The sequence below is a fragment of the Aythya ferina genome (assembly GCF_964211825.1).
Source record: "Aythya ferina genome assembly, chromosome: 3".
NCBI classification, from domain to species: Eukaryota; Metazoa; Chordata; class Aves; order Anseriformes; family Anatidae; genus Aythya; species Aythya ferina.
In genome coordinates this window covers 21,255,780-21,327,868 of record NC_140298.1, presented here as the reverse complement: position 1 = coordinate 21,327,868, position 72,089 = coordinate 21,255,780, and the positions used below count along the sequence as shown (strand labels likewise).

At 37.8% G+C, this 72,089-nt stretch overlaps 1 protein-coding gene across 5 annotated transcripts; it reads right to left on the bottom strand.

The window, feature by feature from the left end:
* Positions 1 to 11,765: 11,765 nt before the first annotated feature.
* LYPLAL1 (lysophospholipase like 1) lies at positions 11,766 to 37,682 on the bottom strand. Of its 5 annotated transcripts, none has more exons than XM_084512524.1 (6): positions 36,900 to 37,010; positions 35,250 to 35,291; positions 33,652 to 33,751; positions 24,199 to 24,368; positions 12,896 to 13,011; positions 11,884 to 12,274 (listed from the first exon to the last, which is right to left on the bottom strand). In XM_084512524.1, exons 3-6 carry the CDS (start codon positions 33,696 to 33,698, stop codon positions 12,035 to 12,037), a joined length of 573 nt encoding a protein of 190 aa, XP_084368650.1. In that variant the 5' UTR covers positions 33,699 to 33,751; positions 35,250 to 35,291; positions 36,900 to 37,010; the 3' UTR covers positions 11,884 to 12,034. The 5 variants fall into 5 exon arrangements, with proteins under 5 accessions (XP_084368649.1, XP_084368650.1, XP_084368652.1 ...); XM_084512526.1 differs by having other exon boundaries at positions 35,250 to 35,548; positions 36,900 to 37,009; XM_084512523.1 differs by lacking the exon at positions 35,250 to 35,291 and having other exon boundaries at positions 11,766 to 12,274; positions 36,900 to 37,014.
* Positions 37,683 to 72,089: the final 34,407 nt, after the last annotated feature.

The window sequence follows — 72,089 nt, the reverse complement described above, 5'->3', positions numbered from 1 at the left end:
GATCACATGCTTTCCAGGTTCATTTCATATAAAGTAATAAAAATGTAAGTTTATCTGCAAGAAGGAAGTTTTAAGTTACGTCTGTATTTTTTTTCTCTCTCTCTCTTTTTTTTTTTTTTTTTTTCTAAATACATGGTAGTGAAGTCATACAGTGGAATCAGCCTCATCTTGACTTGGTCATATTACTTAGCAAATACTTCTCTTGAGGCTGGATAATCATTTTGAAGCTGGTGGTGAAACATAGCACTCAAATATAGTTCACTCAAATATAGGCTCCTAAATTGTAAGACCAGCTTAAATATATATCATTCGGTATTTTTTCCCCTTTCCTTTGCATTTCTAGAGTTTTGAGAGAACATGCTCAAAGTTTCCCTACAACTGTAAGGACTAAAAACTGGACATACTAATAAGCAATATTCTTGCATAATCACAACTTTATCGGAGTTATAACTTTATGAAATCATAAAACCATAAAACTTGAAAAACAAACAAACAAGCAAGAGTTTCTAGCTCTGCATGTATCCCATTATACAGTTGTTTTAACAATTTATTTAGTACAGAGAAGCTAGACAGAGCAGTTTTTCTCTCTCTTTTTTTTTTTTTTTTTTTGAACTTGACTTTTATTTCACTCTGTTATGTTAAATTAATATAATTTCAAAGATCTTTCAGCTAGTAATCTTCCAATCTTGACATAAAGAATTATTTGCTATATAACCAAAACTACAGACTCCTTCCAGAGTAATCTACACTGGTTTGAACATAATTTGGGAAACGTTTTTCCAGTCTTTTGGTAGAGAATTAGGAGTTTATTCTCAGATTATTAATAAGAAATATTTGCTGGCTTCTAGTCCTTTCTGTGGTAGCTTATCACAAAGTCTGTGTAGTTAATGGCAATCTCAATGCCGTGTAAACACTTTGATTTACAATTTAAAAGATTATGAAGCTTTGAAAAGCTTCTGAATAGGTTTTATATTTGGCAGAAGGATCAGCTGACAAAGCATTTTATCTTATGCACATCACATAAATTTTAAATATTGCTGATTCTTTCCTAAGCAGAAGCTTATCTCCAACTGGTGGTTGGGGAACATATAACCTTTTGCCCTTTGCAAAGGCTTGTGACGTCGTCTAATCCCCCTTTGGCCCTTGTAAGTATTACGTCTTCTCTTAACTGAGGTTACGGGCCCCAGGGTCTTTCCTCCGCAGGTTATTCACAGTCTTTTCTGTCCTCCCTCACCCTCTCCAACCATGTCTTATTGAAGTGAATCATACACGTACCTCTGATACTTGCTCACCAAATATTGACTGTCAAAACTGAACACTATCCTGGCTCAAAACATACAGATTGCTTTTGATCTAAAACAAAACAAAACAAGCAAACAAACAAAAAATATAAATCCCTGTATTTTCATTAATGATGAAAAAAGAAGGATATTGTCATTTTTTTCCCTTCCCATGCATGTTGCTATGACAGCAACTCACTCAGTACACCTCTGTTTGCAACATGGGATCTAAACATCCTCAAGACTGTGATGTTTTGTCTCTCCATCTAGCTTTTGTCTCTCTAGGCACAAGCCATGATTTCCTTGTGGAATCGAAGACCCAAGTATAAGATTGCAGACAGACTTGGCAAACTCATCTGGCAAAAACATGCCTTAAATTTCTGTGTCACCAAACATGTGAGGATGGAATTTGGATTTACAAAGAACCACAAAGATACGTACTACTGCTATGACCTGTTGGTTCTTGTGGGTCAGAAGTAACACCTTTCACCACTGTGAGGAGCAGGCAACCTCCAAGGTAGCCCTGAACCCCTTCACAACAGGGCCTTTTGCCAACACACGTGTCACCTCTCACCCTTGTGCTGGCTTCCTGGAGGAGAAATGCCCTGCTCTTGGTACTGCGTGGTAGAAATACAGCACACAAGACTCAGTCTCCAGACTGCTTTACCTCCTCACAAAGATTTTAGCAAAACACCTAATTCCTTTAGCTGTACAGAACTCTTAATTTTTTGGCACTTGAGGTTCCGTAGACCACATCTCACCTTCAGCTAAGAGATTTTCAGTCCAGATAAGCAGTCCTTGGGTGGGTTACAAATCAAGCTGCTGATGGCTAAGTAAGTTTAATCACCTACAGAATGCAGTAACCTCCCTGAAATAGCCCCAAATGTTATGAAATGGAATTTGTACACAGAAAGCAAGGAAAACAGACCTTTTAATTTACAGGACTTACAGCTACGGTTACGACAATAATGGTTGGTCAGAATGTTCCCGTTACATCAGTGTCTCTATAATTAGCCCCTAGTTTTTGTTTTTGAGAGAACAAGATCATCTCCCAGCTTGCCACTGGCTGCTACATTAATTACAACACAAGTGCCCCTCTCTGTCTGCCAGCATCGTGCTACCATTTCACCTACAATTTCTCAGGACTTAGAAATCACCCCACTGAATTGCCTCTTCGACATTCTCTTCTATGTGCTGTACAATGCAGGAGAGCTGGCTCCTCAGCAAGCTCGGTGTTAAGACCCCAGCAGCTCCGCTAATGCCAGCTCCTTGGCTGATGCACATTTGCACAGTTCAGCTGATCCCAAAGGAGCTACACCAGTTTACAGAAGGAACTGGCATAGATAATGCTGCTCTACTCCGTATAGCATTAACAGGTCCTCTAATTATTTATTGAAAGAACATTTTATTTTCCTGCTGTGCTCTAAAGCCAAGTCCTTCCCAGGTGGTCTCGGTCCAGAGCCTGGAGCTGGATGCTGAGCTATTTTTGAATGCTTGTAAGTCCTGTGTGCCACAGTCAGGTAGTGTTACCAGGTTTGGCTAGCCAGCCAGAAGTTAAAACACGTTCAAAGTTTTGAATGTGATGCTGGGCACAAATACGGGAACACGACTTGCACCATTTATCGGTCTCAGTAAACCAAAACACAATTTCGGCTACACAAGACATCAGCGTACGCAGATGTTATACATGTAAAGCATTATTCCATACTCACTTGTGGTTATAGCACAGGAGGGAGTTGACGTAGTAAAATGAGGCCCATCACTCTTAGCACCACTTCAACATTTAAGTACAAAGGGAAGGTTTTAAAGAAATTGCAGTGAGGTAAGTTATAGTTAAGTAACTAAAGTTAATTACAGTACAGTGATTTCTAAAGCCCACCTTAAAGCACTGACTGCTATGGAGGAACAATATGCAAAACTCTGACGTGTATCTGTATCATTACAAGAAGGGAACAACACCAATTTCAAATATTGCTACACAAGTAGTATGTGTATGTATGCAAAGAAGTGTCTGGTAGGAAAGGATCTATGCTATTACTTCGTCTGTATGTGTAATGTAATCTACTGTGTTATTCCATTAAAATTCTGTGGTTGAAAAGGTGATAGCTGAAACAATGTGATTGGGAAGCAAAATTTTCTCAATATTGCTTCCTTTCAAAGAACACAGATTGTCATAATTAAAAACAAACAAACAAACAAACAAACAGCATTTTCTGAAAAAAAAGTATTTAAAGTATTTTTTTCAGAAATATTAATTCCTACAGTAATAATTTAAACATTGGGAAAAAAAAATCCTTGCCTTTTCTTCAGTTTTTCTCCCTCCTTTTCAATCAGTTTCCACTGGTAAAAAGGAAAGAAGTAGAAGGGAAACGGAGACAAAATCCTCAAAGGAATGAAAAAAAATTCATGGATTTTGAAGATAAAGCAGAACTCTTTTCCAGATGGAAAGTGCAGAGAAATGGGAGAATAAAAGCTTTAGTTGAGTAAAATTTTTATAAAAAAATAATTAAGAAAAACAAAAGTTGCACTGAAAAAAACACTTTTTTTTTTTTTCTTTTTCTCTTTTTTTTTTTTCTTTTTTTTCCTATTTTTTCCATCGATACTATTTGTAGCATTTCAAAACCTCATACAATAAGGGCAGCCAGCCTGCGAGTCTGGAAGGGAATTCAGCACATTATTGGTGGATGATTTCAACATAGCCACAAGGGGAATGCATTTAAAGATCCATATGTTTGGTTGGCACCAAATCAAGTTCCATTAAATAACACTGTATTCAGCTACACAACAAATTTACTTACCATACATTTCACATGAGAACTAATTTGTTTGATAGGAATATTGCTGATGTTTATATTGGTTTACTGTAATGAAAACAGTATTTTCCAAACTATGAACAAATGCATACCAGTAGTTTTACAGTGGCTTAACCAAAGTACTGGTAGTGCTTCAAGAAGGGAATTTATACAATATGTATGTTTCTCAGTGCTGCTCACGCCAAATGTAGTATGGGGTTCTGTTATGAAGAGGGAACCTTTTAATACCAGCGGAGTAGACGTGATTTGCACGCTGATGATGGGGATAGCTGCTAACGCCAAATTCAAGAGCTTGCCGTAACAACATACAGAAATACCAAACAGGTATGTCTAATCCTGGTATTGGAAGCACAATACAATCCTCTCCTTCCTCATGAGGCTCTACAGAAATTATGAAGGCACTATTTTAGCTGATCATCAACATCCTAAATTTTAGATGTGAAACAAAGGCCTTTACATGAAAACACAGAATTCACATACTGTTTCCTATCTGGTCAACAAAGCTGCCAAATATTTTCACATACAGAAAAACACTGGCGATGGAGTTGTGCTATAAAAACAACAGAACATCTTGAGGATTTCACTTAATAATTCCATGCAGTCTGGCATTAATCAATTGGACATCTTCAGAAAAAAATATATTTCCTTAGTGGGAAAAAAACAGTTCTTCCAAGAAAGTCACCTTCAGTGTTTCACATGTTTATATTTTTGCTTAGAGAAGCATCATTTAAAGAAAACAATTGAGAAGGAGCCAAGGATGATTTAATGATGCACTTACTGAAACCCCTGCAAATTGTCTTTTTTGTCAGCTTTCGATATACAAAATCTGCCTTGGCACTTGTAATCTTAATATCACATCCTTTTCTCTTCACCAGGACAGTTCTGGCTTCTGGTTATGAGTCATGCTAAATTATAAATACAAACAGAAGCATGGACCACATTGTTTCCAAATAATATGTCAACATATTATTAAAAATACAGGCAGCACCATCCTTCATTTGTGATCTGGTTCATTACTGAAAAAAATATTTAAAATTAGTACATGGCATTCCACATCATCTTATGTGCTGCAAGTGACGTCTCAGTATAAAAACCTTTCCCTGTAAAGAAAAATTTGCATGATTTTCTAAATGTGAATCTGATGTACTGTGTCATGGGACCATGTATTCCTCCACAGGCTGACTGGTCAACAGGACAGGGAATGTACTTCTAAACAAGCTTTGTCTTCCTTCCCAAACCAATGGGGAAGGAAAGACGACAGTCTGATGGGTGCTTGTAAAACCTAACTAAAAAAATACTCTGATGCATAACAAGACAGGATACCCCCCATTTCCAAACCCTGAGCCATTTGGGTGTTTATTTAGACTGTAAACTTTTCAATACTAGAAACCATTCATTTCTCTCAAAGGTGCGGGACCAAGGCTTAAGTCAAGGTAGGTCTATGGATAAAACCTGATTTAATTTCTGCATATTTGGAAAAAAAAATATTGATGGCAATGCAGTTGTTCTCACCCAGAAGGTCATCAGTCAGCCATTACTATTTCTGCACTGTAAACATAAGGAAGGGAAGCTAATTTTAAGTATAAATTAAGTTTGCTGCCAGAATGATGCATTACATTAACCTTCAAATTGGTCTACCTTAATCTTCAGGAAAAAGTAAACCTAAAGGAGAGACCTTTCTCAGATATGGGCTTACCTTAACTGGGCTGAAGATTAGCAATTAAAATCAAAGCCATGAAAGGGATGGATGGTCGAACATTCAACTATTCTTACTACTCTGGAAGTATTAAATCACTGCCTTTGCATTTTTGGCATAATACCGTGACCAAGATTCATAATTATTTTGGCTGCCCCCCACAAGACCTTGGCTACATTAAGAACTTCACCCTAAACCTTCCAAGCTAAAACAAAACAAGCTCCATCTTTGAAGTCAGACTTGCTACTTAGATCCATCAGTGGGAATCACAGGCTCTAAGGAAGCAGAGGTTGTTCATATGCTAGAATACTAGTATTTGGCTGAAACACGCTACAGAGAGGATTTTTTAATTTAAGATCAACTATGACAGCAGGTAAGCCTTGCAGTCTGATTTATTTCTGCATAGTTTAAAGGTCATGAACCAACGGAAGTTGTATTTTATAAATTCTTTACTGTATACATGACAGTAGCATCTCACAGAATCATAGAATATGCCGAGTTGGAAGGGACCCATAAGGATCATCAAGTCCAACTCCTGGATGGACTTGATAGCCTATTTAATTCAAACTACAATACGATGCTTGATGTCTATCGTATATGTTCTGACAAACACCTTCAACTACATCAAGAGAGCACAAGCAATCTATTAATAAATCTTCTGCAGTTTTCTACTGAGTAGCAGTATCAGAGTGTTAGATTATTACTCCTTCGTGTTGCGTTTAATTTAAAACAATAAGCACTTTGCAGAAGCCTGTGCAACACATCCTCCAACCACAAAATACCGGCCCCATGAAGTAGTGGAAAAGTTGTAAGTGCACTCTGGCCTATTTTGACTGTCTTCACTATGTTTTAAGGCCTAGGTTACAAAGTCTCATTGGCTTTGTTCTCAGGCATCTAACTTCCTCTTGCTAGCAATTCACGATCCAACAATAATGTGTAACACTCAATAGACAACTTTTTTTGAGAACCTAAGTTAATAAGGAACAAGCAACTTTTGCTTACATTTTCAAAGGAACCTATGGATTTACAGAAAGAAGCCACCAAAAAAAAAAAAATAAAATAAAATCAGGTGCTGCCACACCAAGGCAGCATCTACAGCCCTCACATACATAACAGAAGAGTGTAATTTCTGTAGTTTAAATCAAACTCTCAAAAGCCATCTTAATCACCCTTAGGTAAGCTAAGGTAGTCAGTCAGCTATGCCATGGGGAGTAAGGGGCCTTACTAGATCCAAACCACAGGCACTGCTAACATTTATTTATTTATTTATTAAATCCAGAGACATGATTTTTTTTTTTTTAAATCTGCCTGAGAGGGTGCAACTCAGTATCTCACACGCACAGGAGTTTATTCAAACCAGTTATCTGATGCGGGAAACTGTCTCTTCTACTTCAACTGCAACAGTTAACTACTCTCTTAAAAGAGAGATGAAGAATAAGCATAACTCATTCCCAGCTACTTACCTAAGCAAATAAAATCTGTGATACCTTCTCTCTTCCAGTGAATACAAGCAATACTAAACAGATGTTTGACAAACTGACTATATAGGTAACATTTTAAGGCCTGGCACACAGGTGAACATGTACAGATTGGCATGGGAATTAAATCCAGGCATATCACATCTCTAGTTAAAACTAGCCATAGTAATACAGAATGGGGGTGGGGACCCACTGACTTCTCCTTCTGGCTCTCATTTGTAAAGACAAATATTCTCACTCACAGCTCTGTACAGGAAAAACACTTGTCTCCCACATTCTGGGTGAGTGCTACTGATCAGCCGGTAACTAAGACATGAACAGGATGCAGTGAAGTCCCATGGCAGAGCACAGAGACACATTTGAGCATGCAATCTGATACTGAAAATAGAACTGCCAGCTGTTTCTTCTACGTAGTGATATCATATTCCCCCAATGGAAAGGGGTAAAAAAAATATTAAGAAAGTAGGAAACGGAATGAATTGGTAATAGCGTTACTTCCTTTCTCTGGAGTACCTTTAACTATCTGCATCACAAATAAAGATTGACTCAAGTCAGGAAAGTAACGGAATAGGTTTGTCTTCTAAGTTCTCTCAAATAACCTTCTTAGCTGTTCTAGTATGTGTGCTAACTGGAAAGTAAACTCCCAGTGCTTTCCTCCATCTATGTCTTAACAAATTTTATTCTGTCATAGCCCACTAGGTTCCCATTTCCATGTTTTGCCATCTGGATCTCATCTTTATAAATACAAGTTACATTCACCCACTTGGCTCGCTTCATCTGTAGAAACTTGTTAAATAGCTTTAAAGATGATTTACTAAAAAAACTAGAGCTAAAGATTTAACAGGAGAAGAGATTAAGTAGAGAACTTCTTACTTTAACGTCAAAGTTACGTTACCAATGACTTTTGGCTTCCCGCATCGATCAGCTGATTACTGCCCTCCTTTACATTTGTTCTCTGGCTTGGTATGCTTGTTCTAGCACATTAATTACTCAAAAGGTACTCACAATGAAGACACAGATTTCAAACATCTGAAATACAACTGTGTGGTATCAGAAAATTAAGAGTCCAAATACCGGGACTTTGTTTCTGAAGCAGTACAGAACACCCTCACCGAGCCCAAGAGAGTTAAATTTTCATTTAAACTAGTTCTCTTTAGCTCACTAAATTACTTTTCAACAAAACAGTATCAAGATCCAACAAGATAATATCAATCTGAATAGTTTTACTCAGTCAGTTATTTCAGTTATATTTTTAAATTAAGTGTTCATGCAAAAATGCCAAATTCTATTCTAAGTTTTTTAAAAAATGGCCTTGGAAGAGTTCCCCTATGGCCATGAACAGCATGCCAACTAATTGCTCCTGCCTTCTCCAGATCAGCACAGAGCCATCTTCTTCCTAGTTAATGTTTTTGTATCTCTAGTAGTTCAAGTGATATAGATCCATGCTTGGCACAGAAATTTTCCATTTATTCCTCAAAATAATGTACAGGACCATACAGTAAAAATGTTTCTTCTCCTTCAGTCTGAAAGAAAGAAATGGGAGAAGGGACAAGGACTTGGGGGTGTTCAAGAATGATAAACTGAACATGAGCTGTGCTTGCAGCCCACAAAGCCAGTTGTATCATGGCCTGCCTCAAAAGTATGGCCAGCAGGTCAAGGGAAGCGATTCTCCCGCTCTGCTTCACTTGTAAGACCTGGCCTGGTGCACTGCAGTCAGCCCTGGAACCCCCAGTACAAGAAAGATGTGGACCTGTTGGAGTGGGTGCAGAAGAGGGTAACAAATACGATCAAGGGGCTGGAGCTGCCTGTGAAGAGAGGCTGAGAGAGTTGGGGTTGTTCAGCCAAGAGAAGGTTCCAGGGAGACCTTGTAGCAGCCTTCCAGTACTTAAAGAGGGCCTACAAGAAAGATGGGGAGACTTCGTCATGAAGTATAGCAATAGGGCAAGGTATAATTGTTTTAAACTAAAGTGAGGTAGATTTAGATTAGATAATAAGGAAAAAAACCTTTACTCAGCGTGGTAAGACTCTGGAATAAGTTGTCCAGAGAGGCTGTGGATGCCCCATCCCTGGAAGTGTTTAAGACCAGGTTGGATGGGGCTTTGAGCAACCTGATCTAGTGGGTGGAAACCCTGCCTAACATACAACCAGGTCCAGTTAGTCAAAAGGGAACACTTTCCAATCTCTAAGCATTCTACCAAGTATCTCAAAGTCCGCCCAGCAATCAACAGGTACACCCCACAGCTGTGGTGCCATAAGCTTTGTTGAGGTGCCCATTTGGGTAATGAACCACTGCCTTGTGCTCCAGTATCAATCTGAAAATGAAATTTTAAAACTGTAGTAAAAATGGGCCAGGCCAAAAAGGAATGCCCGGACAGTAAAAAAACTATCCGGATTACTTCTGTAACGTTCTGTCAAGCAGCTGGGCTAACATTGGCTAATAAATTGACTAGTAAAGTTTTCATTTGACTAGAGATTTAACAGCAGGCCCACTGTCTTCAAGGACTAATATTGCCTCTGGCTGGTTCTCAATACCAACTGACAGTCCAACTTCTTCTGGGCTAAATTTTAATGTTTGTCCGATCTTAGCAAGGCACCATCTGGGACACAGAACCACACCATCCTCAGCAAATGGGCTAGACAAATTGCACTGTCCTCACTCTAGCTGTCTGCACACTGAAGGAAAACATTATTATTCTCTACCTTCCAAAAATGTTGAACCCAGACTCTGAGATTTGGGATCCCCTTATAGCGTAGGCCTAACAAATCTCGAGTCTTGTGTCATGATGCATCTCCTGCGTTGCTGGAGTTTCACTCACAGACCAAGGAAGATGGAAGAAAGCGGACATGAAATAGGAACCTCACTGTTTTCTAAGAATGTCATGAATGTACATAGGCCTTTGTAATTGCTCTCAGACTACAGCAAGAGAACAAAACCAAACTCTGTATCCACTGTATTTGCAATTATTGAGAATGAAAACAAACAAACAAACAAAAACCACAAAAACAAAACAAAACAAAACAAAAAAACTGCCAAAAGAACAGGGCTTGACTTGGTAATAATCTCTCAACTGTTTTGTGTTATTCTCCGACCTTGTTAAAAGCCACCTTGCCAGGAGCCTGCCACTTTACCATCCAGCTGCACTTGCCACCAAAATGAATTACTACCTTGCACTAGTGGTTCAAATGGCCTCCTGATAGGAACTGCAGGAAGAGCAGAAAATAGTGCAAAACTCAAAATGATGTATTATCACTCAAATGTTAAAACTCTACTTGTCAAAGACTGTAATTAGAGCTGGACCAAAGCAATGTTAGCTCAGCTGCCTCTGAACACACCTGTTTCAATTTAATTTGTAATAATTAGGATGCCTAGGGAACCAGGAAAAAATGCTTTTCAGTTACTGTTTCAAATAGCAGAGTTTTCATGTGCCATTTAAAGTCCTGTTTTTCAGAACAGACTGCTGACTTGCTAATGCTAGCAAAATGAAATAAAGCAAAATATTTTTAGCAGCAGGAAGTTGTTACTTGCTACTGCCAATTACATGCCTTGTACTTGAACAGTGACATTTTTTCCCCTTTGCTTATTCTTCAAGATAGGTAAGAGCTGGCTTAGGTCTCCCTGCATGAGAATTTGAACAAAACTCAGTCCCCTGGAGCTGGCCGACACTTCTGGAGTCATAGCCAATACTGGCAACAATCTGCTGTGACAGAGCAAACAACAGTGTCCTAGATCCACTCTTCAGAAAAGGGGGAAGGAGAAGATTAAGCAAGAGACTTGGATCTGTGGACTTTGGCAAAAGGCTGGATACCTTGTCATGCTAATAAAATTACTGAATTTGGGGAGGAGAAAATTGGGCAGAGGACGGGGAAATAAAAGCAAAGCATAAAAATTACAGAAAAATAGATATTTATACTCTAAGTTAATTTATCAAACTGACAAGAGATGAATCATCCATGATTAAAATGGATACAAGATTTCTTTATATCACAATCATTACTTACAACTCTTTTAAATGTTCATGGAGGAGTCAAGTATCCTCATCTTTTAATTTAAAATGTGATCTTGAAAGCCAAAGTAAGACTATTGGCAAAAATAAGTTTCTACAGGAACAGTGCCCAAACAATGATTTCTTCAAAAACAGAGTATCTTAACCATCATCATGGCTTTTTATGGCTTTTTTTTTTTTTTTTTTTTAACCTATACGGTAAACCATACAGACCTCAAGCAGCTCACATAAAACTTGATCTCTAAATAACACCACGATGATAGCAGGTAATACCTAGAGTCAGTGGTATAGCTTCACACTTCTACTTGTGACTTTTAAAAATACAACACAAGCACATACCATTCTAAGTTAACTAATGCAAATTGTATTTTGACAGGTAAAGGTCAATTATTTTAATGACTGCCCTTTGGTCTGCTGCCAGTGGAGACAACCATACTACTACACATTTTTCCATTTCAGAACACACAAAAAAAGACCTGCAGAAATGCAGAGAGTTATCTACTGAATATCGTTTTATTATTTAAGAATGTTTTTAATATTATCAGTCATTATGTTTCACGGACTGGCATGGACACATCTTCAAAAACTAGGCAAAACACAAAAAGAAACCCATATGATAAAGTGAGTTTTAATAGTCAACACCATCATGTCAGTACTTAAGTGAAGTGTATGGAACATAAGTGTTTACCCGAAGGTGTGCTTATACAGTGTATATATGATCTTAAACCCAGAAACATCAGAAAGTATATGAAAGCTGCATCTTTTATTCATTTGTCTCTGCTGCTTCAATGGGCAATTTCTTTAGAATCCAAGTTTTTAGTTTTTCTATTTCAGTTCTGTTTAACTCATGATTAAGGTTTGGAAAAGTATGAAGGGATGTTGACACTCCCAGTGACTTTAACATCATGTTGGTTTCTTCACCCCAAGAGTAGAGAACTAATTCATCTGCAGTTCCATGACACTGAAATAATTCTGGAAGGATGCTTTTGTTTTTTTTCAAAGTCTAGATGGAGAAGAAACACTGTTAGACACATCACTACAATTTTTCAAAGAGTAATTACAATTACATGGTGACAATTTACATAGCATTTCATTTACTTATCTGCCTTTTAGTGTGCATATCATAGTGTCTCTACAAAAGCACAGAAGGAAATATAATTGAAAAAAACTGTACTTCAAATTCCCATGTGCTACCTCTTGACAAATTATAAGGTTTATATTTAGGGCTACGTCCCTCTCCAAATAAGTGAAACAGAAGAAATTCAAGACAGCAGGTGGAGCCCATGAGTGTTATAATTCACTACAAATTTTCAAAGTATATTTACATCTACAGGGACTCGAATACCTAATGGCAACTTGCAAAGCATTTCATTTGTTAATCTGTCTTCTACACTGACTTACTCTGAACACGGTAGTTGTTCTGTCTGTACAAAAAGCAACATAACATCAAGGATAATTTTAATGCCTTGTCTCCCTAATACACTTCTTATCTATTTCCAGGAAATGTTTTAAGTTTAGAATATTAATCTATTGCCTCAGATGAAGAAACACTATATTTGATTTTAATTATCATGCTTTTCTTTTAACTAAGCAATATTTCTGTAAAAGCTTTTCACATACTCACCTGGTAAACAGCAGAGTCTTTATTGAGAAAACTAGACAGCGCAAAGACTCCTGCCAGATCTTGATGAAACCTATATGCTAAATGCATTGCCATTCCACCTCCCATTGAAAAGCCTCCTACAATGCAACAAAAGAAACAAAGATTAGATTTTACTATGTATTTATAACCCAGTGTCCAGTTTGATTATTTTTATCTTCAGACTTTTATCTTTTATACACAATGCAACTGAGAACCACTTTGAATAACAGGAAGATTATTATAATCTTAAATCAAAACGATTCAATTAAGAATTGAGTGGGCAGCTAAAGAACTGCTAAGAAGTCATTGCTGGGAAAGAAAAAAATCAGCCAAAACACTATTTTAGAAGCTGTTTTGTGTATAGTCCCCCCCAGGTACTTGAATGCCGTGGCTACATATTCTGTGTTGTTAACAAAGCAAAAGCTTTAAACAGAGAATTCTCCCTATTTTTGTAATGCGACTTATTTTCCCCTTAGGCTAATATCATTAATGCATGAAAGATCTGTTTTACTATTGTGTGTAACTGATAAACATTTGCATCATTAGACTACCACACAGAGTTTGAAGTATTTTTTTTTATTGTTACTCCTTCGGATAGATAATAGGGAAGACCAGCAACATACCCCACCCGAGTTCTAACAAGATCTCTGAATTAATGGCCTTCTCTGTTCCCTAGGTCTCTTAAACAGCACCAATTCCTCATGCAAGAATTTCTCAGGGATGTTTTTAACATGACAAACGTTTACTCGTTATGAAAGAAATCCAGACCAGTGCATTACTTCACAAGGACACAGTATGTAGGATATTATATTGACTATATCCACATAATTACTACCAGGAAGAATGACTGGCTTGCTAAAACATCCTCAGAATAGAGATGACAATTGGCAGGAAGGCTGTGACTGCAATTCTACTCAGAGCAGCTTTAACATACAAGTACTGGTGATATAATTGGTTTGTGGCAGGCTGTTAACTGGTGTTAATTAGCTGCAAAATTCTGCACACAGACCTTTTCACACAAAAGACATGAAATTAGAGATTGAAAGAGAAATACAAAAGTAGCAGACAAAATATCCAACCATTTTGGCTTGTTACGCTTTTGGAGTGATCAAAAGGAGACTCCAAAATCTCCAAACAGCTCATTTGCAAGGACAGTGCAAACTCCTATGGGTTGACTTAGTGCTGTCCTATGCAGAAGTTTCACACAGTTGCAAGACAAAAGCCCAGTCAGAAGCAGCAGTGCCTATGCAGCACTGAAATTGAGCCCAATGAAACCGAGCAGTTTGGACACTTCACTAGATCCTGGGATTACACGGGAAGTCCCTGGTGCACACAAATTCAGAGACAAACAGCTGCATTCTACAATTACTAGTTTGGTCAAGGCAAGACAGTCCCTAATGGGTAATTTTCCAGCATGTTTAAGTGCAGGTCCCACCAGGTCTGAGACCCTTCAAGCCCACAGTCCATCCTGCACCATGACCAGAAGATTTACATAAGAATTTTTCCTGCAAACATTAGACTAATCCAGACAAAGTGTTTTCTTTCTCTCACACAACATTTTTTTTTTTTTGATTTCTGATCATTTTGTTATCAGAATTTCTATTGAATTTTTGTTTCTACTTACTGTCACCTTGTAATCTTCAAAATGAGTATTGCCACAACTGTAACTGAATTTTCATGACTTACAGAACCTGAATCTTAGGGAGAGAGTACACAGCTGGGAAAACTGGAGTTTGGACTTCCTTTGTAAACAGTCCTCAAATTGATTCAGAGAGTTGTATCATCAAACCAGGTGATATACCTTTAGCTATGCACTGGAGAGCTAGTAACACCCTGATATTTATGTTTGGTAAATAAAGACAGGACCTGATATTTATTCTTTGAATCAACCTTTAGTTTAAAGTTAAAAGAAATATGCCAAAGTGCCCAACGGCAGTACAGAAACATGCATAGTTACGGAAAAGAAGGAACAAGTGTGAGTAAACAAATTCAAAGCACACTTAAACCTCACACAGCCCTCACCTGAAATTTTTGAGAAAACCGTCTTCACAAAAATTTCAAATATACCACTGCAAAGGCTTTCACCTGGATGATCATTTCCTACCAGATATGTTCTTTGTCACATGTATGAGAATTTGACAGTGAAAAAAACAACTGCACAAGACTCTCAGAGTAACCTCAAAAATTACAACGCTATTGACTCTGTTCAAAGAGAAAATCACAGCTTTCTGAGAAAGTATATAAAAACAAAGCAAGTTACACATTTATTACAGAAATAACCTGTCTCGAGCTGAATTTTTCTTTATTCTCTGCTGTGGAATCCAGTCTTTTACTTTGTTCATTTCCTTTTGATCATTCTGAATAATGCTGTTCCCTTCCAACCAGCCACTTACACTGTAAGAGATCCTTCTGCATTTGTTTACAAATATTGCCCATACATAAATAAAACCTATTTTAAGTGTTTCAGAATATAATAAAGAAAAAGTTTGTATTGAAAACTCATTACTAGTTTGTAAATGATTTAATCTAAAATTTTGTACCCAGTTAGTCACAATCTGGCAACTCTATGTGCAATTACTCACCAGCAGTCTTTGACAATGCAGTCACCTGCTGTTTAGAAGAATATTAGGTAATGGTGCTTTCATGTGGCTCATACTACTATGAGAAAATGTAATACATAGGACTAGTTCTTTGAATTTGGTTTTCCAGGGGAAAAACCTGAATTTTATCACTTGACACCACAATCATCTCTGAGCAAATGCCATATAGTAAATACTTCAGAAATAACAATTTGGATATGCATTTGCAGTTGGAGGCAAAATCTTTCGCTTACAAGAAACATTAGAGAGTGAGTTTGACATAACACAAAAAAGGCATGTTCATTCAGTTACCTTTATAGAATTCAAATTTCAGATTCAAAAAATAAAAGGGACAGTACAGATACTACATGAAATAATGTATGAAGTGACAGAACTTAAGCAACACAGAAACGTACAAATATACTCATGTACATTGACAGTTTCAATATAATAAATACTGAAACCTTACAGCATTGCTATGCAGACTGTAATAAGTTAAGATGAAAAATATCACTACATTTCAAACGTGAATTGGCAAAATACAGCAAAACCCTTCAAGACAAACCTATATGCTAAGAGAACAAAGGCTGTACACAAAGTTCAGAATTCACCAATGTTTCACACAATAACTGTGTTTATTTTCCATTTTTCTGCCCCTTATCTGTTTTAAAGAGGTCTGTGATTAATGCTTAAGAGTTAAAATACAGATTAGGTTTGTAATGTGCAGGAGCAGTGACCTAATAGTATTATTTCTCCTTCCATTTCAGGAAAGCAATTAGCCATTTGCATTAACTTTCCTGAATTACAAAGGAGGTTTATGCACAGGCTGAAACATAAATGTATACAAAATGGACTCAATTCAGTAAAATAATTTCATGCTTACTGCAGCCAAAGCTGCCCTTGAGCTTCACATTCAGGCTTTACGTGCTTGGTGGATGAGGGAAAGGATGTGGATGTGGTCTACCTTGACTTCAGCAAGGCTTTTGACACTGTTTCCCACAGCATTCTCCTCAAGAAATTGGCTACTCTTGGCTTGGACTGGCGCACGCCTCGTTGTGTTAAAAACTGGCTGGATAGCCGGGCCCAAAGAGTCGTGGTGAATGGAGTCAAATCCAGTTGGAGATCAGTCACTAGTGGCATTCCCCAGTGCTCAGTCCTGGGGCCAGTCCTCTTTAATATCTTTATCGATGATCTGGATGAGGGGATTAAGTGCACCCTCAGTAAATTCACAGAGTTAGGTGCGTGTGTTGATCTGCTTGAAGGTAGGAAGGCTCTGCAGGAGGATCTGGATAGGCTGCACCGATGGGCTGAGGCCAACTGCATGAAGTTTACCAAGGCCAAGTACCGGGTCCTCCACCTGGGGTGCAATAACCCCAAGCAGAGCTACAGGCTGGGAACTGAGTGGTTGGAAAGCTGCCTGGTGGAGAAGGACCTGAGAGTATTGGTGGATAGTTGGCTGAATATGAGCCAGCGGTGTGCTCAGGTGGCCAAGAAGGCCAACAACATCCTGGCTTGTATAAGAAGCAATGTGGCCAGCAGGTCTCGGGAAGTGATTGTCCCCCTGTACTCGGCTCTGGTGAGGCCGCACCTTGAGTACTGTGTTCAGTTTTGGGCCCCTCACTACAAGAAGGACATCAAGACCCTGGAGCGTGTCCAGAGAAGGGTGACGAAGCTGGTGAGGGGTCTGGAGAACAACTCCTACAAGGAACGGCTGAGGGAGCTGGGCTTGTTCAGCCTGGAGAAGAGGAGGTTCAGGGGCAACGTTATTGCTCTTTATAAGTACATTAAAGGAGGCTGTAGCGAGGTGGGGGTTGGTCTATTCTCCCATGTGCTTGGTGACAGGATGAGGGGGAACGGGCTAAAGTTGCACCAGGGGTGTTTTAGGTTGGATATTAGGAAGAACTTCTTTACTGAGAGGGTTGTGAGGCATTGGAATGGGCTGCCCAGGGAAGTGGTTGAGTCACCATCCCTGGAGGTCTTGGTTCTATGTTCTAACCTAGACAGTTCTGTAATTCAGCATTCCCCACCAGCCCCTTCTTGTTGGTGATAATGAGGTCCAAGATAGAGGAGCCAATAAAGAGAGGTGCTATCATCTGGAGAAGAAAGCTATCATCAACACCTTCCAGGATGCCTTAATCACTTTATTACAAATAATGATTACGGATTTGTGAAACACCAAACCATGTCACTTTTCAGGTCTTTCCAGAGCATTTTTTTTTTTTTTAAAGTCATCACAGCTGTTTTTCAAGAGTAGAAATCACAGTGGCAGGAAGCAATCTTCATTATTCATATTTAGTGCACGAATTCTGCCACCTGCATAGGGTACAGATCTGCTGCTTGCAGAGACAAAACTTGAGATCTTGTATGAGTTACTTTTGCAAAGGCAGAAACTGCTTTGTTACAGCACAGCATCACAGAATTGTTATTCTGAAGAGAAGTAACCCACTATCAAGCAGGATCACCTAGAGCATGCTGCACAGCACAGCATCAAGAGGAAGAGAAATAGCTATGCCCCAGGCTTTTATAAGATAAAGGATACAGGCTTGGGTGTAGTGGGTTCATCTTGGAGTGCTTATTTTAAGCAATATTTTTTCCCTTGTTTCTCTCTAATAGAGATCTTTCATCTTCCCTGAATTTCTTCAAATTTGTCAGTACAGCTTCAGTAACAAAGTGGCAAGAGATGGATGTCACAGAGCCTGTGCCAGCACAGTGCAAGCAGAGACAGTTACCCTTCTGTTCTATGAGGCTACACCAGCAATTAGAAATTGCCTTTGTCCATTCTGTTATCATCACAATACATTACATACTCCTTTTTCTTTCAGTTTTCCCAGCATTTTTCATTCTTAATTTCTCATTTCTTTTTGAGATTTTAACTTAGAGTTGCTTTAATCAGTTTATCATCATGAATTTTTCCCTAAAGCTACATTTCAGTTTACTTTCTACTCTCCCTAGGGACTTTCTGTGATTTACCTTTTATTAATGGTAACAGCAAAACCTTGTTCTACACATCATCTGCAAAGAAGCTGACTTTCTGTTCTGACCTTCCTTTTTCATACATGAATAGAAGCATTATATACATTTAACAGTGCTCATATATGTATACCAGAGAAGAGTACAAAAATGCTAGTGGAACAGCAAATTCCCGTCTCTACAGAACTCCCAGAACACTGCTCCTGTGTAAGTGCTTCAACATGTACTTTGTCTCCAGTGAATTTCCTCAGAGCAGCAATTTTCTCCTTTTAACCTATCTGTGAAACTTTACCAAACACTAACCTTACTCACTAGCAGAACTGAAATGAATGGTTTAACCCCTGCTAGAAGTGTGTTACTCTGTTTGTAACTCTGTCTTTACAACGAGAAAGACAACTTCCCTTAACTGCATCAGATACTTCCTCTTGTTAGGAACATGAATAAATTTACTATTCAGCCTTCTCCCCAGAAAACAAAACAAGCTTTTACATGTGTAATTTAAGTGGCTCAAGTTTTACTGCTTTCTTGTAAGAAGTACACAATAGTTTATAATGCATAATTTCACAATAAAATTACAATCCAGTTATGCATTTTTTCAACTGAAACAGGTGGTAGAGGGGAACTCAATATGTGTATGTAAGCAATGATAATTTTTTTTAAGCAATAGAAAAAAATAGGAATCATGAAAAGTCTCAAAACAATTTTTACACATATTATTACTGTATCAAAGTATTGCTCTTATTGCTCTATCTACACCTCATGTGTGTTCATGATTGTTTCTAAGAATGACAACACAGTCCTGCTGCAATATTTACCTGACATTTTTATGGGCAGTTCACTCTTAATATTGAGCATGAGTTCTGAAATATCTACAAGTGCAGAACCCCATAGCCCTCATGTGATTTTGTGGTGCTCTGCTCAGATGTGAGTACCTCTTCAGGCAGTCAGGCTATAACCATCGGGATGGAAAAAGTTGCATGACAATGCTCCAAATTTGCTCCAAACAAGATTAGTCCTAACTTAGTATGCATGAGGTACAGAAGAGGAGTACATCTGATGGCAAGTCAAAATGAAACAAGGGAGGAAAAAAAATTCTGCAAGAAGGAAAAAAGACATTCACCACCTTTTAAGTATAGACATGGTCTAACATCGATGCCAGGCACCAAAGAGAAAATCTTCTAGTAAGAAGATCAAACAAGCCATTCTGTTAAAGAAAGGTTTCCCCATTGTTAAACTCACATTAAAAAGTAAACTTAGAAAACTTCCTTTGCAACACCTCCTTCATTTATGCCTCAGCTTTGCTTACTATTTCCTTCCATATTCTTTATCTCATACCTTTGTTTATCTCATACCTTTGCTTCTTCCATGCAATCTGATACACTGAAACTCATCCTGAATACTAATCCTCCCTCTTTTCAACCCCTTCCTTGAAAAATATAACATTTTCTGTTTCTTTGCAGAAAGTACCACTCAACCAAATCTCTAGAAACTATTTGCTGCACTGCTTGCAGCTAAAATGTTTATCTTTTGTAAAACAGAGGAACTGTAAATGAAAACATTAAACCACACGAACATTTTGGAAGCATAGATCTCAGAGCAATCCTCATAAAGATAACCTATTGCTTCCTACAGCAAGGTAGCAGGTCTGGAGATAGGTAGGAAAAATAGTGCTTTACTCTGAAGCAATGAAAATTAATGTAAACTTTTCTGATATTATGGGGGAGATGGACTAACAGTACTGCATTGAGCCCAGGACCTCATTGCCATAATTTAGATAAGCCACAAAGCCATGCAATAGGTAGTACAGAACAAAGTCTCATTTGAATTGTAGTGACAAATGGCAATGCGAAACCATAAATTTACTCTTTGAGAACAAGGTATTAAGTCCCTCTAAATGAAAGACAACATTTCGCTAATAAAGACAGAAGATACAGAAACTGAGATGACAGCCAAAGCTTTCAAGGCCAAAATCATAAAATACCAAGGTTGTAGGTGAAGTAGTTTGCCCAGTGTTTTAATGATTCATTGTTGATTTTTCATCTTCCCATATTTACAGTATCCTCTTTCTCTGCGATGTCAAAGCCAAGTTATTTCCTCCCCATCCCATTCTCACACGCACACAAGAGATGGAAACGCTAATATTTACACACACAGAGGCACAGAACTTTCATGTTACTTCCACCATGGTTCAGTAGCTATGTAAGAAGTCTAGCAATAAACAAAAGTGATTGTGTGTCTTGTGTTATTGTTACAGTACAAGAGGTTAGGAATCATGCATGTGTTTTTTGGCATACAGTCAAATCTACAGGACTGTTGCTGAAAGTTTATTTTCACTGGCTGCTTACACAAGTGACTACAGGTGGCAAAGCCCAATGTGCTTGGATCAGCATTTCTACACTATACAAAAAGTGACCTGTAAAAGGAGGAAAGTACAAAAACAAGAACAACAGAGAACAAAAGGACGGCCTTTCAGTGAAACGTAGTTGACTGAAGTGAGCAGAATGAGTATGCTCCAAATGAGAAGTGGCTAATTCTGTATTTTTACACACTATCACAACAGAAGTGGTAAAAAAGAAACTGACGAAACAGACCCACCACACCCAAAAAAACAAGTCAACTTTAAGTAGAAAATTAAATGATTATCCCACATTTCAAAATGTGTTTATTTGCTCAACTAATTTAGTAATGAATTCAGAGACATTTATATAGGACTACATTCAATTTTTAGTAACGGGTACTATCAAAGGTCCAAGTGTCATAATTTGACTAATTTTATCATATTCTTATCTCCAAAATCAATACAAACTACTTAAAGGGTTATTTGCAAGTGCTTTAGCCAGGAAGACCAGTAAGAGTAACATCAAAGGAAGTGACTTCCATTATCAAATTCAGAGGAAGATATTTTTGAATATTTAATACTTCAGTAAGTTTTTCTTCCTTCCCCCTACAAGGTCAGGGAAATAAAAACCTCAACAAACCAGAAGTCCACTTCTATCAAAAGACCTCTGTGTGAGGGGGAAAGCAACACATCAAATTATCAGGAAAAAAGAAGGGGCAGATGAGCCACGTGCCACTATAAGCTGGTTGGTACCGTGAATTTACTTGTGGTTTTTAATAATACTTCATCTCCAGTGCATTAAGTAATTCTTTAGAAGCAGATTCACAGTGCAGCTGTTAAAACCAAGGTTGCTGTGATGTTTTTATTGATATAGAAAATGAGGGGCATGGCACAACCAGACTCCATCCTCAGGTTTAGAGTTCAGCTCTACAGGCAGCTGCTTCTGGACTTCAGAGCTAACTGTGCTACCCAAACAAACAGCACAGGCTGTAATTTTTCTCAGAACACATGATCTTACTGTACCCATAATCTTCAGCCTGGTGGAAAGTTTGAATGACTCCAGAAGGACAATCATCCCCCAGAATACCAGGTGCTCGGCTTCTCATTTTCCACTGCTCAACTGCCTACCCCTGCTTCCCCTCTCATCCCACTTGATCTCCTTTATGCAGTGCTCCCTAAGATCTTGCCTTCTTATCCCACACCTCAGAGCTGTCAGCAGCTGCCCACCTTCCTGCTTGCCCAACACCTAGCTCACCCTCACCTAACAATATCTTACACTCATCCTCAGCCTGTAATTTCTAGTTCGCTATTCCATATAAAACCATAACCTTCAATCTTGTTACCCTCCTCATACTTACTTTGTTTTCTTTCCACTCATTAAAACCTCCCACATATTGCAAAATAGACTGTCCTATAACCCAGTTCTCCTTAACCCTTAATCAACCATCTCATTCCCTGTGACTCCCTGTTTACGCAACTGCTCTCAGCTTTTGTTACTTAGCTGAAAAGGTCCCCCACAGCTCTGCACAGACTTTTGTCCCTGCCCTCCAGTCCCCTTCTCAGCTATTTTACCTGTACCTTCTATAAGGCATGTATCATTATGGGCTGTATAATTTGGTGCTGAGGGACTGAATACATCTTCATAAATAGTGGCCTCACATTCTCTGTTGATGAAAAACATTTTAAAGCTGCCAGGTGCCTTTACAGGAATTGATTTTCTCTAAGAAACAATGCCAGAATCTGGGAAACTATTTACATAAAGTCCCACCTAAAGCAACCAAGGATGTCACATTATGTTGACTCTGACTGCTATTTAAACCAGCCTTTATACACAGAAACCTCACAGGATCTGTTCAGCTTCATTCTCCATTGGACCCCATGGTTGCTAATCATTAAAACCAGCACAAAGAAGGCACAAAGTTCCCACTGAAGAGCCCAATCTTGTGCAGCCATATGTGACAACTCATTTTCCACTAGACAATTTTATTTATTTTTTAAACAGATTCCTTTCTGCACTTTGGCTGGAGCTATTTCGGGGTTGCCTTATTTGGTTTGTTACATAAAAATAAGATTCAACTCTACAGAAGCAATATCTGTAACAGAGTCAAGGAAACAGTACCTTACTCTACAAGCCTGAAACCAATGTTTGTAAGAACAAAGAAAGTAAGTATCAATACTTTTTTTTCCTTACAGAGGAGGCATGCAAGTATGCAAAGAGAGGGACTTCCAAAGACTTGCTGGAACAACTGGTGCATATCAACTTCCTTACTCTGTTTACAACTTGCAAAACAAAACAAAAAAAAACAAACAAAAAACACAACACAACCTTCCATACTCTGTAGTCTCAATACTACTAATTTTGAAGGCTATAGAGAAAGGAGAAAAGCCTAGTAGCAAATTGGATCTGTAAACAGAACATCTCCCAGCTCACCCTACAGAAAAGCACCTGTGCTTCTTCAGCTGTTTCCAAGTCATCAGGTATAATACAGGAAAGACAGATCAAAGAGTGTGCTGACAGCCATCCAAAACAATGCATTCAGCAGCCAGGGCAGCAAGCCAGAAAGGGAAAGTAAACAGAGGCCTTCAAAGAGCTACATAGGGCTGGACCAAGAAAACATGTAGGCTGAATGGTAGTGGCTCCACCACGCAGGAGCTTGATGGCATGACTCAGTTGGCCATAAATTTAAAAGTTCCCACATTAAGAGTTTTTTCCCTAACCTGAAATAGTTTGTGGTCTAGGAATGGGATACTGAGCCAAGGACTCCTGAATTCTCATTCCCTCTCTCATGCACGCTACTTCTTTGGCCTCAACATCCCATTACCTATTTCATAGAACTACTGTGAAGGCCACTGGAAACCTGTGGAAATTAAGAGGGACAGGAAGACAGACATATGAAATATGACAGCTAACACATCATTTGTTATCAAGTGTTAATCTTTAGTGGTGTAACATGAGACTTGTTTCCCCATGAATTAACTTAAACCAAAATGTTTAGAGCAGTAAGAAAATCTGATTACTTATATGCTACCTCTGCATTCTCCAAAATACAAGCTGCTTTGGGGAAGTATGCTTTTCCATCCTTGAAGAGGGCAAAAAGCAAGAGGTATATATTTTTCACTGTTTCAAGTAAAGCGCTGCTCGCTCTTGTTTTAAATCATGATTACAAGTTACAATTTACAATAAAAACAGTTTTAAGTTACACTTTTGAGGACACTGCTTGCAGTTAGCCTCATTCACCATCTGATACAAGTTTAAATAACTATTTAATATCCTTAAGGACTGGCTGCTGAAGGGGTTGTTTAACAGAAGCAAGGCATGCTCATGTGAGTTCAGGGTGGAGTAATTTCAAAGTAGATCTCAATTAGAAGGATTAAAATAAACACTTAAACAGTCTTACCTATTAGTATCCTGTTCTTTGCAATACCATTTTTAATCTCATCATTGATCAACTCTGTAAGTCCCCGACACATAGAGTCAATGCTTTCAATGTGTTCAGGACAGTCATTAGAGATCTTATATCTGTCAAACCACACAGTGGAAAATGCTCCTTTCATGGGTGTATATGGCCTAGAGAAGGAAGAGAAACAAATGATTAATGAAGCATAAGATCAAAGTGGTCCACATAACTGAAAAACAAGAACAATTCACTATCTGCCCAACGAAGGCAAGAAGGAACCTCTTTCAGCTCTAATTCAATCACTTTATTTTCTTGCACTCAAAACACCATCATCCTTCAAGAGTGAAGAAGGCATTTGGCAACTATGTAAGATGCAAGTTTCAGTCAGTTCAATGTCAAGGTTCATTAGCTCAGCTAAACACTTTCAATCATAATCCTGTCAAGAGGTTCCCAATCCTAAACAAAGCTGGGGTTGAAGTCTACCTGGGAACAGGACAGACTGAAGTAACTGCTCAACAAGACAACTTTGAATGATCTAGTTTTATGTGATCCAGTTGTCTTATTTTTGTTGAAATTAACAGGAGAGGGCTATTACAAACCTCCATGTATTTATAGAAAATTTCTTCCTTCTGTTAATTCTTTTCTTAATTAAATACAGCCACCCTCACCTGCATGAGGCAACTATCTCAAAAGTAACTGAAATAAATGCCATGGAGGTACTGCTTAGTTTGTAGACAAATTAAAGGCATAATACTTTTTCCTTCCATAATATTGTGTTGTCAGATCAGTATTTCAAATTCTTTAACTTGCTGCCCAAACCTCAGGTAACCATAAAAGGTACAATTTAAAGCAGCTTTCTCTTTGTTTTTAAATAAAGAAGATAAATTGAGCTCTAAAATCCCAGGAAAGGTCATCTAATTGCCTTGCAACAGTTTCACAAATAACATATCAAACACAGTGCTTTGAGATCGATGCTTCAGCTCAAAACCAAGTCCTCTAAAATCCTTAATTGCAATGTTTAATCAGCTGGCACATATTTCATTTTTACTTAAGCTCAGATGAGTTCAGATCAGATTACAGATCAGATTTGCCTAAAAACAGACAGCCTTTGATAAATTTGTCTGGATGAGAACCCACTGAAAAGCTAACATTGACTTCTGTACTCTTGACTTTTTTCAGTACTAGGATTAAACAAAACCACAGCTAGCCTAAAATGAGAAAGCCACTGTTTCAATTATTCTTAATGAAGGAACAAATTCTGCTTTTATTAATACCAGAGGTTTCATGTATGTAAATGTCTATTTCAAACACATGAATACTTCCACAAGCAGAAGCGTAGAAGAGGCTGATGACTTTTTGCATTACTCAGTCACACAGGTCAAAAATGAGAATGCAGATTTTCTTCTGCCAGGTGCTATAAAGATGAAATATGTAAGACTCATGACAAAAGCTGATGAACCAAGCATAAAGGAACAGACAATGAACAGCAACAGACAAGTACACACACACTACACTGTTTCATCTGTTTGAACATAGCCTCAGTGAAAAGTATGTAAAAACTGAAAAAATCTGCTGTTACTCAAAATGGCACACATGTATGTGGTCAACTTTAGTACTGAGCACACCTTAAGTTGCCCCTCATTCACTCAATACAAAACTAAGCATTTACTTAAGCACTAGAATTAACATGTACTTTTTAAATTAGCCCTTACTTCTCCATTAAAAAAGTAACTATTAAAGTACAGCAAATTCAGTGGAAATATTTCATACACCCATCAACTGAAGATAAATGAAAAAAATTGTTTTACTTTCCTAGCATTAAGACCATCCAGGACTCTTCCCAAATGAATTCATCAACACCTAAGAAACAAGATTACAAGTTTCTAATTTACCTAAGTTTATCAGTTTCTAAGAAGAGCCATTCCAGTCAAAAAAAAACAAACAGTGGATTCAATGGAGTTTCTGAAAGTCACTTGGATGATTTGATGTACAACAGACTAAGCACTTCAGCAAACAACATTTAATTCATGGTTTAGGTTTCTCAAACACTTGTACATCAGTCCTGGTAAAAACGCTTAGCAGCTAGAACAAGAATGCTTTATTTTCTAGTAAAACCAGAGTAACTTATATATATGTTAGAAAAGATGTGTAAGGTTTTAGTATTAGTACAGTATGACAGCCCATGATTTTCATGTAATGAATATACATATTTTGCCATAAATAAACAAAATATACTACAAAAATACTTCCCTGTAACTGAAAGATAATTTAGAATCAGTACAAAGTCCATGATGAGACTTGATCAAAACTCAGGACTTTTACCTTTCTGTCTTTGCAAATTCTTCAAAGACTAATGTGTCTTAATCCCACAGGAAAAGACCCCCAAGCAAACAGGCAAGACTCTTTCAGCTGTCTCAAAAACATCCTTGCAACCACTCTTGATTTCTCTGAAATGCATTAAAAATAACTTTTACATAAAGCTGAAAAGTAAGATTCTTTTAATGGTTCACCAAACTGGCACATCTGTTTTAGTCATTCACCTTGTTCCTTAAATAAATCCCTTTATTAGTTGGCACACTACAACTCAGACATTACCACGGTAAACAAATATGTTTGGCATGGAACCATCTGTACAGCTCCAAGAATACAGCACAAAATTTCTTCATACAATTAAACCACAAAAGAAAAAAATTCCCTATGTTACATTGACAGAAGAGGCTGGACTAAAACACACTAAAGCAAAGAAATAAGCCTGGAATGAAGTCTCCAATTAAGCGCAGCATGGTCAGCTATGTCAGTTATAGACAGTACGACAGTATCAGGCCAAATGGTCACTTCAAGTTTGGATTTTTAAGTTTCCTAAATTCAATCAAAACTTGAAAAGTTAGTCCAAATGCACTTTTCTGTGTGCCTCGCTTATTCGCTTCTTAAATGGTATTGAAAAATAAAGCTCTCTGTCCCTAGACCACATGCTTTGGAAACTCTGAATATAAACATATAGCCCTGCCCACATGCCAGACTTTGGTTTTTTTTTTTTTTTTTGAAGGATGTTTTTCCCTTGCTTATTAGGCCCCTGGAGCACACAAAAGGTTCAAGAATGCAAGCAGTAATACCTCCATCTTCTTCCACCTACCTGAAGCATGAAGGCCTATCCATGTTTGAATTGTGTCACATAATTTGAAGTAACCTTAACAAAAGTGGAGAGGAACCAAATAAGGCCACACAAGGTTCAAATGCAGATCTAAAGACATATAAAACTCCATCTCCAAAATGTTATTAACATAGCAATTCAAATAAAACTAGATGTGTTTTGTTTGTTAACCAATAAATCACTGTCCCTGTCAAACATTTTAAGAACTAAAAAGATACAACAGCAAGAAAACTAGCTGCTTTAAATAAGAAGCATGAGACAGCACCTTGATAAACAGTAAGCATTTTTCCCCCAACTCTTCCTCCTAATGAAAAATTGTATCACTGCCTTTACATTCAGCACTACTTACCCTGCTAATACAGACATAAACCCCAAACCACTGGTGCTGGCTTATAACTTTCTTGAAGTTCCAGACAGAACTTCCTGAGGTGTCAGACAGAATTGGGAATTTATCGTGAAGTTAGGCTTCAAGATTCACATAAAGGAAGACATGTTTGAATTTCTGAAAATCTTTAATTTTGCTTCCTTCCCAAATCCATCTCCTTTCAGTTAAGAAGCACAGAGTCACATAAGATTTTGTAATGCTGTCTTTTAGAAGTCTACACATCCCTTCAAGAAAATCTACAGAGCACATTGCCAGGTTACTCAAGTTCTAGAAGCAAGTCTTGACTCTGTTAAAACTGATGGCAGTTTTTCCAATGAAAACAAGTTTACTCCCCAGTCTGCAACAGAAAACCTGGTTCATAATTCTGCTTTTGATTCCCACTATCTACTTGAAGCAAAAAATGAATTACATAAAGGTAGGGGGAAGGCAGAGAATCCACTTATTCAAATCAGAAACATTATGCAAAGATCTAATACAAGTTATACTTTATGCTAAATCTGAGGCTCGGCACAGCCTACCAGTGAAACTTTGTGGTATGGTAATACAGCATACATATCAGTTTTTTTTTCCCCAGGTGTAGGGGTGGTCACTTGTGGATTTGTACATATCAGAGAAACAGCAGTAATGCTGTGGTTGAGTATGCTACAAATTACCTTTCCCACATTACCTGTGGCTGCTTCATAAATTCACTAAAGGAAAATTGCAAGAGGCAAACCAAGGCTCTGATCTGATTCAGTTTTCCATTAAGGGATTGAAAGATACTTCAGTTTTCAGAACGGTATCCCTTCACAAGCTGGTGGCAAAGAACACTGAAGATGGATGAATTATATTAGTTAAGCACAAAAGTATTCTTAAAACTCTATGAAGACTGTCAGGCAATAGCACAGAATGACACAACTTAGAATCCCACAACAGCTTGATGGAGGTCCTGTATGTAAGAGACTATCTCCAATTCTTCAGCATTGGAAAGTGGTTGAAGGATGAAAAGCAAAAGGAAGGATGTTTAAGAGTGTGATGTAGTTAAAAGGATTAATAATCCGAGATTATTGCCGGTTGGCTCTCCCTTGTCTCCCTCAAGCACTATTAAAGCATCTCTTACAAGAGCTTATTGCATTCCATGTAGTATTTAGTATATATCCATGTTTTCCTCACCTAATGGAAGAGAGGCAATAAAAGGAAAATATGAAGTTTGTCCATATGTGCTTTCATCATCATTATTCAGAATATGATAAATTTCTGCTTAGGAGGAAGAGAAAAAAACTATCCTGTAATACAAACCAAAACCCTTTTTCACTTGTCCCTCAAAATTCCACTTCTAAAAAGACGTCTTTGTGTTAAATTTATGAATGAGGTTAGGGCTCACAAAAGTGAAGGATTAATAACATTTGCTTGAGCCAAACATACTATGATAGGCACCGTACACACTCCCCAACGCGGCTCCGCCAATCCATCTCAAGTCTGACCTGCAGTACCCCTGCTGCTTTTCCAATCCTAGGCCTCTCACAAGGAGAGACTGCCAATGTAGCTGAATGGTGCCAAACTGTCTGGTGGTTTTGCAATATAGCCAAATGGGGACTGTGATGAGATGAAACTCATTTCCACCCATGAGCAGAGCAAAGATGCGAACCTAGGTAAAAGGATGGAGACCAGTGCATACAATATTGAGAAGCTCAGAGCAGCCACATAGTTACAGACAACGGAAATTAGAATATATTGAAAAAAATAGACAAACTCTGCAGAGACATATTGGCCATAGAAAGGTATGTTGAGTGAATGTCAAAAAGATCCACAAAATAGCCTGAGCAGTATTTATAGTTTACTTTCTGACTTGCAAAAGAGGAGGACTGTCAGAATGGAATGCTAGACAACGCAAAGAATCTTTGACCTAGATTTTTAAAGGGAATTATAGAAGGTAAGGTATACTTATTAAAACAAGTGGAGCCTAAATGGTTTTAACTTTACCACGTTAGCTCCTGCAATGCCAATTTAAACTATCACTTTCTATTAAAAAAAAAAAAAAAAAAAGGTTAAATTGGGTGGTATTCAGTTCTGATTTAGAAACTCAATAGAAACCTAATGTTTAAGTCACAGGCATAGCAGCTGAAACAGTATTTAAAGCTGTAACCATTCTGACCCAAAAACAAAAAAAAAGGAAAAAGGAAACCCTTTCCTTTAAAACTATTACTGTAGACGTGGCTTTAGGGATTGCATCAGATACTAGATCTACAAGTTGAGATTCTGCTTTTTAATTAGAAGATATGCACTAGCATTACAAGGGAGAGGAAATACCAATTCTGTTGTCTTTAGCAAGTTAGCACTGGTCTTGAAAGAAAGCTAAAGCTGAAAGAGCAATCTACTAAAATAAAAACTTCTCATTTTCAGTATCCCAGTTGCCCATGTTACAGAGAAAGTAAAAAACCTTCTCTAAGAAGAATAATCATAAAATTCAAGTTTGTAAAGCAAGACATTTGAAGAAAATCTGTACGTACCACCTTCAGGTATTTAATTTCCAAACACATCACACTTTCAAGTGACTCTTGCTGCATCACGTTGAGTCTTCAGATCTGTGTATTATTCTATGTATTATTTACGCATGCAAGAATTTTACTGTGATTTGCTATTAAAACAGCTGCACAGTTTCTATCTTCATTGTTATTTTCGGTCAGGAAACAGGCAAATTTGAGACACTTAAGACACCCCACAGTGATGGAGAAAGTGTGAAAATGCTGCACACATTTTCCTGTTTGGGGGACATCCAGTGCTTATTCTCTACATAGACCCTGTATATTATATAAGTGAGTGATCAAATAAAAATAAGCCTTTATAAAAAAAGTCTAGAGCATTTTACAGAGACCTACAGAGAACAGTACAAAATATTTCTTATAAAACATAGTTCAGAACTGTTCTATTGCTTGTACCCATATAAGGAAAGTACCCTCTATAGTGTTTGCTGAAATCAATGCTAATCAAGCAGAAAACATGTTTTAGAATTCTTCTAGATTACATGCTGGGAGGCTTTTCCAAAATAAATTTCAAATGTATTGACTCTTGAATCAAAACATGTCTGAACATCTGATGCTGTAGTAATAAATGAAAAACACATTTATCAGTGCTGGGGATAAGATCTATATAAACTGAAACACAAAATCAATCCACCTTCCACAAAGAACAAAAAAACATAATGTTTCATTGAAAAATTTGAATTCCACTGCTTTTCAGAACTCTTTTTTTATGTGCTGAAGAGCATATAAGGCCAAATCTATAGATCTACTTATCAGCAGAATTGTATCAGTCAGAATTGTGAAGAGGTATTTCTGACCTGCACTTTATCCTGCAAAAGCCTCTAACACCGTAGTTGTATCATCAAGCCTGCTTTTACTGGCATAGCTGCTTTGAGGGTGTTCAACGTGTATGTGGTAAGCTATGCTGGAAAAGACAGGAGTTTACAGACTATGAACTACATGTATATCCACATCAGCAGTATTTTGCCAGAAGAACCTATTAGCCAAGCAAGCCTATGCCTTCAAGCTTCTTTTTGATTTCATCATCAGTGTAAAAACCTACTGGCAAGCTTCACACTCTGCTCCTAAAATTGACAATGCAGTGGCAGGTTATGCCATCCCTCTCGTCCCTGTAACTTTTTTTTTTTTTTTTTTACCAGCACCCCTCTTTATTTCCGCATATTCAAAGGCTGGATTAGACTTTCTTCAGCATTATCTGTACACCTGTGGGTATCATTATCAAGGACACTTAATTCTCCTGTGGTGCCAGAAGCATTTAGCATTCTTGTCAAAACATATATATGTTTTATATGTGTGCATGTGTGTATTTATATTAATATACACAAAATCAGAGCATATATTCAAGTGGCTAATGCAGATAAAATTATTTTAATGTTTGCTATTTAATTTTGGATGTTATAGGACTTGTTTTTCTTTTCTGTGGACAGAAAGAGAGCAAACATTGCAAACATTCTAAAATGCATAGTCTGTTTTGAACTTGAATACTAAAACAATATTGAAAAGGTCTGCAAAAGCTTCTGCTACTTCTGTTTCCACCAGTAATCCATGTCCTCACAAACTTCACTTCTCATTTCTGCAAACAGTGGCAAACATTACTGTATTAAGGGTTTCTGTTTTATTTCACTGTGTCAGCTAATGGTGCTTATCAGCAACAGAGAGTTCTACATCAATATTCCTAAGCATACCTCATATTGCCAAATACAAACAGTATGGGTACTTTTTTTTCCTTTGAATACAAAACTGCCCACAGTTTTGCTAAGAAACACTTCTGAATCAAATCCTAAACAACTTCAATCTGCTCTAGAAAAGAGTAAGAATGACCTCAGCTTAAAAAAAGAAAGAAGTTAACTATTATTCACATCTTGCAATTACAACCATATATTTCTTCTCATCCCTTTACCAAATTAAATAAAACCAAAGCCTTCCGATAAAAACAAATTTCCCAAAATGCCAGTCATTTGACTCTGATCTTACCGGTTTATAATACATACATACTTTATATATGTAGTTATCCAAAAAAAAGAAAAATACTGGACCTCAAAATTGCAGTGGGATGGAAAAGTGAAGCACTGGCCTAATAGACACAGTCTGAAGTGCTTTGGCTGCACGTAACGTGAAGAAAGAATTTCACAGGTAAGCAAAGCCTCAGCATTTCTCCAGTACTTGCTGTTGATTGGGAAGAAGTGGAGCCCATCAACATGTTTGATACAATACTGAAAACTCTAGCCATCACTTTAGCCTGTCATTGATGAGGTAATGATCACATTATTTACAGACAGTCATATCCACTACCTACTAACTCCAAATACACTGCTTCAAAGACTTCTTCTCATGGGCTTGATTTTTCTGTAACAGTGAGTATATGCACACAATCTCTCAATGTGCTTTTCCAGTTTAAGTAGATCACAAAAATACATGGTCAAGGAAAGGCTTTTCACATATTAGTGAGCACCAGACAAAATCTAGTCTTATACTTGTTTATACCCTCCAAGAATTTTTTTCTTTCAAACCTCTGTACCTTGCAAATTCATGTAGAATGTCACAATTTCCTTTCCCTTTCAGCATTCAACCACACTTCAGAACAAATTCAGATTAAAACTTAAGTCCTGTTATCTTTAAAGGAGACATTTTCCTAACCTTGGCCCAAAGACACCTTAAAAAATGGACTGAGAAAAATTAAACATCTTTGAAATATAAAGGTGAGTCTTTAAGTTGCTAAATATGAAGGTAGGTACCCAAGTTCTGGCCTTCTCTGGTTAACCTCCTTAACTTCCAAATTGACAGGAGTATATATTTCATCTCTATTTCTAGTATACCACTATGACAAATATCATCTAATAACAAGATTTTACTTACAGCAACCATTGAATGCAATTCTCTTTTAAAAAGTTGCACCTGACATAAAGTAAACAAAACGTGTAATTTTAAATTCCCAGTCCTTCCTCCAGTAGCTGAAGATCTTTCATATCCTACTTGTCACAAAGATCAACCACCAGTAAGCACTGAAGCTTGGCATTGAATTCAACAAAGTATTTTAGTGGTTAATTTATGGAAGTTGAAATAGGTAGAACAGTGACCCATACTACAGCTCTGTGATACCATTACAACACACACTGGAGTATCTTCTACTTGCACTGAGGATGTAGAAAGAGGCCACAAGGACAATACTTGAAAGTGAATTAGAAACTGACTTATATGAAGTCATAGTCATTCAGATATAGCTATACAGATGCAGGACAGCAATGTGCTGTTGAGCTCTGATTTTTGTCAAAAAGCATATACACTAAGAAAGAAGAAGGAAATGTTATCACAGTCTGTACCAATATTCACAAGCATACTTTACAGTACTGTACTACAGTAATTTAATCATACTGTTAAAATATACTGTGCAATACCTGGCAGGAGCTGTTGGATAAATTACTTTTATATGCTGGAAAGCCATGTCTTGATTCAAAATTTGTTTTATCCATGTTCTTGCTCCTTGGCCAGTATCACCTGTACCACAATGAAGCATACAACAAGAATTATCCTGTGCATTTAGAAGAAAAAATATACAATGTCAAATACATTTAAACTAGATTTCTAAATTAGATCTGAATTAGAAATTACAAGGTTAATTCTTTAAATTGTTTATATATATATATGTATATATATATATATGCTTTAATAACCTAAATTGCTTTCACAATGAATATGGACTCAGATTCCCAGAAACAGACCCTTTATTTATTAAGCTTAAGCTGTTGAGACTCCTACTTTACTACATTCAGTGGCTAAAGTATCTCCTAGTCAGGCCACAAGGCTTTATGTCTTACTTGCAACTTACCTTAGTTGCTGGTAACAAACAAACAAAACACATACCAGTGATCATTTTAAAAAGTGAGTTAGAAAACCTGCTGCTTCCCTTAGAAAAAAATGGATCAATAAAGCAATAAAGAAGACCTTCACATTTAATTATGCTAGTATTATACATAAGCTTTAAGCAAAGTATCAGGCAAACACCTCCAAGTTATCATAAAAATATTGAAGATATGAGTTTGAATTCAAGTATCTTGCAGGCCGCTCAAAAATATTAATCCAACAGTTCCATCTGAAGACTAGTTGAGATCTGATTCTCAGCGTGCTTTTTTCCTAGTCTTATCAAGACTATAGAAAAAAACTCTACTGACTGAAGGGCAATGAACAGATATACAAGAACTCAAATGCAGCACGTGTTCCTTGCAAACAAATATACATCAATCTGAGTTAGTCTGCTCCAGTACTTTATCTCAGATTGGTCAGGTTGACTTTACAACTCACTTTATTCCATAAAAACACCCAAGGCACAAGAAAAACTATTGTCCTAATCCAGGCTTACTGACATGGTTTATTCCCATCAATGACACGTGAATATACCAATTTATTCCTAAAGTGATTATAATTTCCCAGTGAAGGTTTTCTCTTGCTTTACCATTCACAGAAAATTCAGAGACTTATTTAATATGTTCTCAGAAACAAAAAAGGAAAGCAAGAAGGATCCAAGCCCAGCATTTTTTTTTTTTTGTTTAGAACAAATGGCCTATGAAATTCTGTTTGACCTAAATATTTAAAGTGGCAATTAAACAATAGGGTCCCCAAACCAACACAGACCTTATTTACCTATTTGAAATGGTAAAAATTGAATTTCAGTCTTTAACTGGATGCTCCTGAACACAAGCACTTTCTTTACACAAATCTTAAGGTCTGAAATCTAAATGCAACCTCTCAGAAGACACTGTTGAAACCCAAATGTTTATCTTAAGAAAGAGAAATGCCCTCATCAATAAGCTTTTTTTTTTCCCTGCACTTTTCCCCCCCTCCAACTACAAAGCAAATCTACACATTTCAAGTACTTGCACAGGACCAACCCTCGTCAAAGTAAACCTAAGCAACTATATAAACAGTTGCAGGATTAGTACTTAGGTCTTTGTAAACTCCTTAATGATGCAGAACACATCTTTTATTATTTACTCACATTTCTTAAGCTTTGCCAACTTCAGCACAAGGATCTACAGTTCTTGAGCCAGTTTGTCAATGAAAAATTAACAGAAAAATCAGTAAGTGATAGAAAAATTGACGATGGCAATGCGTGTGGCAGGAGTCCCCATAGCCCAAGGGCTCTGCAATCTGCAAGCACTTGTAGGCAGAGATAAAATATTTCGATTTGGTACGAACAGGATTTTGAGGAGAGGGAGAGGAAACAGCAACAGACTTCCAAAGAGTTTGTCTTTCAAGCTGTTCGTAGATTTCAACATTATGTTCTTCTGACTGTTACTGGTAAGAGGCAATTAACAGTCAGATCTGTTACAGACCTGAAATAAACCGATGGTAACACTGTCTTTTTCTCCCCTCTGAAGTAAAACATGAATTATTTCCCTTCAAAATAAAGCTTGAATTTTCAAATTTTGTTCCTGCATTTGTCAAGTAAAGTTGTAAACTTACATGTAAGTGCATGTTACAACATGCAAAGTTATACACTGAAGTCTATGAAGTTACTGTACATCTGTAGTTTGATTTGTCCATTTACCTTCCTTGGTGAGCTATGAAACAGATGGATCCTTTATTTAAAATCAGATGTACAGCACTGGTAATTTTCTGGTGTCTTTCTCTACCTTTTGGCATCTCTGTTCTCCACTTTTTACAGTTTGTCTGCAGCAAGCATTATGGATTCATGCCATCTGACTGCCACTTTCCATCATAAGTGCTGTACAGAAAGCACCAATTCTGCTTCATGCGCCAGCCCACAGCAACAGCACTGTGGCCACCTCTGCTTTAAATTCTATTCTGCGGAATTGCTAAACTAAACCAAATAAAAGCACCCTTCTACTTCTCCCTCGCAAACACTATGACTGAAATCGTATCAAAAATGAAAAATTGTAGAGTGCTTTAACCACATGTGGCATTGACCTCTAACCATAATCTTTCCTTACTCCTCCAACACGAGAGGAAATTATTTCCTCAAGCATGAAAGCATTAGCGTTAACAAGAGTGCTGAACACATCTTACCAAGCCTTTCACTTTCATTTTGTAACATGCAAGATTTGAGAAGAGTGTAATTAAACGATATTACAGAAATTAAATTAATTTAATAAGCACCTACATCTTTGTTAAGCTAAATGTAATCACTAGCAAAAAGCAAAGGTTAGAGATAGGCTGAAGGAATTAAGCACTTTGACGTGTGCACAAAGGCCAACAGAACAAATTTCCATGGCTTTGAATCTACTAATCTGTAACCTATGACCACTTTTTTGTTGTTGTTGTGTAGACTTTTTTTTCTATCTAATGGTCCTGCCCACAGACTGCTCACCGATACGGCTGAGGCAGGGGGTTACCAGTGGGCACCAGCCAGCACCCTGCTGTTAAGGCAGTGTGCACAGAGAAGCACACATTAAAAGAAAGCAGCGATACCCTGCCATCAACCTGTGCCCCCATCCTCCGCACCAGGCCGAAGGACCAGGCGCACGGGGCACGCCAGCTCCGCGGGGACACGAGCGCCCGGAGCGGTTCCTCCTCGCCCTTCGGCCCCGCCGTGCCCAGGAGCCCGCGGAGCAGGCAGCGGGGGCCCGCCGAGCCCCTGCCCGGCCGCAGAGGGAAGGAGGGAGGGGAGAGGGAAGGAGGCAGCCACCTGAGCCGTGCAGGAAGATGAGGGAGGCGCTGTGCCGGCCCGCGGGGAGCACCACGCTCCGCTGCAGCGCGCCGGGCGCCGCCATGCCCGCAGCTCTCCGCCTCCTTCTCCCTCCCTCAGCCCGGCTCGGCCCGGCCCAGAGGCGGCCCCGGGCTGGCCCTGGCCCTTTCCCTGGCCCTGCCCAGCAGCTGCTGCCTGCCCCTGCCGGCTCCTCGTAGCGCCCGCCTGGCCGGCAAGGGAGCATCCCTCGCCCTTTTGGCACAGCCGGGCTGCGGAGCGACAGCGCTCACGCTTCTCGGTCGCTGCAGCCGGGTCTGAAAGGCTGGAGGCTTTACACTGAGAAGAAATAAATAAATACATAAATACATACATACATACATACGAGGGGTTTGCCTCACCGCAGCTCTGCCCAGAGCCCCCAGCTCCAGGCACCGTCGCTCCAGGGGACTCCAGGGGAAGCGGCTTTGTTATTGGTTCTTGTCCAGCAGTACTGGGCTGAGCTCACTGATTTTTTCCTCTTCATTTGCTCTTCTTCAACCTTTCAAATGGCGTTGTCTTAGACTTAAAATAAGGTTTCCATAGGTACCTATAAATCATTTTTATTTATTTATTTTTTACTAGGCCAAGTAAAAATCTTGCCATGCTCTCTGAGTTAGGCCTGGCTCTGAAGTTCTTGCTTTTAATTCCATACTCTGTTACTGCCATCTATTTATAGAAAGCACTATATCTGTACAGACACTATATTTAGAAGTGCCATATGGTGAGCAAACCAGGGATCAAACAGCAAAGGGAGGGGGGTGGAGGGTGTCCCTTTTATGTAGCTTAGATGTTTGGAAATGCGATTAGGCTTCAGTCGCACCAGGTGCACATGTGCGAGAATAAAGGCCCCATTGGCAAATGAACTGAGAGGCAGGTGGCAAAGGGCCCTTTGATGGCTCTTTCAGACCCCATTTCAGAAAGTGAAAGGTCTGCAAGGGCCAGAATAAAAAAGGTCCAATGGCCGTTTGCAAGCTTATCTGACCTTAATTCATTTCTGAGCATAGTGGCCCAGATGTCCTTGGTAGGTTGTACTGTGCTGCTATATGGGAATAAAAAGTAGGAGTACGCTTTCACATGTTTACTTCTTTTATTATTATTATTTATTTATTTATGTATTTAAATATGTTGATATGCACTTTCATCAGGGTCATAAGACTTCTCTCTAGTAATGTGTAGATTAACCACCTGCCTTGATGCTTTGAGGCTTGCAGCACTGGAATAAAGATGACCAAGCATAAACTTCGTTATTGCCATTTCACTAGCCAGGTGCAGTGTGATCCAGGGGGTGAGCAGCAAGTTTACAGATTAGTTTTGCAGTTCATCATGAAGTATTTTGGCAAGCCACAGGGGCACACCTGTTAGTCCTTAAAAATGTAATGAAACCCTAGCCTCTTGAGGTAGCATGTTATTACCTTAAGAATGGCTTGTGGGTTAAGTAGATGAAACATTGGTGTGTGTGTGTAATATGAAGAGCATGCTGTACTTGTATTTTGGTATTACTGTCCTGCCTACTATTTTCCTAAATATTTAGGCCATGAAATCTTAGGGCACCAGTTAAAACTGAAGTGACACACCAGCATGTTATGATGTCCCTATAAGAATGTTAGCAGCTGTCTTTTTAGTATAGCTCGGAGCATTCTGCAGCTGGTCCATGAAGTAAATAGAAGAAGGAAAAAATCTGATAGTTGTGGAAAATGAGAAAATTGCATGTTGGGGAAGGATGAAATATCCCTCTTGATATATCCAAGATTTTCTACAGTCTCATTTTACAGTCTCAATTCAAAAACGAAATCTCAACAAAGTGGTATCACCCAGGCAGTCAGTCAGTATTAGTGCTTGATAGCTGAGACATGCTTTACTTTTTGTTTGACTTTCAAAATACAAAAATAATAATTATATTTGAGACATCAAGGTTCTATTAAAAAACAAACAAACAAACAACAACAAAAAAACAGTTTAGCAGGGAAGTTTTAAAATCATGATTATAGGACGTAGCCATTCACTTCATACTTATTTACAGTAATTTAATACATCATGTTGTCTTTCATGGGCAACATGATGATAGTTTTGTGAGGGCTCTTGTATGTCAAGGATGACTGAACAAAGTACGACAGTGATGGGTGGACAAACTCTTCTACGCAGTTATGGCAACAAACCATCATCAAGCCTTTTTAAAACTATGGTTTTTCATTCTCTGCCTTGATGAGTTAGAAGCTTGGAGGTACAACATTTCTTTGTGCCAGTAAATAAAGCTTGATGCCAGGAACAAAACAAAGGATAAAATATCACACCATGCAAAAATAGTATGCTAGGATTAGAGGATTTTGTGTGTTGTTGTTTTTAAAGAGAAACAGTCAAGTTCTAAAATTTAGTTTCTTTTCCCTTGAAAAACAAGAAAAGAGCTATCTTTGTCTTTCACTGAATGAAGAGGGCTTCAGGGAAAAGACCACTAATTTTCAAAAATTAAACACAAGTTAGCCAACAGTGTAGAAACTTGGGAGAGGATAAGAGCTGTGAAAAAAAAAAAAAAAAAAAAGGAAAAGAGCTGAATTACAGTTCTGATGACAACAAACTTACTGTAATAACTTGTTATTACAGTAAGTAATAACTGTAATAACTTATTACAGACCAGAGGAAAATCCATTGTTTAGGATTTTTAAATTGCATTAATTATATTAAATTTTAATGATATTTGAAAATACTTTAAATGCTTTAAAAACAAAAACAACAAACAACACTTTCTAACTGTGATACAGTAAGAATTGCAAAATATGAACTAGCAAAATGCAAGAGCCAAAACGAGTGCTCAGAAATGGTCAGGAGATATATATTGTTTTTTCAATTCTGGGAGTTTTCTGTTGCTAGACAATGTCACCTCCCTTGCCAGTTTTGTCTTCTATCCTAAGAAGGAGGGGAATGAGGGAATATGCTTGGTGTAAGAAGTAGAAAAGGATTATAGTTATTTAACTAGGCTATGAAGCAGACAGAAAACCCGTGAAAACCGTGGCTGCTGCTAAAACTGGAAGGACTATCCTGAATGAATTAATAGTATGTTAATAGCTCTAGAAAATTATAGACAGTATGAAAATAGCTTGCATTTTTTTTAATTTATTTTTGTTAAACCAGCATATGCTTCAGTTTTTTACTTAATTTTTTTTTTTACCATGCTTATGTTTTTTTACTAGTCTTTCACTGCTGACATGTAACATCTCTAAAAGGAATTTATTACATTTCACAACCTCAATAAAATGTCTTCTTACACCCCTAAATGCCTATTGTGTTGCAATTGCTTCTCTTTTTAAAATTTTCCTGGCCTTAAATAAATTGATTCGATTTTGACTTAAATACTGCATAAAAAATTGAAATATGTGTCCACACATTTAAATTTTCTAACAAATTTAAATGTGAAGTGTGAACTGTGTTTTGTTCCGTATGATAGGCTCTCTGGTCTATGTCCTCTTATACTGAATAAATTCAGAAGAAACCAGAAGAGTTCAATTTACTTGCAACTCTTTTGATATTTTTTCTAATTTAAAATGGCTTTAAACTTCAAAATTAATTTTAGCTGAGAACAGTATGTTGCAGAGTAATGTTTATGCATGTTTACATAGGCAACATCAAGAAATACTGTTATAATTGTATATGCAGAATTAATACCTTTGAATCCCACACTGAAAAATGGTTTGTAGATATTGTATTGTTACTGTGGTGATCTTTTTTTCCCCCCCTTGTTTTTTGTTTTTTTAAAGTTGTGATGAGTTGAATCATCATAGAAGATTACAAAGAAGTATATCTGAATCCTACTTGAATTTAGGTGATTTTGACAGAAACAGAAAATAAAAATATCAGGTATTTCGATCTTTCCACACATGCTCTATATTTCTTTCTCATATTTCTTTTCTATGTACCTGGCATATTTTATTTTTAGTTTTAGATCTCCTCTTTGAGTGTCTATCTTGGCATAGCTAATTCTAAAAATAAAATCTTCCAAATAGTTCTCTGCTAAACTGCAGTAGAGGTAGGAAGTGCTGTAGTGGTTGCTATTCAAATGCACAATTTAGTGCCCCATTTATCATGCTAAACCATTCATGCTCTCACCAAGCCAAACAAAAAATGTATTTACATTGATATTTTTAATAAAAAAGTTTTAGTTTTTAGCAAATGATCAGCATTCAAAATATGTGGATTTTGAAAAGTTGTTTTTCTGTGAGAAATGTATTTTGGTCCCTGGTTCTTCTGTTCCTTACTAGGAAAAAAAACTCCTCTGTAGCTCTTAGGCTACATCCCACATATTGTGCATTATAGATATTATTTACCATGTAGTTTGGTGGGCAAAATAAGTCCGTAAAGAGAAAATCAAGTTATGTTCTGCATCTTAATACAGTCTGGCACAACGGGATCTTGACCCAATGTTTCTAGTTACCACAGCAAGGTAAACAAGTAATAAATAAACAAATCGTGTTCTTTTTGGCCCAACGTATAATTAGTATTTAGGGTCTTGTGAGATAATTTTGCTAGCAGAAGCCAGATATTTACTGCATGCCATCCAATTAGTTTAAAAACAAACGAGGGCACAGTCCCAGGGACAACAGGAGGCAGTTCCCTTCTTTAGAAATCTGAGTCTGCAGCTAGCCAACACCCTGCCAAAACAAATCCAGTCTTGGCTACGTTACCAGGGCCTGTGTGTTTCTTCTGCTTGTTCTTTGCAGTGGGTTTGCTGCTTCTGAGTCATTTGGACGTCCACTCAGCTGCTGCATCTGCAGTCATCTCCCAGGCAAGCTCCTTGGCCCATCTTGTTCAGCTTAGAGCCTGCTGGAGCCTGGAGGGATGTTCCTCATGCAGAATTCCCCAAGGAATCCCACAGACATGCTCAGGGCTTACCAAAACCATGTTAACAGTGTTCTCAGCAAATAGCGAAGCTGCTTTCTATTAATGCAGGGACCGGTGCTTTCTGCCTTTTCTTTAATACGTTACTTATTAGAGTTATGGCTGCTAACTGGTATGGCTGGTTTTACATTGACTTGACAGCTGCTGGCCGAGGTGCTTTAAATTGCAAACGGTATTTCAGAGATGCTTACCGTGGGTAAGCATCCCCTTACCCTGGGTAAGTATCACCATATTCACCTCAGCCAAGGGAGATGTGAGTTCAGGATGTTTTGGAGAAGGCTGAAGTGCTCTGGGAAGGTTTGACTCCATTGGAGGATTGACTGTGGAAGTATGGCTGTCCTGGGAGCACATTATCCCAATCTTTGGAAAAATTTCAGATCTCAGAATGAAGGATCCTTTGTCCATTTATACTTTGTTACTCCTGATTTCCTTGCATTTTATTTTTTTTTTTGGTATTTTTCTCTTGAAGACCACTTCTTGCACATAATGTTACTGAATATGAACCTCAGGTTCTTTTTAGTTTAAAAGGACATAAGCATTCCTGAATCCAGGAAAAAGTTTTGAAAACATGAACCTAAAATGCAGACACACAAGAAAAAAAAATCCCCAAGATTCTTGTTTTTAAACTCTCATAATTTTGACTCCATTTTTTTTGAGTTCTGGTTTATGAACTAGGAATTCTGGATATTAATGGGAGCTTTCTAGTGAGATTACTGTGCTGGGGTTTGTAAATGGGTGTACCCAGCTCTATGCTGCCCTGTTCTGTGTTCACAGGTATGGGAATTGGGAGTGTTAAACACATCACGCTATCAAATAACATAGCTGTGCTAGCAAGCTCTCTCGTTTTCTCCACAGAAATGTAATCTATCCAACCAAAGTATCTCGTGTTGATGTGAAGTACTTTTGCCAGTATAAATTGGAAGTCTAAAAGAGGGCTTTACTCATAAATATATTGGCAAGTCTTTATACAGTCACAACAATATCTAAACTTGCTTTCTTAATGCTAAAATCTGGTTTTGGTTACATTACTGTCAATCTGGAGTAACTCCTCTGGTTGACCCAAAGATATGTTGGACCCAACTAAAGAGTCTTTTGGACTCACAACCTTGTCATGACATTGGAACATGGAAATAGCAGAAATCACTTTTTAAATCTACAAGTGGAAACTTTGTTCACATTTTTATTGTTTTTGATTAATTTACCCATTCTGAGCCTCAGCAGGTAAAATATACACATTTTTATTAACTCAGGAAATGTATCATATGGAACAGTCTGTCAGACCTATTTGTTTTTTGCTCCCACTTTCATACCAGTGGGACTTCATTCTTATGGCTTCCATGTTTTGGCATTTATTTGTCAAAACTGGGGCGTAGGTGCAAACATATTTTATTTATTTTTTTATTTTTTTGTGCCAATTTACGTGATGCCATAAAGCAGCATTTTGCATTTTTCAACACTTATTAGCTCAGCTTCTCAGCTGTGCAGCACCACACCCTGGTGTGAGACTTATAGAGGCATAATTCTGACAGGTTTATATTGGCTTAAATTTATAGCATTTCATTTGGGAAAATGAGTATCTTGTTCACAGTTCCAGCACAATGTTGTGACTATTTGACAGGACCAACCACCAAGACCTCTGGAACACTGGAAATCAGAGAGAATCCTAAAGACATATAGTTCCACTTTCAGACAATGGAACTAATTAATGCAAACCCAATTTAATTTAAATGGAATGTGTCATATTTTTATTTTAAATTATTTTAATGTCAGTGCTCCAAATTCTTCTAAGAGTGTCCAACACGTACGTACATACATGTATAATAACATGTATAATATTAACACTGAGGTAAATTGTGTTGTGTAATACTGTACTCTGAGCTTTTAAGATAACACCTGTAATGCCTGAGGATAAAACTATGTGGTGTATCTTTTTCATTATAGACCAGATATGGTATAAGTGCATACGATACCTCTATAAATTTTTCTTACAGAGAAATTTATTACTGAATATAAAGACAATATGCAGAGTGAGTATCATATACACATTTATTAAGTTATGGGTTTTGTTTTGTGTTTAAAGGGATTATATCCCAAAAGAGTTGATCTGTAATCTCTGCTAATAAATCCTGGATGTACCATTTTTTTCTGTGTGCTAAGAATAATAAAAACTGTGGTTGTTCCTTACTGTTCACAAATAATTAGAGTTTAAGGGCGTATGTATCCTTTTCTGTGTCAGTAATACTTTCTTCTGTAGTCAAGAGAGACATTGGTCTATTTATGGATGGCAGCAGGTGCCTATGGCAATTAGCACAGTTATGGCCACCTGAAGTCTGTATGTCTAAAGTGAGATTTAACACATCCTAAGTTTCTACTTTGGTTTTGTGTTTTTGGATTCCAGATCAATGCCATGCCTAATCTTTGCCTAATACACATACCCAGACACACCCAGTCACTGGCTGATGTTCTGGGTATTTCCAGAAGCAGATCTCCCCCCCCACTTAACAGCCAATCCAGCTTGAAGGTCATTAGCAAGTTACATGTACATGCACAGGCACACACAAGACTCAAACTATTTCAACAATGGAGTCAAACACATACACCCACATCTCCTCAGGTACTGGCACCCAGACTGAGGGGCCCCTATAATTTTTGATCCCCTTCTCCAGCTGCTAGCATACAGACTTCTCACAGATCATTGTCTCTCCAGGTGTTAGCACAGAGATTACATGCTCCCATAGTCCACTGCCTCCAGTTGCTGACATTTAAATCCCTTGTGCAGAATAGGAAGAGAGTACACTCAAAGATACTAAATCTTATTCCTAGGTTAGCAGATAACCGAAAATCATGCCTTTCAGCAGTCTAAGTCAATCCCAGTTTGGATCTCTAAACTCTCATAGTTGGAAGGTGACGGCTGCGGCTATTATCCAGTTATGCCATATCTAAAATGTACCTACATTTTTTAAATCAGCTCCATCACACTAGCAATAACAAGGATTTGTTTTGTTTTCTGCAACAGAGGAACTATGGAATTAGACTATGGAAATTATGAACAGATCACTGTAAAAAAGTTACCCACTGGGGTGTTGTATCTGCTCTAAGTCTAGCTGTAGATCAGTCTTTTGTTATATACCTGGATGAATTCTCATGCTTGTGAAAACTGAAAAACTGGATGACTCCGTTCTGAGTCAATTAACACAGAGAGAATTACGTAGAAGATTTTCAGACAAACATAATCAGTGGTTTTTGAAGCACTTGTAGAGAGGCCTTTGCACAAGGTATGTGAACAAATCTGGCCTGAAGAGTTATGTATTATATAGGTGCAAATTGCTCACTGTTGTCTTGAAGTGTGACCTTTATTAGATGCCTGTGAGTTAGAATGAAATATGATAAGTTTATGACATCAGAAATATATCTTTTTAAAGGAGCTGGCACCAAAATATTTAAGTGTTTGGATTATGAAAATCCCTGCCTGCATTTCTGTGCTTTCCATTACGCAACATTTAGCCACAATTTTCAAATGAATTGTATATTCTTTCAGATTCAAAGGGAATTACTTAGTTGACTGAACCCTGCTTGAAGCAGGGCCCATCCAAATGAAAGCCAGTATTACGTGAGAGCAATTACTTTTCATGGTCCCTAGCATAAACCATGTGATGCTGGGGAGTTCTGAACGTTTGAATATGCTAATTATTCTTTTCTTTGCTCTGTGGTAGATGCTGTTTTGCTATATAAATTGGCTCAGGAATCTGCATGTTTTTGTGATGTGCTAGTTGCCATCTGCTTTGGAGATATTCCCATGCACTTTTGTTGATGCAACAGCTATAGTGTTTTCAAATGTTGATACTATAGAAATGTAATGTGATTGGACTTGGACAGGTGCCTTAAACAGACCACCCATCATATTTATTTTGCTGCCAGTCAGATCAGGCAAACTCTTGGGTAAAATGTTGAAGTGCTTTGAACTTTCCAGATAGATGCTGAGCAATTTATAGTTCATTTTAAAAGAGATTTTGACAGTCCTGAAGAAAGTCCTGCTTAATTAACTAAAAGCAACCATTATGATCCAAATTTTCAAAGTTTATGATGTAATTTAATTTTATTTTTAAGTTTCGTAATTCTTTTCAGAAATCAGCTTAGGTCAAATACATTATTTTGGTAGTAAAGAAAAAATCTTGCCAAAGGGTAAGCTGTAACACTATGTTTATTATTATTATTACCCTAAGCCAAATGAGAGCAAGCAGCTATATTTGCTTATGTTTATAAAGTGACTGGATTTGATGCACAGGGTACATCAAAGATTCTGTACATATACAATGCAAAGAATGTTTAATGTGGACATAGAAATGATGTGGGCACTGAAGCTTAAATATGCTTGTGTCACAAACATCACTGGGAATCACTGGTCTTATATCCAGTAGGAATGTTTTATCTCTGTCAGAAACAGAAAAATAACAAAGTCGAGGGTCAAACCACTAAAACAAGCTACATACATACACAATAATGTACACTCAAGCTTGTGTTAAGCTATTTGATGTCTTGGTTTTACCTCAATAGTAAGCTGAGGTAAAGCTTTGACTTGAAGCCTTAACCTTTTCAAGTGTGGATCTTTAAGTGTCTTTTTTAAGGACTGAAAGTGATAGATACATAGTTCCTGAGTAAAGTAGATTGCACGATAGGTGATCATAGTAAAACAGAGCATTGTCATCACAGATCCAGAGAATTATCTAATACTGGACCAAAGAAATTGTATTTCAGGAAAGGAATGCTTCTTGTGGTGGAAGATTACAAGTTACAAACACAGAATAGTGCAGAGGGAAAAAAAAAAAAAAAAAAAAAAAAAAGTCTGAGTAAAAAATAAAGCAGACAGTCAGGATCTTGTTCTTCTGAAAGGTTAGGTGCAATTAAGAGCTATTCACTGAAATTATGGCCCAGAATGACTGTCATAAATGAGAAGAGAACTTTTCATATGGTCACTCTAGCAAAATTAGGGGACTCAGGAGTTTAGGTTTGAATTGACCTTGAAGAAAACAGAGCTTGTTTTCATGTAATTGCTCAATAATCATTCTTTAAAAAGTATGTGCTATAGAAAAGGGATTCTCCATGAAGATTTTCATAAGGAGCAAGTGAATCTTAAAGAATCTTTATAACTGTAAGCCACATTTTAGATTTTAAATTGACTGTTTTTATGCCAGAGAGGGAGAGAGGACGTAGGTGTGGTTGGTTCTTTCTGAAAAAGAGATAGTGTTGACAATTCTTAATAAGAAAAAATAAAGTCTCAGGAGAGGATGGCCTAATGGCAGAGTTATTAGTTACATCCAAAAAGATGGTCTCACATCCTTGCTGAAACATTCAAATTACATGAGAACACTGTGTGTTTTCCCAGATGGGTGAAAGAGAAACATAATCATCTCTGCCTTTAAAAATGATGACAGAAATCACTGAGAAAATTATACCTCAATTATCCTGATCGATCTCGTAATAAACTCTGCACACAATCTATGTGTCTTTGCTAGGAAAAAGTTCAGGAAGAGAATAAAGGCCTTTTTTAAGAGGAGGACCAAGAGGAACTTTGAGTGAAGTTTCTTTCAAATTAATGTATTATTAATTAGAGATACTCTGGAAGCAAGAGTCAGTGCTATCTAAGTTTTGTTCAAGTTAAGCCAAAGTTCAGTACAGATTCAGGTAAGAGGTTTCTGTCATGGTTAGTTTTTATAATGAACAAAATAAGTATTCTTACTGAAGGTTCTCATCCAAAATTGTTGTGTTAAGATCTTGAACAAGCAAATGCCAATTTGCAAGTACACCAACAGCAGTTTAAATATGCAAGTAGTTGAGTTTAGCTGTAGTTACTAATGAAGCTATGGCTTTTGTATCACATATTTTGCTATTCAGATACAGAGAATGAAAAGCTACTGAGTAATGAGATGCAAGTATTTGCCATAATGTGATGCAAGTGTTTGTCATCTACCACATGTAGGTATAGTTGTGTAGACAAGACTGGCACAACTCAGTTTCTGGTGTATTTTTTATGTAAACATAACACCTTTGTGTATCTTCTTACAGTGATTATCAGTGAAAATCATTCCTGTATTTTCCGTTACGAAATGTTTCAGGTTTTGAAGCCTTATATTTTTATCAAAGATGATTGTCCTTGAAGTGTAAAATGTTCTTACCACAACATTGAATTAAAAAACTCTTTCAGAAAGGTATACAAGAAATTGTATATACTGAAAAGATTTTGCAAACCAGGTCTAGGTTACAGAAAAAGAATGAATTGTTCTATCTCATTTAAGTTGATGTTACAAGCAGGGAGATTGAGAAGATGCACTTGCATAGCAGTGCAAAATGGAAAATAAATACCCTTGTCAAAATATGGTATTCCTTTTCTTTCATTCCATAAGATCATATATGAGCTTAGCTCTGCTGACTGAATGCAGAAATTGTAGATTTAAAAGGAATCTCACATTTTTGCTAATAGAATGGACCATGAGAGATATCTGCAAAAAATGTTGGCCTTCATTTGATTAGTTCAGAGTACTGAAATAAGATTGTATTGTCCTGAAATGGATTACTGAGAGATACATGACTGGAATGTCAAAGTACATGAAATTGTTCTGTATCTGATGCCAATGCTTAGGAATACATAGTTTTATTCTTTCTAATTAAAACAACAAATAGAATCCTATAGAATAGATTTGGGGGTGAAATTCTTTTCTACCCCTGTCTGACCTGATGATTGCCATTCGATATGGCCTGTTTGAAATACTAAATGGAGTTGTTCAGGTAAAACTTTTTTTTTTTTTTTTTTTTTTTTTTCTTTTTTTCTGATTCTTTGCATTGTATGACCATTTGTAATTCTGAATCTCAGCTTTAGAAAAGCTCCATAAATCTGAGCCACCATGAGACTTTTGACTTATCTGAGGTGATTTAATAGTAGAACCTTTGTAGTGATAATGTAGAAGAATTACTGGCTTAGACACCTTGCCTTCTGAGTTTTACCAGGACCTTTCACTTCTGCTAGATGAGGATGGGGTTCATAAATCTATTGCATCTTCCAATATTACTCTATTTTACTAATGGAGAAGCAAGAAAACTGAGTGACACACAAATTGTCCAGTGCCTTGTCTTAACAAAAAGCAGGAGGATGAAGGAGTGAATCAAAATTGTAGATTTTGATCTAATTTAAGGGGCTTACAAGTATAACTCCTTTTGATATTTTTTGTTGTTTGTTTTGTGATGATGTAGAAAACATCTGCCAAAACTTAATTTTGAAGTAGAACTTGCTGGTTTAACAAAGGAAGTTCTGCCCTAATATCTTAGCAGAAAAGGAAACATGTACTCTGCATGTCATCCATGTGTCAGCATTTGCTAACATTACAAAAGGGTCTGGCTTACCAAGCTGGTTCTGATATAAAAAAGCTATGGCTTCGAATTATTTCCCCCTTTTGAAATTCCTAGTAATTCTTTTTTCTCTCAATACTAGTGTTGTTATATTTGTTTCCTAAGGGCATCCAGGTGTTTTCACTCGAATAATGCAATTTCAATACATTTCTGCATGCCAAATTCATTGAATTAATCATCATCCATGAATGTGGCTCGGCACTGTCCAGAGGCAGTAATGAGATGCAGCTTCTCAGTGGCCGGCTCTCAAGGCAGCAGAGGGCCACGAGGAGTGACAGCCTTCTCCATCTTCTGCTGCTCTGGCTGTGGGATGTGGGGCGGGAGCTGCAGCATGCTGAGGCTGAGACATCACAAAAGCCTACATCCAGAGCGGGCAGTAATTAGCAGTCATCCAAGCAACATGGTAACGAAACCATGTTGCTTCTGGCCCCAAGGCACCATCTGTCAAGAACAACACAAAAAGCAGCTTGTGAGGACTGAGAAGAGAAACTTGGACCGAGGGTTGTCCTGTGTATAAACAGAGGGTTGTCATCCAACGTGTTTGGGTAGTATTATCTGGGCATGTGAACATTCCACCTCAGGGCAAAAATTAGCAGAACTGAGAGAGAGTAGAGCTGTTGAAGAATAAATTGAATTTACTTCTATATTTTTAACATTATTACTGATTTAACACTACTTCAAAAGCTGTGCCAAAACATATATAGGCATAGGCTATATGATGTATTTTTTTTTACCTCAGTCTTTAGGAAATGAACACAACTACACACTCAGCAAGTGTAAATTGTTGTGGCACCAGTAAAGCTATTGAGAAGGAGGACCAGGGAAGGGTCCAAATTTCAGATTTAGGGGAAAAACTACACCTTGAGGTTTTAGGTTTGGAGTTTGGATTCAGACTTAGCTTGAAATGGAGCAAATCAGTTTGAGAGGCTGGGAGGGTGTTTTCCAAAGAACATACTCTTGGTAACAATGGTCATAACCTCTGAAAGGTTGTCATTTTTCATGAGTGGTCAGCCATAATATGTCAGTGTCAACATCCTCAACAGTGATAGCTCAAAGTAAGAAAACAGAATTTGTTCTTGTGAGTAATTTGTTCTGGTAAGTAAATACATACTTACAATTCTACTGTAAGTATCTGGCTTTGGTTTTGCATACATTTGGCTTCATACAAACAAATAATAACTAATAATAATAAACAGTTGCTCTTTTACAGTCACTTTTATTTCATCTGCAGCCTGTATATGGATGTGTCCAAGTGTCTTCTTTCTATTTTCTTTCTATTTATCTCATTCCTGCTTTCCAGTGTTTCATATTTTTGTTTGCAGCAGCATGAAAATACTTAAATCACTGTTGCAATTTGTTTTTATTGCCCAGGGTGACCACTTATTCCAGGTGTTTATATCTCTTAGTGAAAAAGGCTCTTACTGGGTTTTATTCATGTTTATGTTTAGAGTGCTTCTGCCACATTTCATGGCTGTTGAGCCTCTTGGATGGGAGGATGTTTTGCCATGTGCATCATTATCACTTCCTTCATTATTTTGTACACATCCATTAGGTCATCCTAAATGTTTTTCATCATCGCTGAAAATAAGTCTAACACATACCAGGTGTGGAGCCAGATGGGGAGAGAAAACTTGAAGGAAAAATACTAGTATATCCACTGCAGTGCAGTGCAGAGGGCTCTCTCCATCAAACAGCATGAGCATGCAGTAATGCCAAGGGGGGTATAGTCTTCTTAGTCCACTGCCTCTCTTCTGCGTGACTGCCTTGCTTTGAAGGTCCATGGGACTGAGAGCAAAGTAAAGCAAGTCTTCGAGGTCTAAAAATCCCAGGCCACTGACCATCTCATCGACATTCATAGCATTTCACAATCTGTTCCATTATACTGAGATTTGATATTGTCTTGAAATAATAATTTTCCATTTCATAGGCACAAGGTATAAACAAAATAGGTAGGAGGTTAATCTAAGTGTTACTGGGCTACCTTGGGATTTCTCTAAAGAAGAGTGTGCTAAAGCGTAATGGCTTTATATCACCCTGCTCTCTGGCAACAGCTTAGGGCTTTATTTAGTAAGTGATTAGGAAACAGCTGATCACAATGACTCACAAATATCGGAAAGATGTCTCCAGGATCACTTGCAGCCAGGTGAAATGTGCAAGAATTTCATGCCTCCCCTCCATCCCCTACAACCTGAACTACCCTCCTAGTCATGGCAAGGTGGGGGAATGGGGGGAAAAGGTGGACAAAATGTCCACTTTTTTCCTGCCTTTTCTGTTTTCGCCTCCACCTGGCACAGTTGATCTGTCCCTAAAGGAGTAAAGAGATGCATTTCAATTCCTGTAGGACTGGGCTAAAAATCAGGAACAGTAATATAATCCTTGTTTTTTCCCTTGCTTCTCTATACTATTATTAGACCATTTCCTTTGTCCCTGTTTCTCATTTTTTTCTGGTGCATTTTTAGGAGACCATTATTATATTTTCCTTTTTCTTTAATGTGAGTATGTCTAAAGAGCCCATTGTTGTCAGTTGAAATATTTATGTAGTTTAGCATTCAGTAATTCCATTTGCTCCTTTAATTTGATCCTTTAACTTACTTCTGCTTATTTTTACATACAGTGCCTCCAAATCCTCTGCACCAGATTTGTTTATCTTTTTTAAAAGCTTTCAGCTCTCTGCTTGTAAAACTCTTTGCATTTCATTCCTTACCTAACCACAATGGCCTATGTTGCACTTTTCCCTGTTTAGATTGAAGTGGGAAGAATTTCAACTGCACTCTTTCCAACAGTTGCTTAAACATTTCCCACTTTTCCCCTAGTAGCTTTCCCACAGTTAGTAGAAATCCAATCAAAAGTACTTTCCACTTATTCAAAGTCAGCTACTTTATTTCTCTTATGCTTTCTGGTAATATTTTGTACTCACCCTTGAAATTTCTCATCCATCTTCTATATTTTGAGGCAAACTTATATATATGAGTGTGTGTAAACATACATGTGCATGCACACACAGAACTGTATTTTTTTTTGCTTACAAAAAAAACCACCTCTTTCCTCCAACCATTGCACTGAGATTTTCCTTGTGTAGCAAAACTAGTAGTGGGATAGAGAGTAGTCAGATAGGAGGCATATGTCCTGTCCTTGGGGACATCTGACTGATTGGACATCATGGTGTGAGTTCTGGCACAGGTCTCCAGCTCAGATGTTTTGGTGGTACGTAGGACAGTGAGAAAGGAGTGATGTTAGGCTGAGGACAGAGAGACTGTGAACAGAAAAAGTTGGATTCATTTTCCCTAAACTGATGAGTTCAGGGCTAAAACTGAGCCGCAGAGCAGAAGTCTCAGAGAGTTACAGAAAGCTACCTGGTGGATGGGCTGCCTTGTTCCCTTGTTCCCTTGTCATTGTCACACCACAGCTCCCTGTCAGCCCCACAGTCCAAGTTTCCTGAAGTTGAAGTCTCTGAGAGGGAGATGAATTTTCTGCTTTAAATGAACAAAAACTGAAAAAACATTAGCTAATTCAACCCTTTCAAAATCCTTGGGCTTAATTGAGCAGTGTGTGGCTCCAGTTTTATGTTGGTTCGGGTCCAACAATTTCACTGGCATAAAAGAGGATGAATCAGGCACTTTAAGCATTGTTTAATAAACTGGTTGTATAGAAAGGCCAACTGGAGCAGAGGCATGAGGTGGCTTGAGTCAAGATTCTCTACTCTTGTGCTCATTCTTCAAGGCCATGCTTCCACATCAAGGGCATGTACTGGGTTGTGCAATTTCGTCAAAGCCAAAAGCTGTGGGCTGTGGGCTAACTCTTCAGCTGGTTTTAACTGGCAGAGCTCCTGTGAAGCCAAGTTTTAATTCATGGAGCAATTCCAGGTTATACCCGCCAGGAAACCAGACCACTGGCTGTAGCTCACAAACTTGTATGATATTTGTTTATTTTCTCCACCCAGGTAGTGCCTCCAACCCAGCTTTATTTCCACATGACTACTTTGCTGCACATTTCTCTGAAATCCAGCCTCCAATGGTATTTCTCTGCAATGAATTGTTCCTCACAAGTTTATCTGCTTTAGCAACCAAAATGAAATACTAGAAAGATGCTCAGATCAAATAAGTAATAGAACAAGCTCCAGTATATGAAGTGTGCATTAATTCACATGCTAGCAATAAAGCAAGCATAGATTGTTTCATTGTCATACTTCTTTTGATAAAGCAACTAGTCAAAATATGGTAGTGAAACAGTGTGTTTAAAGAGTAAATGTATGCATGGCACATTTTATTTATCATGCAGCTTTTATTGCTAAGTGCTAAAAGAATTGTCTTGCAACTAGATATGATGACTACAGTCTTTGAGCAAGAGACATTTTGAAAGAGCTGCTTTGTAAAGTATGCAATAATAATAACATCCAAGCTGATTAGGGATTATTTGTCATAATATTACCAGTAGGTATTTAAAATCCCCAACGATTTGTTTGTTTATTTGAAGTTCTGGGTTTTATTTTTCCTCCTTTTAAAAGTAGCACAGCACTGTGCTTCTTTTGTAAGAGAAATAATGTCAACAGAAGGCTAAAGAGCACGTGCCTGTAGAACATCTGCTATAAGAAGCCACTTGAAAAATAACCACTCAGTAGCATGATAAGAAAACATCTGTGAAGCACTAGGAAGAGTATCAGCAATGGGAGGAGGTAAGGAGGGACAAATGAAGTTGGACCTAGATCAGGGACAGATATTTACAAAGTGTCAATGGCAGCATCTCTGTTATGTCTTTCATCTGCATTTATAATTAAGGGTTTCTTCGAGGTGGGGAGGGATGTGGTGAGGGCAAAACTGAGGAGAGTCCCAGTCATCAGTGAGAGGCTGAACCCCAGCTCAGCACCCTGACCCAGACAGCTGGGGCATTGGGCTGGTGGGAGGGAGAGCATTGCTGGCCGGGCATGGGGCAGGCGTTGGAGCACTTAGCATAATCAGAGCCTGGTATGTGTGTGTGTGTATAGCCTGCTCCTTGTTTTCCTTTGTTGTGCTGTACATGTTGGATGAATCACACAAGATTTTATTAGAAAAACATTGTTTCTATTAAAATCGCGTATAAACAAGCCATCTGCTTTCACACATCTATTTGAAGTGTTTTTTTTTTTTTTTTTTTTTTTTTTTTTTTTTTTTTAAGCTGGCAATTTGATTACAAGGCACTTATGGAATACTTCTTTGCTGAATATTGGGAGGATGACACATAGCTCTGTCTTAACCATTAAGCAGACATTTGGCTTTAATTGATGTAGCGATTACACTGCCTTTTAAAAGTGGGATAGTTAGTGTTTATTCAATTACACCAAGGCAGCTCCACAGCAACTTTTAACAAAGAACACATACTACTGAGACATTTCCCACAACATACTGTGGCCTCAAAATCCCATTGGTTTGCTATAGAATAAACAGTCAGGAATTCCTGGAAATTAAAAAACAAAAACCACATGGACGGTAGGAGAAAATTAAATTAGTGACCTTAGGTAGAAACAAGTAAGATTTTCAGGCATCTACTCTGTTTCCAATCTTATTTATTCCTTTTCTGGTATTAATCAACCTCTTAGATTTCCCTTTGGATCTGACTTTTTCCATTACAAATTTAAAGATATTGTAGAATGACAACCTCAATATACTAGGGGTTGTATGTTATCCTTCTGAATAATGCATGCAGAAATTGATACATATTCATAAAAAGTACAAATATTTATGTGTATATGAGAAATGGCTAAGTACAAATAGACAGACAAGTATGTATCTGTATTTGGAGAGGAAGAGAGATGCTTGCCAATGGGTGCATCAGTTCATTATGAGATGCTTGGTTTAAAGAAAAAAAAAAAAACAAACCCAGTTTTTTATTGCTGGTTATAGATCCTATTTCATGTAATAGATAATTAAATGAAAGACAGAAGAAACTATGACTAAGAGCCAGGCATAAGAGTCAGGATGTTCTGTCACCCTGAACAAATCAAATTTGCTTGTATTAAAAAAAAAATGGAGCAAATAATTTTGGCTTATTCCAGGTACTCTGAATCTCACTAGTCAGGAAATCCCACCAGGAAAATATTAAGCACATCATTATTTCAGTGGACTTAAGCATAGTCCATCCTGACAATGGACAGTTTCATGAATCACAGCTGGAATGCTGCATTGTATTATGGAAGGCTAATGGTAGCAACATTTTAAAAAGAAGGGTAGGTTCTTACCATTTATTGAAAACTGGGCCTCTTTCAGATGTCTCCAGCTGGGAAAGCAAATCATAGGACTGTAAAACCAGGCCCTTTGGAAAAAAAAAAAAATAAAAAATCTCATATTTCTCTGGAAAATAAGTTATTTTGATCATTTGTTGTTTGGAGAGGTTGAAATTCACAATACTGTTCCTACATTTTCTGATTGATATACACAAAATACCAAGTATGCGTTTGCAATTTTATCTATGAAGGCAGACCTTTCTATACCAGGGAACTACTGATTAATTGGGCCATATGAAGGGAGGAGGCTCCCAGCATGGAGCAGATTTAGCCTTCAACTAACCTGAAGATGTAAATTCCATCATCTTCCAGGTAAAGAGGTTTTCCAGTTTCAGATGTTCTCTTCATCAGCCTCCAGAAGTTTTCATCTGCTTGTTCTGCAGCTGCATTGTGAAATGATGTTCTGGAGGTAGGATGGGATGATTTAGCTGTTTATCAGGCACTACTTAGCTAGAATAATATGTGCCTTTAAGTTTAACTTAAAGTTTAACTTGAGTTTGACATAACTGACCCCTTAAAAAGCCGTATTTAAATACTTAGCTTGGTCTATATTTTTTTTTTTTTGTCAATTCATTCTGTTGTACAAGTTAAATGAGATTTAGGAATAGCCAAACAATGATCTGTACCAGTTTAAATAGGTTGATTTTTTAAAATATAGAATCACAGAACCATAGAATGGATCGGGTTGAAAAGGACCTTAAAGATCATCTAATTTCAACCCTCCTGCCATGGGCAGGGATGCCACCCACTAGATCATGTTGGCCAGGGCCTCATTCAACCTGGTCTTGAACATCTCCAGGGATGGGGCATCCACAGTCTCTCCAGACAAACTCTACCAGTGCCTCTCTAACCTCTGAGTGAAGGATTTCCTCCTAACATCTAATCTAAATGTCCCCTTGTTTAGTTTAAAACCATCCCCCCTTGTACTGTCATTATCTGATTGAGCAAAGAATTAAAATATATATAGTTCAGCTGAGTAACATTTTATTTACAGTTAGGAACATGAATGGTAAGAGATAATATATGGACTTCATGACCCTATCCTTACTTTCAATATTTCCTGTTTCTTTTTGTCCATTCATCTAACATGTCAAAAATACAGAAGTGTGTGCATCTCCTGACACAGTGGGGAGCAGGTGTTCATTCAGCTTCTTGGTACTAACAGAAAGTGTAGATTTTAAGTAATTAAGGGGTAAAAAAAATGTAAAAATTAGCATTTTTGTGGTATTTTTACTTCAGCTGTTAGAAAAGAGTTATTCAGGAATAAAAAGTATCCCAAAGTTTACCAAACTCATTGTAATCTAAACAACACTTGATCAAGTTTGATTTTCCCTGAACTCATTGCCTACTCTTTGTTGATGACGAAGATTTTCTTCACCTGCAACATTCTGTATTCTTCACAGGGATACAGAAGGGAAAAAAAGACTCTAATGCTAATAAACATTCAAACCATTTACTTGAATAGTTAGTAATCACAGTATAACGATTTACAAAAATTGCACATCCTCTGTTTAACTAAGGTTTTGCCTGTGATCATCATAATCAGTTCTGCCTGTTTGAAGAAACGCATGCTTGCACAGCTTGAAACATTTAAAACCTTTTAAGTTGGGCTTTGGCACCTCTGATGGTATGTACTGTGCTTATGACAGTTAATCATGTGAACTGAAGTTTTTTCTCTTCCCTTTAAACTCTGTAGATTTAAGATTATCTTTTTTTTTTTTTTTTTTCTTTTCTTTTTTTTTCCCTTCATATTAGTTCTTCAAAGTTAAATTTCCAGTGCATGAAACTACTTGACCTGGAAAATAAACACTGCACCACATATTAGCACTGTGGGATAGCAAAAGAAATCTGACCCTTGTAACTAAAAAAAAGAGACACATAAGACAATGAGGGCCTAAACTTCTAGGGGTTTTTAGTAACAGTTTTAGGGTACCTAAATGTATCAATGTGTCTGCAATTGTGTCAATGATTAATACCTTCCATAAAGGAGTTTTAAAAATCCTGTCCTTGAATCTTCAGTGACCTACCTTTAATTTCCTCATGCTAATGATAATTGACTTCAGCAGAAACAAATGATGTTTACTCCCTCTAGAAAATCAGGCCATACACACCAAAGTCTCTGCTGGTGTAATGTGATGGGGCCCCTGTCACAACAGTGGAATTGTATACTTTTACACCTGTGTAGTCCTCTTAGTCAAGTTGCAAAGTCAAAGTTGCTCAGAATCTTGTCCAATTGAATTTTGAGTATCTCCAGCAATGGAGATTTCACAGCCCCTCTGAGCACTTATTCCAGTCCTGCAGTGTGATTTATTTATATTTTTTTTTCAGAAGTCCAACCAGATCTTTCCTTCCTATCTCCTGTGATTGTTGCTTCTTCTTTTGTTGTGCACTTTGAGAAGGCTGGAAGGTACATCAGAAACTGAAGAACAAGAAAGTCCTTTGTAAATGTTTGGAAATCTTGTTTGTGTGGCTTCTAATTGCTATTGTAAGGCAAAAATTTATGGAATAGATAGTTTATGCAAGAGCGAATCAACAGTTTAAATACAAGCTTAGTTTCCTAAAGCACTCTCAAATGATGCCCTGTTCTTTAGACTGCTTCAAAGTGTATGCTACCATTTTGATTCATAATATAAACATTCACAGATTTTTTGCATCAATATATCTTATTTTGTCAGACAAAATATTAACATAATAAAATATAGAATTCATACTTCCTTTCTGTCTATCCCCCCTTTTAAGCATCAGGCTAAAAAGATATAAATATATAAAAAAGATATAGCAGCAAAGGACAGAATAGATTGCCCACCTTAACTACAGACATTCATTGATTCCACATAGGCATTTTATCATACTGCTTCTCACATCCTTGCTGCACTATTCTCTTTACACCCTTATGGTACCTTGTCTTAGTTTGATAGCATTTTTTTTTCTCTTGTCTTTGAATAGTACCTTGTGTGGGGTCAGACTTTGATGGGCAATTTCATATACAACGACAATATAATTGCAATCATGAACATACCTGGCTACTGCTAATACAGGATTACATTATATATTTGTGAATTATTTTTGTGTTTTAACAGACAAGGCAAGTTAGAAATGTTGAGTGTTCAAGCATGTTGATTGTGGTGTTCAAGAAAGTCACTGCTTCTAACACAACTAGATACAGTTATGTTTTTCCATTCTACTTGTATTGATGCCTATTTTATAGGCATCAAAACAGCATCAAAAAGTAACACTGGCTATTGAATACATGTTTATTTATAATTATCCCTAGTCTCATGCAGGATCTTCAAAGTGTATGCTGAAGTGATCTCTGTAGTTCAGGCACTTTTATATTGACATATTTTATTTTTTTACTTGATTTTGGAGTTCTAAATAGGAATCACAAATAAATTTTCTTTGTCTGGAATGGTTGCATGTTTTGCATTATGAGTTACTCACAGAGTTCAAACACGTTATGTATACTGGATTTCTATCCTTAAATATCACAGAATCACAGAATCACAGAATTGTCTAGGTTGGAATATATATATATATATGTATAATACAATTCATTATGCTGCCATCCCAGAATTTTGGCTGTACAGGAAAGACAGACAAGATCATATTTTTAAAAATATAAGGAAGTATAAGGCTCTTCATAAGATAATTTTGGCAAGCTAAAGTTCTTTCACTTCTAATTTTTCTGGAAACATTAACAGTCACATTTTCCTTTATCACTTAAACATGCATGGCTTTGGGGGTTTTCTTTTGTATGTTCCATTACAATACCAGATTTTTTCTGTTATACAGATATAAAATGGGTTGTATGAGTTTTAGCGAGATACTTGAAGTGGCAGTCAAAGCAACCCAATCAAGTTATGGGTTGATGTGCATAAAAGTGGGCTGTCTTGCAACAGAATAATCATGTCACCAAAATAATGAGAGCATGTTAGTTGCAGTCAGGTTTGTTCCAGCCTTTCCTGATGGTGAGACATGTTTCTAGATGATAGAACAACATTTTTGGCAATCAAGATTAAAACTTGCAAATGTCTTTCCTAGTAGTTCACCATCAGAGTTATCATGAAGTGGACTTGTCATTTTAGATGTTTTGTTTATGTACTCTTTAGAAAAAATGAAGGGAATTAGATAGATGATGACCAAAAAGGGAACAAGAGCAATGACTTTGCAGTGAGATGTCATCCCGGATGAGAATTTGGAAGAGAAGCATGGGTGTGCTTTCAGAAAGGTGCTTACAGAACAATGACTTATTTCCCAGTTTGACTAAGCACTATGGCACATTGAGAACATTCGCGCATTTCTAAAGATAAATTAACATGATTTGTGAGAATTTATAAGGAATTGGATAAATGAAGATATGTTGGCATCTTGTCTAGTGGCACTGTTACGATTTTACCTCATTTAGCTTTCCACTTTGGTAAAAATCTCACACAATATTTACAAAATAAATTTTTTAAAATATGTATGATGTTTCTTGATAGGAGCTGAAGAACAGCACTGTGCCCTCTAATATAACATTGCAGCACTGCCTGGCACCCTACCATTTTGTCACAACATTATCTCATTGTTTATCATGCACACTTAAGACACAAGTAGATCACCTTTGTTCAAGAGAAACTAATAGTAGAGCAAACTGGCTGATTTAATAATCTCTGGTACCTAAAGAGCTATATTTCATGGACCAAATTTCCCTCTTTAGGTTTGTTTACAGTTTATGTTGTTCACACATACTAAGTAACTTCTAGCAGTTTTGGCTGAGAATTCAGTTAAGAGAATGAAGTCATATATAGTCAGCATTTCTTCATCACACTGAAATGCACTATTTGTAATGTAAGTGACATTTAACTCACTCTTAAGAACCTAATTATTTTCTTCCAAGGATGTGTACTAATCCCTACCCAGAATACAAATATGTTTGAATATGTTTACTGCTTATGTACAGCAGAACACCCCTTTGGTTTTCAATTGTGAAAAAAAAAATAGCATTTTGAAGAAAAAGTCATCATTTTGCCATACTTTACAAACCTGCGAACTCTGCAGCTCAAATAAATTCTTAGCATTTTTTTAATGTATGACTGTAAGTGAATAGTGGGCCACCTGAGTGCTAAGTAGCGATGGCTTTGGGGTCTGAACTAGCTTTTATTATGCAAAACTGTGGCTGGCCTTCACTGGTGAAGAAAATCCTACTTCTTACACAAGGCGATGGTGTAGACTTTGGTGGAACACTCACTTGTGGAGCATTCATTCTTCACTAAATCTCCCAAAAGGTTCACAGCTGGAATCCTGGGCAATATTTATGATGTTACAGATAACCAATGATTCCAATAGTCTCGAGCTAAAACAAACAAACAAACAAACAAACAGAGCATATTGAAAAAAATCTTGAACCAAGCAAGGTACTTGATATTTTTTGCACAAGTTATTGCTAGATGTGATGGATAGATGTTTGTATATGGACTGGATTAATCTCTTTCAAAGCTTGGCACGTCTCATTCCCATGGTTCATGTACAGTTTAGATATAGAGATAACTGGTAATATACACATCAACAGGTTACTCGTGAAGTAGTATTAAATGAATATAAATGTGAGCGATCACTCTGGAAGGTGACCTGCGAATTCACTCTGGAGCATTGAGGCTGAAGGATTCTGTTAGCACGTAAATGACACCATCTTCAAGTTACCCAAAATGTCAAAGTACCCCTTCTCTGTTTACATGGAGTTACCTGTAAATACATAGAGAATAGTGCCTGCTATCTTTTAACGGGAGACATGATGTCTCTTCATCTCTTTACAAATGTTTGGGCTTACTGATGTGAGTCCTGGGTTCCATTTACCATGGCCACTTGCCTGTCTTCCCCATGTCTTCCCCCTGGACCCCTCTGGTGTGTAGATTCACTGCAGTTGTACCACCTGCATGCGTGATGGCTTTACCACAGGTTTGGAAACTGAGCTTTTCTGTTACCTAATAACCTGACAGAAGTGTTGGTTTCAAGCTTCAGAATGATCTGCATCCATCTTGGATTTCTTCTCTTTTCCTTATGCTGCACTTTGATTTTCAGGAGATTGTCCCAGGAGAAAGGCTTTCAGGTAGCAGGGGATCAACATTGTCCTCAATGGGCTCCCAGACAAATTGTCCACATTATCTACCAGAAGTAGCAGCACTCCAGCATGCTGCTTCGTCTTCTCTGGTACACTGAATAAGAAGACCTCATATTGTTCCAGGACTTCCAGGCATGTTTTAAGAGGATTCTGTAATATTGTTAAAACTGTTGCAGATGATGATAGTTTGTTAGATGAGTTCTATAAGATTAAATCTTAGAAACTGGGTTCCAGAGTACATAGCACTGCAGCCTGTCATTTTTGCAAATTCCTTCCATTGCCTTTATTTGCTAATGAATAAGCTACTTATGATACACAGACCTGAACCAATAGTCTGGATTTACATTCAGGAATACTTGCAGTCACTTGCATACTTTTCAGACTGTATCTCCCTTAGTATATAGGAAATGACTTCATATTTCTTGCCAACTGTAGTGTATGTCATGACACATTCTTACAGAATAAAAAGCAGTACTGGAAGAATATATATATACTGGAAGAATAGCAGAGAAATAGTAACATAAAGAGAAAGAAGGTGAAAGTTGATTGTATTGCCTACCAACTCTGACAGCCATTATTTGATTTTCTCATTTCTTTGAAGAGCTATCAAAATCTAAGTATGATAATTTTAAAAGAAATTTTGGCTGAGCAGCATTTACATTTCCTAGTAGTTCTGCAATTTGCTTCGAAAACTAAGGAGACTTAAAACTAAGATTCATCCACTTTAGACCCATGACTAATGCCCAGAGAGAAGTCTTCCCTCTGAGCTTCATTTCCAGGCAGCAGGAAGAGCTGTAGAATGAATTTGGCTGAGGGAAGGAGAGTGCAGTTTCGTTTCAGTTATGCTTCAGTGTTCTGTAAAGGGCCAGCTGGGATATTTGGAACTGAACCCTTCAGTCCTACCGTAATAGGAGTTTAGCCAGAGTCAACACTGCATCTTCAGACCCTTCTATGTTTTCATCTGCTACTGTGTGACACTGGTGTGTCACTAGGATTTTCAGAAAAACAGCCAGCAGTGTTCTCTAAAAATTCAGAACAGACTGCATCTCAGCAGTGACCTGCCATCATGTTTACATGTGTACGTCTCTCCTTTAAATGCCTCTAGCCTGAGATAAGGCTAGGATTGTTCATAGGATCAGAATGGTGCTTACAAAAATATGTCTGAAACCTAATTCCTTATAGAAGTACTTTTTGCTAAAGTGACTTGGAGGTCTCTCTTCCAAGAATCAACCACAAATTGTGGCAGTTGTTTTCTGTAACATGTACAGTACTTCATTATTGCCACAGGGGGTACTGTTGGCTTAATTTTGTACTTGAGTCACTGCTGCTGAAATTATTAAATTAATGATTTATGCTCATATGATACAACAATCTCTAGTGTTTAAATTGGTTACTATGTTTTGTTTACTGTTTATAACTACCACAGTTGTTTTAAATGCCACTAAAACTACTTGCCAGCTTGTATGGTTTATTTCTCCCCATGGATTTTTGCAAAACACTGATTGATATAGGGAAAAAAACATATAGTGATTTATGCTTGAAAAAAAATCCCATGAGCTATGAATTAACCACTGTTCTGCTATATTGGAAGAAATAACACACTAGTGACACTGAACAATGGATGTCAAAACCTACTTATTGTAGCACTTGCTTCTGTTTTTATCATAGTGGAAAATTTGAGGGCTTTTTTCTTTCTTTTTCTTTGAGTACTATGACTTCATCAGTTCTGGACTATGAGCTCACTAGTTTTTCCCCAGAGTTCCTTCTCATTATGCCATGTTAAGTACTTGATTCACTTGAACAGACTAATGTTTGCAAAAGTGGAAAAAATGTCCCAGAGTTTGTTACTTGACAGGTTAGCTCATTTTAGCTCCCAGTACACAAAGAAAATTTGGGAGGCTGACCTCCAGCTTCAAGGAAATAATCTGATAACAATGTAGAGTAGATTCTGTAGCTCTCTGTGGCTTTGAAGCTACAGAGAAAAAGTATATTTACTATTTATTTATTTATTTATTTATTTATTTATTTATTTTTCCCACTGGGAAACCATAGAGCAGTGAGAACAAAGCATGTAGGGCAGGATAAGGAGAATTCATAAGTATGTTACATCAGTTACAAGACAACATGACACCAGCTGCTTTCCTTTCACTCCACTGGGTGAAATTAGGGCCACAGCAAAGCATAAAAAACTACTTCTGACATCACATCTTAGACCCCCTTCTCAGCAGTACTAATGCCCATTTTGCATTAGTCTCCTTTTATGTTCCCCATGAGCCACCACAACCACATATACTTAGCCAATTTCTTACTGGGGAGTTTGTGATCAAAACTAGGGATACAAGTTAAATCAGTTTATGGCAGAGTATAGGAAAACTCCTATAGATAGTTAGAGTCATGAATTCCACAGACTAGCTCCATTTCCATAGATACACAGACTATGGATCAACGTCTGAACTCTCATTATGCTGAGAGGTTAGGAGCATGTGTTGCTGATCCACCCCTTCCCTTCAGTGGTTCAGCCACTGGCCCAGTTCCCAGCAACTTCAGGCTGTTCAGACAGCCAAAAATTGATGGAGTTGATTAGGTGATGCTATAGGAGCCATCCCAGCAGCAATACACTACCAGAACCCCCCTCACTCCCCAAGACGTGGGCTGGGATTTTCCCACTGGTGAGATCTCTTAAATCTAACACTTATCATCAGACTAGTTGAAATTATTGTTGCAGTAGGGAGCACTGAGTCTGATAGTTTCAAGTGGAGGGGAGGTGCTGGCAACATAGAAAATCAGGCACAAGTATTTTAAGAAAATATAGGCTGTCACTACTCTACTGCTTTTTAATGTGAAACCAAGGAATTTTAGCTAATAGGGCTCCAATCATTTTGTCCCAGATTTCCCAAACTGAGGAGTGGCACAGATCCTATGCACAATAGTATCTATGGGTCTGTATCTATCTGACTTACTACATCAAATAATACATCCACCTGGTGATCTGCACATACACTTGCCGGGGGTTGCTGGACATCTGGCAGCCAGACAGCTACCTTTTCTCTGGGCTGACTTATCCAGACAAATGGGAAAAATTATCTTTTACTACCCAGAGAACATTTCCAGGCAGAAAGAGGGGATATATTCTGGGAAACCCCAACCATATGGTACCCCAAGCTAGTGACACAACCTGGTAAGTGTGGCGTTTCACAAAGTCATGCTACAGTTTCATTACGTGACAGTGAGCAAGCAAATATGGAAAAGCAGAAGAGCCTTGAGCTCTATGCTAAATTAATGTAGGCTGAAGTTAAGTTTTAGGTATGTTTTCACATGCCCACCATGTTAATTCTCTGTATCCAGTCCAACCTTGTCAACAAATACTGCAAAAAGAACGAACATATTTCATGAGTTATGGGAGAATTTCAGGTGTAAAGAAAACCTCCAGTGTGTGAGCAAGAAGAACATGAATGCAGGGAGGGGAGTTGAGGAGAGTGGAAGAAGGGTTAACTTCCAGAAGATAGCTTTCAGAAAGTGCACACAATCACTGCAATTTTTTCATAACATGTGTTGGAAGAGGAGAGAGATGTGAGTACAGAATCCTCCAGAGCTTCACTGCCTGTCAAAAAACCTGCAGACTATGAGCTCTAATTGCCCAGCTCCAATGTGATTCCACACACCCTGAGCTTACACAAATCCATGAGTGTCTTCATGGGAGGTTAACATTTGCATCCAGCATCAGATGCCCACGGGTGCTGCTGTCTGGCCTCTTCATGTGAATACAGCAGGGTACAGAAGAAACTGGCAGACTAAAATACATGTAATCCTTCTTGTTTCAGCAGGTATATTTTTAGGCTAAACAAACGCCTAGCCAGAGATGAGCTCCTCTTTACAAGTACTTTCAGAGATATTCCTTGTGAATTTTTCCAGGGATGGAATGCTTTACTTGTGATCATTCCATAATAAAGCATCGAGGAATTATTTTTCAAGGAGTTGTGTAAATATGGGAGTCCACCATACAAGGGAGGTCATGTAGAGAAGATGTGAGAACCTATTAGTAGGATTAGCCTGCAACTTTATTTCATAAGTCTTGAAACATTTTTTTTTCTTTTTTCTTTTTTTTTTTTTTTTCCCTAGATTATAAAATAACATTAATATGTGTATTAATGTGTGGTCTGTGAAAGGTGTGTGAAAGGTCTCCTTGGCCCTCTGAAAGGAAAAGGCTCATCTCCTCTGATTTAGATGACTCAAAAGATTCACTAGGTGCAAATTAACTCATATAGGAAAGTATCCATGGTAAGAAAAACATGAAAAATTTCTGTCATCAGGAAAACCTTTTCCTTAGTATGCTGAGGTACTACAACCATGGGAAAATAAAGGAAGGTGATAAACCTAAACCATAAACAATCTGGAAACAACTCCCACACGCACAATACACACAAACACACACTTTCAAATGTTTTTTAGAAGACTGAATGAAAGATCTCAAACAGACCAAGTAGCAAGGAGACAAACCTTATCCTTGTTTTAATTTTCTTTCACTTAAGGTCTAGTGCGAAATATTGATAGAGGAAAAAAAAAAAAAAAGCATCAAAACAGCATACACAAGAGAAACCGCATGCTCCTCAGGTCAACATTGTGCTCCTAAAACAACGGGAAAAAAATCTGTGTTCACAAATTAACTGTAATTTTTCAATATTTTTAATGCATCACTGCTGATCAGCCAGAAGAGTCTCCAGTGACGTATGAGACATTTCACTATTTTTACCAAGCAGTTAAATTGCATAGTAAGAGGGCAATATAAAACTGTGCATTTTTTATAATTCAAACCTACTTTTTTAAAAGTATGCTTTAATCCTTGATGTAAAATCTGCTGTTAGATGAATGACTATACTACTTCCAGCTTTTAACTGTTACAGAAGGGGCCAGCGTTTACAGTTTTTGCTTTATATTAACATCTTTTATTTAAATAAAGTTGTAACATTCTGCTATGACATTTCCAAACCTCTTCCCATTAACTTTGGAATTATTCTTTACTGTTGGATTTGATATGCCCTACATTCATGAACTTCACATAAAAAATAGATGTCTTAGAGGACCCTAAAGACATCCTTCCCATTGGGGACCAAAATCCAAGAAAGAATGTCATTTGCTTGGCAGTTTCTTTTTTCACTAAAGTTGGTGGGACTTGAGTTTACTGATTAGAGTGAATTTGATTTAGACAACATCTGTTCAGCCCTTAAGTCTTTATTTAGGATTTGTGGTCTTCATTCAAGCTGAGAATCAGGCCCATCATTTTTAAGGGGAGTGAAGGAAAATATTTTCTACATTTTCATTTCACTGGTATTCACAGTACTGAAATGTCTTTGCCACATACCAAGCCAGAGGTCCATCCTCTCTCTCTGCTTCCTTTCTGCCCTCCAAGTCCATCTAGCTTGGCTTCTCTGTTTCTTTGCTTCCCACCTTCAGGTACTGTGTCACCAGTTTTTGGTGCTTTGAAGTCAAAGCTCCCATGCTGCCCAAGGCCATTCATATGTATGTTATATTGACCTTTTGAGCACACAATGCGCTACCTCTCCCTGTTCTGATCTCTTCACTCCTGTTAACACCTTCTGTTTTCTGTCCACAAGCCAGCTTCAAAATTTACAATATTTGTGGTCTTCTCTCTTGTTTTCTTTAGTAAGGGTTTTCTGAGAACTTCTTTATACTGTCTTTGTGCAGAGTTGTACAAGAGGCAGCAGTCCACAGGTAGTCATCCTCCCTCCTGGCTCGTTTTGTACTGTGAGTAATGGAAACCTCTGTGCTTGGGACAGCACCTGTTCTTCTGCTGGGGTTTAAACAGGAAAAGTGTCTATTTTGGTGGGCCTCTCTCTGTGCCCTGATACTCATGCAGTGAAACAAACCATCTCCCATCAGAAAGCAGAATGGATTGAAGAGGAGGCTGGGCCCTTGCATCATTTCCTGGTGGTGACTGCGTGGGAAGAGGGGGAGGTGGAAGGCAGAAATTCTTACACTCTGTCCTCAGATGAGGAGGCTAAAGGGTGGCACTGCCTCCAGAACCCTCTGCAGCAGTGCATCCTTCTCATGCAGCCAAGGTTATAATCCAGGCCTGTCATTGTGGCTTAAACTGCACTTTTTATACTGTAGAACAACAAATTGAGTTCATTTTAACCTCCATAATAGGAAGACAAATGTAAATACTACTTCAAGAATGGAGTGACAACTATCAGTAAACAGTTAAAACTTATGTACAGAGGAAAGCAGGTTACATCAAGTTACCAAATGTTTTCTATAATACTATATTCCTCTCCAGTGCACAATTAGAAAGACTGCTCTGTATTGGAGAACTAGTGTTGACAGCACAGAGCAATGGACATTTCAGTGAAAAAGTTGCTGTTCTCTTTCTCCTGAGATCCAATAAAGATTTTATACATTGGACTTTACCTTGTTTCACTTCCACTCTGATGTTAAGTACAGAATGGTTATATTTATTTATGATACACTGTCTGTTTGCATGAATACATAATGATAAACAGGTACTTTCATTTTCAATGGAAGCCATGTAACTAATATTTTCCAGTGACTGCTCACAGTGATTTTAAATGATGTACCAGGTGACTTTTAAAAAGGGGCTGGAACAATAGTTATATGGCATAGCACCAAGTTTTAACTGCATTTGGTAATCTGTCATACATAAGGAAATCAATCCTCATTTTCCAAAGGAATGCTAATAAGTACCTTATTAGACTGAAAAATCACTACATCAAGTTTTTCTGGCCTCTGGATCTCTATTCATGTAAAGCATTCTCACTGCAGAGCATCTACACCTCTCTTGGTATCATCTTCAAAGCCTGACTAATGTCCTCTGTGACATTCATGTGTGTGATATCATTTTCAACCACAGACCTCAAGCATTTCTCTGTCTGCTAGTTCTTGAGTTCTGTATCTGTCATTGTCATCACTGTCAGGAAAGTACAATTTTTAGTACTGTATTTGTTCCTTTCCAGTTCTGTCCTGCCCAGCTTTCCCCATTGGGTGCTCCACTCCAGCTATTGACTGAGTCAATCTGGCCAATGAATCCAACAATCAAAGCCAACAGTAGTCAAAAACAAATGTGATTTCTAAGTATTGATGATACTTATTTGCAGTGTAAAAACAGAATATCCCTAAATCATTGTAGATACTGCCAGGGATTAAATGAAATTCTCCTAAACTTTAATTACATAGGGATTGGAAAACTTGTTGTCTTTCACTGTACAGTGTATGCAGAGGTCTGATCACCTTTTCAGGACACACAGATAACAAAGAAAACAAGAACTGAATTAAATGTAGGTGTCCCACCTGATTTCTAAATCCCATGGGAAGGTGCTTTGTTTTTAAAGATGTTTTTACTACTTGGAAATTCCTCAAAGAATCGATTCTAAACTGCTCAGCAACATCCTTCATTTCCCAATGAGAAAAATGAAAATGAATCAGGACTGACATGTAGGAAGGGAGGCAGAGAGAGAAAGAGAGGAAGGAAGAGAAAGGGAAAAGAAGAAGAAAAGGGGAAGGAAGGGAAGAAGAGGGGGAGGGGAGGAAGAAAGAAGGAGGAGGAGAAAGAGGAAGGAGGGAAGCTGGTTTTTTTATTTATATTGCTTTAATGAAAATTGCTTGTTAAATTGACTCAGACCAAAAGATGTAATAAGAAGAAAACAAGAAAGAAAAAAATGAGAAAACAAATACTGTGTGAATCAGTAGGATATGTTAATAAAATGAAAAAAAAAAATGGAGCAAATGATCTTGTAGCTAATTAATGATTCTCTAGGATGATTATCAGGTGCTGCCACCAAAGTATATTTTAAAAGGTTATTCATGGAATATATGGGAAAGCTACAGAGCTTTAGAGGTGGAATGAAAGTATTTAAAGCATTGCAACGATTTACTCTGTAACCTTTTGTGTTGAGTTTTCAAATACCTATGGTGACAACAAGGAGAATGGTGTTTGAGCAGAGCTCCTGTTAATATGGCAGCTGCAATACATCATGGAATGGTTATATTCAATTTTACTTACCAAGTGGTCTTTGAGATGAAGTGTTAGAAGCTGGATAATATCTTCAGCGCCATGTAAGTGAAATCACTGTGGCAATGTGGGTGTAATCTCTAATTCTTCTGGTGGGTGAGTGTGCAGGCTGAAAGCTGGACACTGTAGGATAAGCAGGGTTACATCCACCCAGTGTCACTGTGTTTGCACTGATTCCATCGAGTGCATCATGAGTTAACTGCGAGAAACATGCATGTGCCAGAATGTAATAACTGTTCTCCCTGAAACCTCTGAGGGGCTGCTCTGAATCATGTCAGTGAATCATGATCCCTAAGAGATGGGTCTGTCACATCTGGTTTCAGTGGTGTTCAGTTAAGCTCTGTCTGGAGTCAGTGGAGAGAGGTAGGCACCCACACAAATATCTTTCAGGATGGAATTAGCTGGGCCATGAGAACCAGAGGGGGAATGACTAATTCAGACTGTATGCCTAAAATGGAGGTGGCCAAGCTTGATGAGATGAATCCCACTCTCTGTGCCTGCGCTAGCTGCAGGATTAACTGATCACTTGGCTAGGTGTCTGTCGCTGTTGCATCCTCAGGCTTCAGCACACTGTCCTCCACCACAGGCATACCTTCAACATGGCAAGCAGTGGCAGTGATGGCACAATATGGATGTGCAAATACCATAGTCCTTGGAAATTCTCCATCAATGAAGGATTTCCCAGATAAGACTTACTGGGACAATTTCAGTTATGTTATGCCTCTTTAAACCTCTGACATGAAGTGCAAAGAAGTGAGAATCCTGACTATGCAATGTTATACAGAGAGCTCTAAGTTTGCAAAGTTGCATGTGTAGGACTCCCTTGTCATACTTTCCTTAGAAACCTGACAGAGCTCTAATCCATAATTTTGTGACAGAGTTCTAATCCACAGTTTAAATCAAGCTACAGAAAGCTGAGAATAAACTCACTATTATAATCAAATCAAGGTCCACGGACAGCTGTTGCAAGACCAGTTCTTGAGTTTATGTCTTTCTCCTTATCATCTTTCTTTCAGTCATGTAATGCAAATGGACCTGTCAGTTGCAATAGTGTGAATCTGACCTCATTTGAGCTTATTTTTTTGGGGAAAAAAAAATAAATAGAAACAACCAAACAACGAAACAAACAGAAAAAAAGAGATCTGTTCACCAGGCTCTGAAGATGTTCAGACTATGTTCATCCTTTGATCTCCAAAGCAGGCTGGGCTCACAGCCTAAGCCTCTATTGCCAAAAATTCTAGTACTCATAAGACACCATCTGCTGTATGAGGGTGAGAGTAAATTCAAACTTGAAGTGAGAGGCATTCCTCATAATATGGGTAAATAAATACATGGGGACCTACTGCAATTGGTGCCATACGTATGTGAGATGTCCCATCATGTGGGCCACACGCAGATGCTCATACTTTAGGAGATGGGGTCAGACCACTAGCATGTTAACACTGTACTTGTAAGAATCAACCATAGCAGAGAGCAGCGTTTCAAATGTAGCATTCATTTCATTTTTTTCCTTTTACGATATTTTAAGTATTCCTCATTCCTCAATAACTTCTGACATCCAGAGTTGTGTGCATTTTTCAGCTATCAATTCATGAAGGAAAAAATGCTGGGAGCAAGTAGAATGGTTTTAATCTGGAAAACCACCCAAGAGCTCTCATGTGCAGCTGATGCTGACCTAGATTATCTGACACCCATGAGTCAAAAATACCCTGGTACAACCGCAATGGAAATAGCCCAGTTCCTCTCTCACAGCCTATGGTATTAATCGGGAATAATTATCTGGAAGGGTGAGCAGTGATGAATGTGTTGGAGCAGCAGAAACCCCAGAAGAAAACTCAGCATAAGGATCAACTCTCTACAAAACTGAGCTCTGGGAGGCCCACATGTTCTTGCACACTCACTTTGATTATCTTGGAGTAACAGAAAGTCACCTTCCTCAGCCTGTGCCTGTGTTCCCACTTCCGTTGCTAAAGAGAAAAAAAATAAAAAATAAAAACAAGCACTCCGGAACCTCTCAGAAAGTTTTGTTTCAGCTTTGATTTTGTAAAAAAACAGGTTATTGCTTTAACAGTGTGGGATTCTTATTTTTTCTAAACCCGTCTCCCTGCCTACTGAATTATTGGAGTAAGATTTTGGTAAAAATATCAGATCTCAGACTAGCAAAACTTATAAAACCATCTTCCTTTCTCCTCTCCTCTCAGTCAAAGTGTCAGGGACATACGTTGACATTTTATCCATTCCAACCAACTACAGAGCAAAGATTTTCAATTAACAACTTGTACATGAGATTCTTGCAAAGCAAATGATACTTTTGCTGAGCTACAGCCTGTATTGTGTTGTGCCAAAATTTCAACTCCCGGAATACAAAGTGTTGAAGTGAAATATGAAAATTCTGCTTCTGCCTTAGTTGTCTGCTCATTCATGTACATCATATTAACGTGGGTTATTAATGAAATACACTCT

Coding starts and splice junctions, on each gene's coding strand:
- LYPLAL1 (XM_084512523.1), bottom strand. CDS start 36,984: ATGGCGGCGCCCGGCGCGCTGCAGCGGAGCGTGGTGCTCCCCGCGGGC. Junction 33,752..36,899: donor CATCTTCCTGCACGGCTCAG/GTGGCTGCCTCC, acceptor ATTGTGGTACAG/GTGATACTGGCCAAGGAGCA. Junction 12,275..12,895: donor AAGACTCTGCTGTTTACCAG/GTGAGTATGTGA, acceptor TTCTCCATCTAG/ACTTTGAAAAAAAACAAAAG.